The sequence below is a fragment of the Chanos chanos genome, chromosome 14, assembly GCF_902362185.1.
Source record: "Chanos chanos chromosome 14, fChaCha1.1, whole genome shotgun sequence".
Lineage (NCBI taxonomy): Eukaryota > Metazoa > Chordata > Actinopteri > Gonorynchiformes > Chanidae > Chanos > Chanos chanos.
Window position 1 is genome coordinate 10,289,578 of NC_044508.1, and position 59,720 is coordinate 10,349,297.

At 38.5% G+C, this 59,720-nt stretch overlaps 6 protein-coding genes across 7 annotated transcripts; 3 read left to right on the forward strand and 3 right to left on the reverse strand.

The window, feature by feature from the left end:
- Nucleotides 1-406: 406 nt before the first annotated feature.
- Nucleotides 407-5,174, forward strand: zgc:114041 (monocarboxylate transporter 2). 2 transcript variants are annotated; one of them, XM_030791012.1, is made up of 6 exons: nt 407-472; nt 647-771; nt 1,042-1,266; nt 1,552-1,695; nt 2,204-2,983; nt 4,916-5,174. In XM_030791012.1, the coding sequence occupies exons 3-6, from the start codon at nt 1,065-1,067 to the stop codon at nt 5,107-5,109; spliced, it is 1,320 nt and encodes a 439-aa protein (XP_030646872.1). In that variant the 5' UTR covers nt 407-472; nt 647-771; nt 1,042-1,064; the 3' UTR covers nt 5,110-5,174. The 2 variants fall into 2 exon arrangements, with proteins under 2 accessions (XP_030646872.1, XP_030646873.1); XM_030791013.1 differs by lacking the exon at nt 647-771.
- Nucleotides 5,175-9,342: 4,168 nt separating this feature from the next.
- On the reverse strand, nt 9,343-11,673 carry mboat4 (membrane bound O-acyltransferase domain containing 4). The gene is made up of 3 exons (XM_030791858.1): nt 11,552-11,673; nt 11,211-11,435; nt 9,343-10,273 (listed from the first exon to the last, which is right to left on the reverse strand). Exons 1-3 carry the CDS (start codon nt 11,671-11,673, stop codon nt 9,343-9,345), a joined length of 1,278 nt encoding a protein of 425 aa, XP_030647718.1.
- Nucleotides 11,674-13,015: 1,342 nt separating this feature from the next.
- gldc (glycine dehydrogenase (decarboxylating)) lies at nt 13,016-27,199 on the forward strand. The gene is made up of 25 exons (XM_030791011.1): nt 13,016-13,354; nt 13,627-13,705; nt 16,124-16,259; nt 16,800-16,964; nt 17,069-17,146; nt 17,324-17,471; nt 17,945-18,141; nt 18,317-18,413; nt 18,520-18,625; nt 18,724-18,863; nt 19,093-19,173; nt 19,287-19,384; nt 19,920-20,004; nt 20,134-20,175; nt 20,458-20,600; nt 21,049-21,124; nt 22,348-22,473; nt 22,836-22,985; nt 23,502-23,614; nt 23,773-23,911; nt 24,426-24,537; nt 25,023-25,118; nt 25,508-25,680; nt 26,195-26,275; nt 26,453-27,199. Exons 1-25 carry the CDS (start codon nt 13,073-13,075, stop codon nt 26,588-26,590), a joined length of 3,081 nt encoding a protein of 1,026 aa, XP_030646871.1. The 5' UTR covers nt 13,016-13,072; the 3' UTR covers nt 26,591-27,199.
- coq2 (coenzyme Q2 4-hydroxybenzoate polyprenyltransferase) lies at nt 27,200-29,942 on the reverse strand. The gene is made up of 7 exons (XM_030791014.1): nt 29,642-29,942; nt 29,281-29,447; nt 28,473-28,594; nt 28,168-28,253; nt 27,918-28,051; nt 27,611-27,799; nt 27,200-27,375 (listed from the first exon to the last, which is right to left on the reverse strand). Exons 1-7 carry the CDS (start codon nt 29,940-29,942, stop codon nt 27,214-27,216), a joined length of 1,161 nt encoding a protein of 386 aa, XP_030646874.1. The 3' UTR covers nt 27,200-27,213.
- A 2,817-nt stretch (nt 29,943-32,759) lies between these two features.
- Nucleotides 32,760-39,451, forward strand: LOC115827966 (major facilitator superfamily domain-containing protein 10). Its single transcript, XM_030791859.1, has 12 exons — nt 32,760-32,906; nt 33,110-33,206; nt 33,436-33,539; nt 33,737-33,895; nt 34,651-34,839; nt 35,177-35,285; nt 35,725-35,836; nt 36,532-36,640; nt 36,843-36,933; nt 37,060-37,107; nt 37,549-37,638; nt 39,348-39,451. Exons 1-12 carry the CDS (start codon nt 32,760-32,762, stop codon nt 39,449-39,451), a joined length of 1,359 nt encoding a protein of 452 aa, XP_030647719.1.
- A 3,386-nt stretch (nt 39,452-42,837) lies between these two features.
- Nucleotides 42,838-57,641, reverse strand: si:ch73-61d6.3 (occludin). Its single transcript, XM_030791942.1, has 8 exons — nt 57,287-57,641; nt 53,320-54,089; nt 52,649-52,810; nt 46,941-47,089; nt 46,498-46,707; nt 44,718-44,889; nt 44,582-44,623; nt 42,838-43,985 (listed from the first exon to the last, which is right to left on the reverse strand). The coding sequence occupies exons 2-8, from the start codon at nt 54,067-54,069 to the stop codon at nt 43,884-43,886; spliced, it is 1,587 nt and encodes a 528-aa protein (XP_030647802.1). The 5' UTR covers nt 54,070-54,089; nt 57,287-57,641; the 3' UTR covers nt 42,838-43,883.
- Nucleotides 57,642-59,720: the final 2,079 nt, after the last annotated feature.

The window sequence follows — 59,720 nt, forward strand, 5'->3', positions numbered from 1 at the left end:
CTCACATTTTCATCAAACAAATAACTGAGCTGGACTGACCTCTCTTGGATGTACAGTTTTATGGATGACATTCTTTAAACAGGGGTAGCTACAACCTCACTCCTCAGGACACACCCGTATACCTGTAAGTTCTCCTACACCTTCTGACAGGTCATTCGTATACACTATCGCTGGAATGAAGCACAGAATATTGAATGACTGTGGACGCAATTGGAAAGGAGAGAAAACCGCTGATGGCTTGGTCAAGCGCTGATGACGTTGTAATGCGCTGACCAACCGGCTTTCGTGTAGCATGACTACTTTCGTTTAAGTGGTCGCATAAAGGTCATAGGGGAGTGACCAGCTCTGAACATATAAATAGAATACCGCAACCGGATGGACACACGGTAGAAAACAGAGGGGATGTTTTCTGTTTGTAAAGTGTGAGACCCGTTTGACGGAGGAAACAAGAGGACCCAGTCCCAGCCCCATCGTGAGTGTTGCATGAAACGTGAATACGATTTGCGCTAAGGATTTGATATATTTAAAATGTTTAATCCAGTCAATAGGTCACTCATTTGGTATGATACAAAAGCCTGTGTCTTTAGCATAAAACCGCTTCCGTCTCCCCCACAGAAATTAACATAACAATTGCTGTGTTTCGCAGATGAGCTTGAATAATAGTAAAGACTCAACATCCCTCCTTAAAACGGAGACCGTTGAGATACAGTTCATCTCATCTCTTGATGCCTATAGAAGACAGCTGTCTTGATTGTCGCGGAAGAATCACAGGTCTGCATGTTTATTTTGTTTAACACTAGTTTAACACTTCGCTCTACTTGGTTTTCCTCCAAGTAGCCTACCATTGTTACAAGCTCGCAGATTCCGATTTAACATTGTTGTCACAGTAGTCTCTTTCGCTGGAAATGATTGGATAAGTTTGTCCGAGGGCAGATATTTGTGGTTAACAGTTCCTTGGCAAGTCTTTAAATGACGCAAGCTGCTCCTTCTACGTGCATTATTTACTCTTAATACTACCCTGGTCTCATGTGTATTTGGCAGGCGACAGCTGCTGAGACGGTGTAATGGCGCGTTACCATGCAGATCCTCCAGACGGTGGTTACGGGTGGGTGGTGGTTACCTCAGCCTTCTTTGTCATGGGCTTGACCGCAGCCGTTCTTAAAAACTTCGGTTTGTTCTTCCTTGAGATCCAAAGACATTTTGAAGTCCTCACGAGCACCACATCATGGGTTACTTCCACCACCATTGCCATGTTTCATCTTGGAGGTGAGTAGAACCATGCTGGCTAAGAAATAAGTTCTGTGTGTAGGAGACCTATCAACTACAGCAGTGTTGTGTTTCTTCTGATGGTGGTAAGCAAAATGAGGGAAGTGGAAAGATACACAGGGAAAGGGATGGAAAATGACAGTAAGAGCGATTCGTTGCTTATCATCTCCAGGTTAAATAAGAAAGATCAAATATACATTAATGAAATGGCCAGCTGTGGTGCTAATCAGTTAGTCATGTTAGTTTTAGTTAGTTGTAATTATACTATGTTTCTGTTTGTTGCAGCTCCTGTTGCCAGTTCCCTCAGTGTCTTCCTCACCCACCGTGTAGTCATCATTATTGGAGGACTTCTGGCTGCCTCAGGCATGATAATCGCTTCTCTGGGTCTTGAACTGCCGTGGATGTATCTGTCTATGGGAGTTTTACAAGGTGAACTCTCCTCATGGATTCTTAACTTTATAACTTGTCAACTTGTTAAGTTGTTTAAGTACTGTACAAGCATCTGCTGCATATATGACGAAAGGATTCTTGGACACAGTCAGTATGTGTGCTTTACTAATAAAAACAAAAAAGTATTAAGTTAGTGAGAGTACAGTAAGAGCACAGTCTCAGTTTGGGGAGAAAACAGCATGTTAATTTTTCAGGGTATAGGGTTTACTGTTGGCTCTATGCCACATGGTTTACTGAGCACATAATGCTCTTTCTGAATTCTGTAGTTTAAACCCCATCTCAAGAATGGCTGGATTAGAAAACAGAAATATCAGCAGTTACAAAACAGGCCGGTACACCAAACTCATGTTGTTTACATTTAATGCTTGGACAAACCTTCGATACTAATGGGGAGTCAAAAAGTAGTTAAAGTATTTTCAGAGATTCCTTGCACACTGTTTATAACAATGATCTGTCTATTTGTTGTTCTTAATGTTGTGTTCTATAGGGCTTGGAATTGCGTTGTCATGGATTCCAGCTAACAGCATGGTAAACCATTATTTCGTTCAGTGGAGACCCATCGCCTATGCCATCGCCAGTTCTGGAGAATGTGTCTTTGCCATGGTGTTCAGTCCATTCTTCCAGTGGCTCATCGAGACATACACTTGGCAAGGGTCTCTATTGATCATTGGAGGTCTTCAGCTCAACTTGTGCGTGTGCGGAGCATTGATGAGACCCCTTAAATCAAGCCCTTTACCATTCTTCTCTCAAAACAAAGCCACGGTGGACTCTAAAGAGCTTAGCACGATCAAGAAACCCAGTTTCCAGTGGTCCCTTATCCAGAGGCCTGAGTTGGTGCTATACATTGTGTTTGCCATCTTTGCTGCAGCTGGGTTCTTCATCCCCCCTCTCTTTCTGGTGCCGTACGCTACCAGTTTAGGGATGGAACAGTACTGGGCGGCGTCCATACTGTCGGCACTGGCCCTGGCCGATCTCATTGGCCGTCTGGTGTGTGGTTGGCTGGCCAGCTTGCGCTTAATGCGGAACCTGCAGCTTCTGACCATCGTGGTGACCCTTCTGGGTGTGGTGCTACTCCTGCTGCCTGTTGCCGAGGGTTACTGGGCCATCTTGGTCTTCTCCTCATTCTATGGCTTCTTGTTTGGCTGTGTGGTGGCCATCCATGTCACCAGCATTGTGGACATCGTGGGGTTGGAATGCTTTGACAGCGCCCTGGGACTCTTCATGTTGTTTCGCAGCTCAGGGGGCTTCATCGGACCACCAGCTGCAGGTTAGTTCATGTTTGTATTGTAATCCAATGTGAATATATGTCGGTCTAGGATGCAGCAGTGGAACCTGTCATTGGTGGCATGTTGTACATTAGTTTTTCTTCATTTTCAGAGAGCTTTTCACAGGAACATGAACTGAATAGCCTTTTCCCTTATTGATATTTTGTAGATTCCGATACTATTTAGACTTCATGCCCAGTTAACAAGACCTTGCAGCATGTTCTGAGGGTCGGCCCATGCCCCGGAGCTTCATAACGAGCTTGAATTTTATGGTTGTGATCAGAATCTACAACAGTTTTTCTCAACTTGGGGTCCACAGACCCCTGGTGGTCTTTGGTGTAATTGCAGAGGGTCCATGACATGGTTTTTAAAATGTATAAAATATGAGTGGTATACTTTGCTACTGTGGGTTTTGATTTTAAACAAGATGATGCTAGCTTGCAAATGCATTAAGTAATATGCTCAAACGTGTCAAAGATGTAATCAAAGGCATATATCTCTGATGAATATAGCTCATTGTAATTTTCCACCATCTCTGTTTTATGACTTTTTCACCTTGAAAAGAGGAATTTGGTGTGAACAAAGGAATTTAGGAAACATAAGGTCAAGGAAAGGGCACAATGTTTTACAAAATACTCAGAGCAAACTGATTTTTAGTTGTCCTTGGGGTTAAAAAAGGATTATAAAAGGATTCTTGCAAGATCACTGAGCTATCATTGTCTTTGTGTTCTCAACGGCCGTTGTACTGCATGCAAAGACAATAAAGTAGCGGATGTGAATAAGGCTGGGCCGATAGACGATGCCATCGTCCATAGCAGATAGCTGACAGCCATCACGATATTGAGCCCAGCATCGTGATTCCCCTCCCCCGCTTCCGCACCGACAGCGGGGCGCACCCTGCCACATACAAACACTATAATTCCAGTGTCTCTGCTATAACGTAGAAAAATAAGTTTATTACTTATTTCTTATTTTCGCGGATTTCCGCGGTGGTCAAGTATTAAGTGTTTTCCTCTCCACTGATGTCCATTATAAGGAAAAGGCTTAACATGGCTTAATACACCAAAACTACGATCAAAGATCGCCAAATTGCTCTCGCACATCTTTTGTTATGAGCTCTCTCCCATCTTAAAGATTCTAATTGAAGTGCATAAGGATTTCCCATATCGTCTAATATCTGATACGAGATAGTGTTTATGACATGTGAGATGTCTGACAAATTTGGTGATCACTGATCGCTGTTTTTGGGACATTAAGCCACGTTAAGCTTTTTCCTTGTAATGGGCGTCAACAGAGAGGAAAATGCTTAACGTGTGATAACGACCCCACTCCTAGGATTTCGGTTTTGATTTTTTGACAGGAGGAAGTGTTTCCGACAAGAGAAATTTGGTGATCATTGAACTCTGACTCAAATTTTAACTTCTGAAAGATAGCAACCACTCTGTCAGATGATGATGATGATGATGATGATGAGGATGATTATTATTACTATAGCAATAATTATATGGTAGTATAATATAACTAATTATATTAATAATTTAAATACCAAAATATATTTCAAACAATTTTTGCAGAGAGGTTGAGATTTTGAAAATTTGGAGATACTTCCAGACAAGCAAACCTGTTTAAACATGAAGCAAAATTTGATGTTAACATCCCACCTGTGAAATGATAAATGGCAGTAGATGAAAACATGCTTTGATCTGTTAAGGAAATTTTATACATTCTGTGCTTCATTTGATAGTCCACCTGTTATCGTTTTCAAAATATTCATGTGGATTTACACAAAGCAGTTAAATGTCACTTTACATACGTGTCTTTACACACATGTACACGTCTTAATGGTTGTAATGAGCTTATCCATGTTAGCACGCCTTGCCTTGCACGAGCCATTACAATGCAGAGGGTCTGAGATTTCTTTTCTGTTGTGGTAGGTTTGCTGGTTGACTGGGCTGAAGACTACAGCATCGGCTTCTACCTGTCTGGCTTCTGTTTCATCATATCCAGCGTGTTTGTTGTGCTAGTCGACTGGCTGCTGCAGAAAAAGCTGGCCTCTGCCAAGAATCCAGATCTCCCTGGAAAATCTGAAGACTGTACTACCAGCTGCGGGGAGCATGTAAAGCCATGAAACCCAAAAGACTAGTTATGATTTCTGATTAGTATTGATAATTCATTTAAAACCAGAATCCGTTTTTTTTTGTGTGTGTGTTTGTTTTAAATGGATTTTAATGTATTTTGCTGCACGTATCAATTTGCAGCCTCCTCTGGATTCTTTGCACACCCCGCTGACCACGAGCATCTGAACATTCCCTAGGATTTTCGGTTCTTCATTTTCTCAGATTCTTATGAACTCCCAAGTCCTAAACGAATAGGCGAAAAGAGGGACAGGTATGGGCCTTTGCCACCACACAGATGCGTCCTACCTAAAGGATTCAGGTACGGAGTTTCTGCTACGACACATTACCTGTGGAAGGCAACTGGGTGCAACCTTCAGAGTATGACGTCTCTTTTCTGATCATTGCTGTGGGACATGCTGTCAGTCAGGAACCTATTTGCTTTTGGTCTTAATTTAAGCAATACTTCTCTCCCACATTATGCAGTTTTAGGATGGGTTGTTGTACAAAAGGATTAGGTTGACTTCATATCTGCCAGAGGAAGTGCACCTGCTAAGGTTTCCATAGCTGTCCCATACAGAGGATGGGGGAGGGGAGGGAGGCATATGATTCTATAGATTGGTTATTCCAAGTTGGCAGAAAATGGAACAAAAAGGGGCGAGGACAAACAGATTGTACAACTGGTTTTGTGGGTTTAATCCAATTGTTTGACTGTCTCAGCAACTAGTGTAAAACACTGTCATCTGATGCCATTTTCATGGTTTGCTCAGGGACGTAACAACAATAGTATTATATGAATACGCTCTTTTGGTGATAGTCAGTCAAAGTCCTAGTACACTTTATGACTGTTTGAAGACAAATCAAATGAGAGAGTGCAGCCTGAGGGCTAATGATTATGAATCAGTGTCATATGGAGGTTCTTATCGCTTTCTTTGTCTGTTAAAATGACTCTTTTTAAAATATGAGATTTACGAAAAACTTGACTGTTAGACTCTGTTGTAAGAACTCAGTTGAAAATACTTGTCTGAGAACGTCTGTCTTATAGGATCTGTTTTACTTGCTTAAGAAACACTGCATGTTAAAAAAAAAAAAAAAGAAAAGAAAAGAAACAAGAAAAAAGGAACTTGGCACCAAGGTTGACAAAGCCAGCGGCAAATGGGTATGATGCTTATGTTAAGGAATATCCTGTTTTCCAGTTAGATGATGGCAGAGTAGCTTTTCATATTTTCACAGTTCACTCATTTCACATTCATTTTGCAATTTCCTGTACAAGTCATGCTATTTGGGCATGGCTTCTAGTGAATTCACTTGCTTAAATGTTTTCCTTTAAACCAAAGATTCCAACTGTTATTACTAAACAACCCAAGCATTAATGTATTTCTACATGATTCCTTTTATTTGTTAAAAGGCAATTACTGTTCATATTGCTGAAAAAAGCAGGAGGAATTTAAAATCTAACCTGTTTATAGCTTGGTTATATCAAATTTTCAAGGTGAACCACAGAGACCCAGGACTTCAACAAAGATTAAGGCTGCCTGGGTTCCAAAATCCAGTACATGCTGTTTTAATGCTGCTGAGATATTTTAATTAAGTGCCTCGTGGAAAGGATATTAGGATTTTAAAGTTACAGGCCTCCACTTTTACCTCTAGTTCTCCCAACTGAACAATTGCGAGTTCTCAGATACTCTGGAAAAAAACACGATATTTACTAGGAAGCAGTGTTTTTTTTTGTTGCGTTTTTCGAGAGTATACAGTGGAAATACGTTTTAGAGGGAATGTGTTTTAGGTTTTAGAGATTTTGAATGCAATACTGCATTCAAGAAAATGGACTAGAAAATGAACTGAGGTAAAGTGGTCATTTATGTCAGTGGATTTGCATCATTTGAAAAATCTTCTCATAAATGTTCCCCAACTCTTCTATGATAAAATCCAGAGAGGTTCTAATATCTTATATTTTTGAAATCGCTCATTTTTCTGTCACCAGAGACAGAGCCAAAGACCGATACACTTTTCGACACTGATCATCATTGATGTTTTTTTTGTCTTAAAGGCACACATGTCTTTTGTTTTGTTTAAAACACTAACTTGTTGTTTTGGCAAGTACAGAGTAGAACCAGGGACTTTGTTTGTTCAGGAATCACAGCTTTTAAGAGAACACTGTGTTAAATGTTTGCACTTTCAATGAAAGTAGTTGTATGTGTATACATGTATTATAGTAATCTTATTTGGACACAAAGCTGTATTACACCTGATAGATACTGTATGTAAAGATATATTTGGGGTAAACATTAGAAGAGGGTCTCTGAATGGTACCCTCCAGTAACTGGATAAAAATATCAGCCTGTGAAGCTGGCTTTATTACACACTATTAAGAGCAAATGCTCCCTTGTCACCACACAGTTAATGTGAGGGACAGACACTGGTTCTTTTGTCTTTGCACATGAAACTAATATTTTTTCAAGGAATAGCAGAAGGATTGTGGGATTTTTGGGGGTTTGGGGTGGGGTTCTTTCCACATGTGATACATTCAAGAACAAATCACTTTCTTTTGATAAATTTTGCCTTATACTTAAAATGCTGTCAAAAACAGGAAAACTGGAACACGAATAAACTAATGCACATCAGTGGAAAACTTGTGATGTTTCTTTTTATGGCTTTCTTCAGTAATTTACTAACCAACTACTAAATTCAGCTTTTTTACATGCTTATTTAATGTTATTTGTGGTTGGTTTTGAGAATGAAATACCATATTATAGGTTAAAGGAATATATATCAGAATGAAATACCATATTAAACGTTAAAGGAATATACATCAGAATGAAATACCATATTATAGGTTAAAGCAATATACATAAGAATGAAATACCATATTACAAGTTAAAGGAATAAACATCAGGCACATGGCCACCTTACTGAGTTCCTGTCATGAGTGTGTGAAGGTCAGGTTTTACTACTGATAAATATAGGGCTTGTATCTTATGTAACTAGAACATGGTTTAAATTCCAGTTTCACTTTGTAGGTTCTGCCAGGTTTTAAACAAGTTCAGAATGTCTGTACACTGTAGTAATAGATTCAGCGAATTTCCTTGGTTTGGTGCTTTGGATATGAACAGACGAGACCGATGTAAAATTGTTCCATGATTGTAATCTTCTTTAGGAGCTTGCTGTCTCACAGAGGGAGGGGGGAGGATAGAGGAGACAGTTGGGTGGGGAGGTATTGTTGGGATTATACCAGTTGGTCACCACTAGGTTGCAGTAAGGTTTTAGTGAGGGAGCTGGGCATGTATAACAATGTGGTTATGCGTTTAACAAGCCTTACAATACAATTCCATAAGAAGCAATGTCTCCTGAAAGGTCATATATAGAGTTTATCATTAATTACCAAAAATGTAGAAATATCCAGCCATAATGACCAGTGTCAGATTGTCAGTGACAAGTGAATTTGTGCGATGCAAAAGTACTTGTGATAACGTTGTGGCAAGCACTGTACAGTGCACCATCACAATGAATACTGGAGCTTTTATATTGTCTGGGTAATTTGTTTATAAATATTAAAAAAGGGGAGAGGACCAAGGACAAAGTATGTTTTTATTGGTAGCCATCTACAGTAACACACTATATTCTGCTGCGAGTGTATACCTTGAACCATTCCAGTCGTGTCGTGACATATATAGCCCTCTAGGGGGCACTGTTATTCCGTAAGATTGAAACCATGATCAGCGCTTGTCATCATCATCTCCATCCGTTCTTAGCACTTGTTTTCTCCATTGTAGATGTTGCTTTATCGCATTTCCACTGCTACCGACAACACACTTCAACACAGAGTACCAGACTGGGCCCACCACTCTTACATAGTGGCCTCTTTGATACGTATACAATAACAGTTCTCATTTATTTTTAAGCAATAATTTACTGTTTTCCAAGCGCTACATGGTAGACAGGTTTTCTTAATATAATTAAAGTATGTGTGTGTGTGTGTGTGTGTGTGTGTGTGGTGTGTGTGTGTCCACTTTCTGTCTTTGGGTTTTGCTGTGTCATTTTTTAGTTGAAACAAACTTGCATCTTTAAATTATACTTAGAAAATCCACAAAGCCATTCAAAACCAATGGATTTTTCCTTAAAATGAGGGCTGGTTTCTTATAATTCAATAATTTAATCCTTGAACTTTCTCATTCAGTAGGTCTAAAAATAGTCTTATGCCTCATCTGCACACCAAGAAAGAACATTTTCTTTAACAAAATTTGCTTTTAGTATAATATTATAATGATATTTATGAGGGGAAATACAACCATGTAAGATGTACAAAGTAATTTCACAAATAAAAAACTTCGAAGTTCAACAACAACAACAACACAAGCAATGATCATTTGAGTCTGGACCCAACCAAGGCAAGAGTACAACACTTTTCTCCAAACCGAGGAAAGCTTTGATCTCAAAAAATTATGCAGGCGATAGTCCCCCGCCACGGCAACAGCCCATGCCAAAAACCCTACAACCTGCCCGGGGTGCAAGCCGTGCCACCAAGCCGAAAACAAGAACGTCATCAGTACCGGTGCCCTGCTGCATCTGTTGAAAATTAATCTGCGTAGCCACTCAGCTGTCGTTTTATTCCACCGTCGAGCGAAAACCGAGGGACGGCAGGACAGTTCTATTGAACACGGATCTCCATCGGTCAGTCCATCCCAGAGCAGACTTCCGTTTGGACTGTAACCACGGAAACCGAGCCCAACAGCATTGTTGACACACTCACTTATCATCCAGTGAGAGTAATAGCTGATCTTGAATGCCAGAGAGAGAATCCATATCCAAAGAATACCATGGAGATCCCATAAATTTACCCAACTGATTGGACTGGACTGAATAAAGCTTATTAGAACATATTTAATCCACACCAACAGCAGCATGTGCAATACCTTCAAAGAAACAATAAATAATGGAGAAGGTGGAGGACTGACATTGATTTGTTCTACAAATGCCACAAACCTATTAAATGAGCAGAGGGGTCCTCCAAGAAGGGCAGGAAAGTAGAAAGTGTAGCTAAGCAGAGAAATTAGGAAGTACGGCTGATCCTTACGGCTTCTTTTGGAGGGTCCAATCACTTTACCCTCCCGAAGATCCATTGATACAGAGGTTATTCTCTGAGTAAGAAGCATTAATGAAGATGCAGCGAGCATAAGTCTGTGGAGAAGAGAACAAAATGTAAGGAACGTGAGTTACTATGTACGTCTATATCACTACCCGTTTTAGCAAAGTGCTCCTGAACTCCTGTGCTTGCTACAAAGTGTATATCATACTAATGGTATCAAAGTCACTGGAAATCATGAGGAACCGAATAGGTAATTGCAGACCCCAAGGAAGCGACAACCTTTTTCTTGATAACCGTAAGGATTAGGAAAGAACTTGAAGAAAAATTACGAAAAGCAACCAGAGTAAGAATATTTGTGGTTTATGCCGAATGTTTTGTTTTGTTTGTTTATGCAGAGTTTTGAAATTCCTTTTGACATGCAAATTTTGTGATTTGATCTGTTCAAGTGTTGGGAATTCTAACCCTTTGGTTTCCCTGCCAAGTTGGTTTCTGTTCAAACCAGCAGAGCGTGTATGTCGGACCATTAATTGGGGCAGTTTGCCAAGGCAGACAAACCTGAATCTTTGGAAACCAAAAAGGCCTCTCTACAGTCGGAATCTCACCTACAGGCAAAACCACATGGGACTCTTGGGTGATTCTCTAAGAAAAACAGCATACTCCTTAGAAGTGCAACAAAGATGTGCGTATCTGATAGTTCCAGGACTAAACTCTTCATAACATTCTAAGTCTTTAACCAAGACAAAAGCAGATTCACTTTGTACTACTCATTTACATCTTATATTTTATACAATAATCCCAGTATAACTAGCAATGATCTGGCAAGTGCTTATAGAAATTCATCTTTGGTTATACTTTGGGGTTGTACTTACTACATGAATGACATGACGTCTAAACTTCAAATCAATGGCCAGTTTCTCAAAAAGATAATAAAAGACGATAATACAATAAGAAAGTGGTACACTCAGTTTTAGGTTCCCAGGTCCCAATGATTCAAAAACATACTCTTCTTGACTGAAATTGAAGCCCTACCTGGAATCTGTTGGTTCTTGGAGCCAGTGCTGTTGGTATTGTATGTAAAAGTGCCAGAGACTTTGCCAGAACATTTGTGAAGTGAAAGTCCACTGGTGAATCCTCCTCGGCTCCACAGAATAAACCAGCAGAATGAAAACACCAACGCTGACGAACAGAAGTAAACTGTATGGACCCATTGTCAGGACAGCTAGGATGGATCCTCCCAGCGTCAAATAAATGTACCTACAACATCAGTTTGAAGATGTCACGATTACATTTCAAAAACTTGAAATAAGCCCCCCCCCCCCGCGCCATCCCCAAATAGTAGTCTCCATTCTTCATAAAATTCTCTTACATACCTGTGAACCACGCCGAGCAATCCTTGCCTGGCCAAGCTATAGAATAACAATGCAGGCGGTACTATCAAACACTGGTAAAGTAGTTGATGATTTTGACCAACTATCCTCAATAAGAGATTCATCTTATAATATACACACAGTACATCTATCCACAGTATCAGAGTGCTGAATGCTGAAGGTCTGAATATATACTGCTGTGACTTCTGAGGAGAGCACTACTCAAGCAGTTATCAGTGTGCTGTTTACACACTCTGTCGGGAGGACACATATTTCCGTACAAACATTGATCGTTTAAACCTGACTTTGAGTGAAAAATGTCAATTAAAATACCCGGTGTGTCTGGAACGAATGCAATACTTAACAACAAATAGATGTGAGGCGTATACTTGTTATCTTTTAAAAGGTGTACTGTCCATTTTAACCATAGTTGCAAAGTCATGTGTACACTTTGCAACTGCGTTTTGCCCTTTTGTCAGTTTATATCAGCTTCTGTTTAATTTCTATTTGGGAAATATCTGTGGTCTGTTCAGAAATACATAAATACATTGCAATTCGTTATATCACAGTCATATATCAGATACTGTATCCACAGGTAAAAATTCCAGCACCTTCAACACTCTTTTTTGGCAACTGAAGATTTTTTCCTCAAAACCTACCCGTTACTATATCAACCCCTGCCCATCCCCATACTCCCACACTCACATTGTCACTTTAGAACTTTACTAACATGCATACATTTTGTTATTTTATGGACAAGCTGCATCGAGTGTGTTCATGTTGGTTGGAATGAAAGTGTTCTCAAGCTCCTTAAAACTAGGTCAGCGTGGTAAAGTAAATACCAGTTTATAACAATTAGGGTTCTATAGGCCCTGGTTTTCATTCCTATCTAAAATACATATTACCAGTACTGGTTCGAAGAACTCACATCAGTCCTCAATCAGACAGCCAGGAAAACGTGCAAGGTTTTTTCATTTTAAGGGTATGAACAGCCATACACTTTTCCAAACGTCTACGCAAACGTTTCCAGAAGTCTGTGTTCGTGTTCAGGTTATGCAGTATAGAACTATAAGGATTTTTTTTTTACATAATAGATCCCAGTAGGGTCTTTACACACCGTCTGTCTTACAAACACGGTATTGGTATATTAATCGACAAAGCGTTTGTGGAGAAATTGTCGTGACTCTCGCTTTTCGGCAGTTTTACGATTTACTTCACTTTACTGTGCTGCGAAACAAGTGGTATTTAGCATTGAGGGCTTGATACCGGCTTCTTATCAATGGTGTCTACTCTTAGTCGTAACACTGCACGTGGAAAAGTGACGGAATTTTGACCGGGGCTTGTCGCTGCGTCAGACTTCTATCCCTTATCGATTGGCTAGTTCTGGTGTAATGAGGAGGCGTGTAAACTAGATGGCTCAAGAAATTTAAAACACTCATGTAGTATCGTTAGCATTCGGTGGGTGACACATACTGGGGCAGACTTAACCATCTGTACTATATTGTAAATTAAATCATTAAGAAGATGCAAAGCTGCGCAAGATCCTGGGGTGTAATCATCACCAAGTCCGTCAATAATTGCGTACATTTCAAAAATGTTTGTGGGAAAAGACAATTTTTCCAAAAGCTACAAGGGCAAGCAAGAAACGCAGGTGTATCTGTGAGCGTACGTGGTTTGAGAACATCAGTGGTTCTGGGGTCCAGAAAGATAGAGAGAATTCTGCCAAGGCACGATGATTTTGCTGAGAGGCATATTGGACCAGGTGACAAAGAGAAAAGTGAGATGCTCGGTGCTCTTGGACTTGAGGTAAGTTTGATTATTAGATTGTAATCTACACAACAATAACAGTTACATCAGTTATGACGTTTTAATATTCGTGAACAGTCTTTTAGGTTGAATTAAACTGCATTAGGAGTAATTTTTAGTTGAAGCCTACGTTACCCTTCAGTTAGTGATTGAGCAAACTTTTATACGAGGAACAACTTCACGCAGCAATTTGCAAATATTTGCTAAATTAAAAATAGTAAAGTATTACTATCTCAGCTGATTTGATTACATCTATCATGTCTGAATTCCAGTCGATTGAGGAGCTGATAGACAAAACACTACCACCCTCCATCCGTTTGCAGAGGACTATGAAAATGGACGACCCTGTCTGTAAGTTTTCCTCTCCGTTATCAGAAGACAGCACGTGCTATTTGTTGATGCGCTTCTATAGCCTGTGATATATTTAGGCTGCTTCACTACAGAATAACTATAATATAAAATCGATCGTGAGCATTGAGCGGTTTGAACTTCCATATTGTCTTGTATCCTTGAGTAGCGTAATGTCGAAGAATTCTCTATTCCATCTATTATACAAATGTCTAAAATGTGCTTTTTTAACGGACCTCCCTCGAACAAAAGCTTCGGTCTGGCTGGAATGTAGGTTGCACGCTCATTGTGTGCCAATAGACCTTCGTGGAGTGTTTTTCGCCGTTAGGTCTTCCTTTGAACATATTTGGAGTTGTTTTTGCGAAACCCAGCGAGCAGCACCAATCTCCTGTCGGGCTCAGCCGATGCCAATGGGATGACAATTAGAGTGTAAAGTTCAGCCTTGAGCTCCCGTCACAAGTCCAGTTCAATCTGGTTAGGTTTGACATTACATCATGCCAGCTAACATTGAATATCTAGCCTACATTTAATACAAGTTATACCTACAGTTTACACGCCGAGCGCTGCATTTGAAATGATGTGGTATAATGTGATCTGCTTTGGTTTCTTTCTTTTTTTTTTAAATTGTTTTTTTATTTATTTATTTATTTTTTGTGCGCATTTTATTACTTTCATCACGGTTATTGCAGGTGCAAGTTTAAACGAACTGTTCAGATGAAATGGTTCACTATTCATTTGGCAATCCATTTTTATGTACTGGCCAGTGTGGCAGAAACTTTTTCTTTTTTTTTCAATATTTTGTATATTTTAATATGTAAAGAATTGCACTAGGGTCCCAATCCATATTTTGTGCACACCCATGCTGGACAGGAGACAGCCCTAGCTGAACCCTCTATACGGGCTACCAGTTCACTTCGATCCAGGCTAGACTAGATTAGTGATTTGTAAAGTTCAGATATTTGATTTAAGCTTAAAAAGAAAAAAAAGATCTCCCAGATGTGGAAATGAACAGATGCAGGCATGATCTCCCCCCCCCCCCCTCCATTCTGAACTGAAATGTTCTGGTGAATGGAATTGTGTCGTGTAAAGAACAGTACATTAACTACAGTGGAATTGGGAAGAGACTGTGCATGGAGCCCATGTCAACATTACCATGGTCAAACATGAATCTCATGCATGACTTAGAACTGAGTCTTGTGAACGTCAAGATGGTTTTACCTCTTTTTACCCCCCTCCATTGTCTCTGCATAATGTTTTGAGGTAAGCCACGCTGAAGACCCTGATGGGGAGTGATGGGAGGGAATGGGGCATACTGATTTTTGCTGGTTCAGCTACAGAGTGCTTGGTTTGCAAATCCAGTAAGGGACTCTCCCTTCAACAATAGATGCTCTGGACACAAACACACACTCTCTCTCTCTCTCTCACCCCCTATAAATGCTTTCACAACATTTATGGATGCTTGAGAGATTTCCGATGAAATCATTTCAAGCACTCGCGGACAAAACAAACATACTCGCCTTACGTACTGGTCAGTTTTACTGTTATATGAAGTGAAATTTCATAACTTTAGCTGCGAAGTGCGTGGTTCAGTTTGAACTGCTTTGTTGTCCTGGCCCTGCTGAGTTGCAGGTTGCTAAGCTGCAGGATAAAGCCTTGGGAATTCCAGTGTCTCGGAATGTACCGGCCAAATTACCCCTGAGCAGTGGGAATTAAACTAACCATCACAAAATTGTCCATATGTCGTTTTCTTTGTTCTCCTCCTAAGCAAATTGTAGATTTCATACACTTATATGCATGCAACCCAGGGTTTTCAATTGCAGTGCATCAAACCCAGAACTGAAATCACTAGAAATTTTCTTCTTTGGCTTCTTTCACAAACGTATGCTATTTTGATGTAGTTCGTGTATTTTGGGGCACCTGACACTATTTGCTGGCTTTTTGTGTCCATGTTTCTGAAGATTTGTATGACCGGGGCACAAGATATGGTTCAGAGATCAGAAGGAACTCTCTATAATTGTCTAAATTAGGTTTGAGTGTTACTTAAACTGGGTTTGAGTATTACTGCTGCCAACGAAATGGAACGATAGCTGCTTTCAATTTGTGCTGCATCACGCTAATCTTTTTCTCTTTGAGTGAAAGTAGGACATTACCAGTAATTCGTTTCATCCATTTTTTTTGTATGCGGGTAAGAGAGGCACAGCTAAAAGATGGTGTACAGACAAATTTGAATGTATTTAAGAGCCTTTTCTGGCTGTTGGTCACAGTGGCTTTTTGTAAAATGTGTGGGAGTCGTTTCTGATTAAATATGCGTGATTATAGGTTATCTGTTTAAATGCGGTAAATTTGGTAGAGCGGTATAATTATGTACAACAGTAATGAGCTATTTGAAGTAAATTTGTATTACCAACCTCATCTTTACAGGTGAAAATGAAATTCTTGACTCACTCCAAAAAATTGCCTCTGAGAACAAGCTGTGGAGATCCTACATTGGAATGGGCTACTATAACTGCTCTGTGCCACCTGTGATCCAGAGAAATCTTCTGGAAAATTCCGGATGGTTTGTGTCTCTTTTTTTTTTTTTCTTTCTTTGCATGTTACAAAATGATAAGCATCCATGATCCTGAGCAACATGTATATGAAATCATTGACTTCACTGGTAAAACAGTGTCTCAGTGAGTTTCTACTTCATGGTTATGAGGTCTCAGGATTGCATTCATGACCTGATGCGAATGCCGTTCTAATTTCCCACGTGAGCTGTACAGTTTTATTTCAATCACAAGTTGAGCACGGTTAGTCATTTTGGGCTCAGTGGAATTAAGACGCTTTAATTGCAGCATCCAGAAATAAGTATCTGGACATCAGATAAATCTTGTGACTGGAGCCTTGGGACTTCAGTTAAAGCTTTCACCCCTCGTAACCTTTCACTGAATCACACACGTATAATCCTCTGAGAGAATGTTTTTTATTCAAGCATGTTTTAATACCTTTGGGGAGAACAAGTGCTTATGTAAGGAGTTGAAAGCAAGAGACTTAAGTGTTGCTGAACACCCAAAGGTCCTGTTATATCCAAGTAACAGCTTGTGTTTTCTGTTTTTAGGGTGACACAGTATACACCTTACCAGCCAGAGGTTTCCCAGGGGCGTCTGGAGAGTCTGCTGAATTACCAGACCATGGTGTGTGATATCACCGCGTTACCCGTCGCCAATGCCTCTCTGCTGGATGAAGGCACCGCGGCTGCAGAGGCTATGCAGCTCTGCCACAGGTGAGTGAAACACGGAAAATGAAAGACTGATTATGTGCGTGGTGTTGTTGAACCCTACTGTAGAGAACTTGTCTCACTCTGTTTCTGTTTTATCCTGTCTTCAGGCAAAATAAGAGGAGAATATTCTACATGGACCCGCGCTGTCATCCGCAGACCATTGCAGTCGTACAAACCAGAGCCAAGTACGGCACACCCTGGTTCTCTCCGTTTTAACGTTAATGTGGAGAGTGACACGTTGTCCAAAGTCATTTCATTTTACATTTTGAGGGTGACGATGCTACTCTTAACGATGACGTGAGTGACCCTTAACAATAACGTGAGTGATTTTGTGTGTGTGTGTGTTTTTTTTTTCTGTCTAGTTATATTGGAGTAAAGACTGTGCTGAAGTTGCCTCATGAGATGGATTTCAGTGGGAACGATGTTAGTGGAGTGCTTTTCCAGTACCCTGACACTGAGGGCCGGGTGGAGGATTTCACCGCTCTGGTGGACAGAGCCCATAAGGGTGGAGTAAGTTATCGCTGAGCTGAAATACAGACACTTGTTATTGTTTTAATTTAAACATTTTTTTTTAATTCAGACATTACGTTTGGACAATTGCCTTTAACTGAAAGCATACTGTGAATGTCAATGAATGTGAGAAGTCTGGTGTCTTGGATTCAGAGTAAGCCTGAAGGGGTAATAAATATAAGAGTATAAACTCTTATTGTTTTTGAGATTTTAGAATCTCTGTGACGGTATTGGTTTGTCATCGAGTTATGTGAGAGGTGTAGATATAAATTCTTTTAATTCTTGGACTGGTTATGTAAGCTTGCAAGTGGACTTTTAAAATATATTGTAGATTATTATTGGTAAGTACATAGCTGTTTTGCTCTGTAATCTAGTAGATAGTTATCTTACTCTTTGATCTCATTAATATTTGGGATAAGCTACCCAATTAAGGCTTTTGAAAAGCATTTACTAATATAATCTCATTTTCCCAGGCACTGGCTTGCTGTGCCACTGACTTGTTGGCTCTGTGTGTCCTACGTCCTCCTGGTGAATTTGGGGTGGACGTTGCCCTTGGCAGCGCCCAGAGGTTTGGAGTGCCACTCTGTTACGGAGGACCTCATGCCGCTTTCTTTGCAGTGAAGGACAAACTGGTGCGAATGATGCCGGGCAGAATGGTCGGAGTGACCAGGTGAATTCTCATTTCGAAGATTATGAGAGAGTATTAGTTTAGTACTGCCGGATGTCTGACATCATATGAAAACTGCCTCACGCTAAATGTGGATTTTGAGTCAGTTTGCATTCACGGTTGTCCCTAATCACAGTTTTACATATTACGAGTATTTTCCTCTAAATGTCTTCTGCAGAGACGCGACTGGTAAGGAAGTGTATCGTCTGGCTCTCCAGACGAGGGAACAGCATATTCGCCGAGACAAAGCCACCAGCAACATCTGCACCGCACAGGTCTCACAGACTCTTCAGACCCTCTTTACTCACTGACAATAAAGTCATATTCTACATTCACCTCTTTCGTTTTGATGATTTTTCCGGAACTTTCCTCTGTTCCCAGGCCCTCCTTGCGAACATGGCTGCCATGTTTGCATTGTATCATGGTCCACAAGGTCTCAGACACATTGCTGAGAGAACCCATAATGCTGCCTTAATACTGGCTGAGGGTAAGTGGCAGGACTGTGCCTTCAGTCATACATTGCTGAACCCTTTGCTGTTTTTTTTTTCCACAGTGCTAATTTGTGGTTCCGTTTCGTCTTGGTAGGTTTAAAACGCGCAGGGCACAAGCTCCAGCATGAGATGTTTTTCGACACGTTGAAGATTCACTGCGGGGTCGCTGCCAAAGACATTTTGGAAAAGGCCGCGCAGCGTGAAATCAACCTTCGGGTCTACAGCGAGGGGATAGTGAGTCATGATTCTGGCAAATTCTTCTCGTTCAATTAACCGAGAAAGCAATCATTAATCAGTAGCATCACTTCTCAGAATTACTGCAGTGTCTCACACAAGTATGTAGTGAGTAAGCACACCAATTATCCCTTGTAAGCAGCCAAGAAAAAAATGTTATTTTGTGAAGTGTGGTTTTTTTTTTTCTGACTGATTCGCTGTGTTTTGTGTGGTCTTTGTTCTGATCCAGCTTGGTGTCTCCCTGGATGAGACGGTTGCAGAGAGAGACCTGGATGATTTGCTCTGGATTTTTGGATGCGAGTCCTCAGCAGTGAGTTCCAGCTTTACTGTCCCGATTTATCCTTGTTTTCTTTTTTTTTTTTCCTTTCATTTAAATTAGAACACCTCTTTCAAATCAACAATTCAAAATCCTTCTCTTTCCAGGAACTCATTGCTGAGAAAATGAGTGAGAGAACAAAGGGACTTCTGGCAAGTCCTTTCAAAAGAACCAGCAAGTTCCTCACTCACCCTGTGTTCAATTGGTTAGTAATGCTCTTGTTAAAGGAGGAGCAATGTTCATTTCTTAGACTTGTGAATGAAAAAGAGTTTAATCAATGTGGTGACAGCATTAGTTTCAGTCTTAAGTGAGTTTAGTGAAATCAGGAAACGGTTACATTCTCTGCAGTTGCGTGGTTGGTAACATTAGCTGTCAGAACGTTTGCTGACTATAAAATGTAGTGCTTCTTGAGTGAAACTAGGCAAAACATTTTGTCCCAGAATGAGAATGAGTCTTATCTTATATTTAGGAAGGACCATAAATTGTTTTGCTTCATTGATAATGGGAGACATGTAATTACGTTGTTCAGAGTGCTCACCTGTACATGGATTTTAACCTGCACAATATGTAATTTTAATGGAGATAAACATTGCCTGAGTAAGCCTTTTGTGCTAATGATTACGGCTGAACATTAATCACTAAATCACTAAAACGTATTTCAAATGCAGAACGTGATCTAGTCTCGAGGTATTTTATTCCAAGGTGATGTATGCAGTATTTTTTTTTTTTTTCCTTTTCAGTTACCACTCAGAGACCAACATTGTCCGCTATATGAAACGTCTGGAAAATAAGGACATTTCTCTTGTGCATAGTATGATTCCATTGGTGAGTCAGATGAATACGCTGTAATCAAGTGAATATTTATTTATATATATATATATGTATGTATAAATTTGTCGTTTTAATGCTACAGTAAACTTGTTACAAACTGAAGTGTTCTTTTTTGACATGCAGGGCTCCTGCACTATGAAACTGAACAGCTCTGCAGAACTCATGGTGAGTCTTTTTTTTTTGTTTTGTTTGTTTGTTTGTTTTTAGGGCAAGTCTTGTTTAGGTTATCTCTGGGTCAAATATAAGAATTCCTGTGGTTACCAAGTCCTTTTTAGTTCTATAAATTTGGGGTCGTGCCCCCAGTCTGGCTATTGTGCTACTGCACTCCTAAACCAGATCAATGTTTACCAGATCAGATCAACATCTAAATGATTCTTCATTATATCAGCCTTGTCTGCTCTTTAGCCAGTCCGTGTAATTAAATGGTTCTTTTGATGACCTCAACAGCCAATCACCTGGAAGGAATTTGCGAACATCCACCCCTTTGTGCCGCTGGAGCAGGCTGAAGGTTATCAGAAGCTCTTCAGGCAGTTAGAGAGGGACCTCTGTGAGATCACTGGATATGACAACATTTCATTCCAACCAAACAGGCAAGCCTCTGTGTCTTGTACCGTGTCCTTGTTAGAGCTGATGTCGGTTTGCGGTTGTGCATATGGCGTTATTCGTCGTAAGCGTTTGTCAATCAGGCATCAATCCATGAATATATGAGCTGTTTCAACCATGAGCTTTTTTTTTTTTTAATCGGTAGTTATACTGTAATTGATTAACTCAAGTTCTATTGGTATGTTTGGGGCGGCACAGGGGCGTTGTCAGATAAAACAAACACGCCATTCTTCATCAACCACCGACAGATTGCCCTCAGGTTGCTCAGCACTTCAGGTTATTTTCACTGCACTGTACTTTCACCCAGAGAAAAGGGACGCACTTTAAGGAAGTCCTTTGAACCAGAGTTTGAACTTTGTCTGTCTGATGAGCTGAGCCAGGGTCTAATGTATATGCGGAGTTCCTAATGGAGCGTTTATGACTGTGCTTTTGCAGTGGGGCTCAGGGAGAATACGCTGGCCTGGCTGCAATCAAAGCCTATCTCAACTCCAAAGGAGAATCGCACAGAACCGTACGTATCGCCCCCAAACAAGCACTGACACGGTTCACTGTCCGCGTACACTTTATCACGTATCAGTCTTTCATTTCATCTCAATTTAAACACTTACACAACCGTAATGCCAAACACTCTGTCAAAAATTGACCAAAAACCCACTGCTGTCTAAGTGAATTTCCTCTGGTCTTGTAATGACTTCTAGGAAGCTGAGATATGGTACAGTTACAGTTTAGTAACAAATTTTGTAACTATTAACAATTTAATCTCTTTTGGCTATGTCCTTATTTAAGTGGGTGTTTGGCAATTACATGAAACGCAGAATGCTGAGCAGTAGCAAAATCTGTTGATAGGACCTGGACGTGGTCTGAGATAAGGTTGCTTGTTCAAGTCGTTTCACTGTTCTGTAATCTGGCCTTTGTTTTTTAACAACTCCCTTATAAGCACATCTTAGATAGTAGCTTGTGCCCTTGAAACATCCAAGGTCCAAACTGCCAGAGCTGAACAAATAGGAGATAGAAAAAGAAAACCACCCCATTTCACAGGGTTAAAAGATTTCACATTAGTCTAAGATTCCATATTTGGTGATTTTAAGACTCTAGGTCTGTTAGTCATTGACTTCTCTGTTTGAACATGTTTCTTTTTTTGGGGGGAAAAAACTCAGTGTAACAGAGTATCAGTGTGAATATGTCCCAGTGACAGTCACAAATGTTGTAACTTTTTTTGTAAATTAAATTTATAAGGGACCATCAATGTTATGCCTCTTTTCTCTTAACATTTGAATGTATTTGTTCGTAACCTCATATGACTGGGATTGTAGTCTCTGTGAAGCCAAAGATCAGCTGACACCTAATGATTTTGCAACTTTCATCACCAAAATTCATGTAATTGGTTAGTTACTTTCTTACAAATATACTGTTAGATACAACCCCCACAGTCAACAGTGTACCCTAACAAAGACCAATCCATAACCAATTAGATTAAGCATATACTGGTTTAAATAAACAGCAGACACCAAATATCAACACATTTACGCTATGTAGTTATACGAGTTTCTGTGGCCAGTACACTTTATATATTTTTGCTGGAATTAATCTCCTTAAATATTGCAATTCCTTATTGTGAGTCTGTAATAATCCTTTAGTAACCCTTATGACAGTTTGTCTATGTTGATAAAACTATTGTTTTGGGGCAACAGAGGACTGTGTTTCAGATGTATTTGTGGTCGCAATTTTGCACAGGTCTGTCTGATTCCCAAGTCTGCCCATGGAACCAACCCTGCCAGTGCTCAGATGGCTGGACTTAAGGTTCAGGTGGTGGAGACAGATAAAGATGGAAACATTGACATGGCACACCTGAAAGCAATGGTATGCAAATATGGTCCTGTAAAAAGATATACGTCCAGTTCCAAAGCATGCAGGATGTTCTGACCCATTGTAAAGACTTATCTTGTGATGTTCGGAAAGCCATGAGCACTGTACAACCAAAGTGTGCTCCATCAAGATCGACATGGTTAATATCTTTGTCATGGAACATTCTCACATAGATATTTTCCTTAAATGTATGTCACTGACTCGTTTGAGTCAAGACAATAGAACTAGTGATTTTAACAGGTACAGCTCCTCACTAGCTGTTTACACGGTTTTGAAAATTCAGAGGCTGTTTAGAATTGACAGCAACTCTTGATTTGAATTTTTCATTATTTCTGGCTTTTTTTTTTTTTCTACAGGTGGACAAACACAAAGCCAACCTGGCTGCCATAATGATCACATATCCCTCTACCAATGGTGTGTTTGAGGAGAATGTAAGTGAAGTATGTGACCTCATTCACCAGAATGGTGGCCAGGTGTACTTGGATGGAGCCAATATGAATGCACAGGTGGGTTGACGTTAAGAAAACAAACAATTGTTGTCGTAAAGAAAACACACTATAATTAAACTTTAATTATGTTCACCTATTTGTCTTAATAGCCATCTGTACTCCTTTGTTTCCCTATAATACTACTTACCATAATCTAGGAGCGTGAAGAATGTGGTAATTTTAAGTGGCTGGATTCACCTTTGTTCATACTACAAATTCCATAGTATTTTCAAGACAAACTAGTCTAGCCAAAGGTTTCTAGAGGCAAGCATCAGTGTGGTCTGGTCTTGCTACTTTTCTCGTATATATAGTTTAAGGATTCATGTACCTTTTTGTATCGTAGAGGTTTTTACCCACTTCAATGAACCATTCTCGAGGACACAACAAAATATTAGTCAGGGTGTACACAGCATAAGACGTGATCTAAAATATTTTTTCGTTCTAGTTTTTAAAAATGTACGTGACTATAGTAAATACTACTTCACTATAGATGAGAACTCATATCTTTATTTATTTATTAATTGATTGATTTAGGTGGGGCTGTGTCGACCTGGAGATTATGGTTCTGATGTCTCTCACTTGAACCTTCATAAAACATTCTGTATTCCTCACGGAGGTGGTGGCCCAGGAATGGGACCCATTGGAGTGTAAGTGTGTTTGTAAACGAGGTGTAAGTCTCGACTTAGGAATATGTATATACATTTTTTAAAAAATTTTCCATCATTGCCAGCAAACGTCTTTCAGGTTTACTTAACAAAGACCACCTATTATGTCATTTTGAACGAAAGTTGTATTATCATTACAGGAAGCAGCACTTGGCACCTTTTCTCCCGTGTCACCCAGTGGTCACCATGTCTGATAATATGTTAAAGTCGTTGGGTACCATCAGCGCTGCTCCCTGGGGCTCCAGTGCCATCTTACCCATCTCATGGGCTTACATTAAGGTAAATGAATCTCTTGTTGGTCCTGGCGTGGGTGATTCTGCCTGTATGTGTGATTTCTGTCAGTTGAAGTGGTCGGTCTATCTATGCTTCACTTCAGTTTCCCTTTTCTGAGTATCGCATGACCCTGGCAGTCTGATGTATTATAGAGAGGAGGTCCTCAACACAACCTCAGTATGAGGGCATTTATTCTGGCTTCAGTTACTACAACAACAACAACAACAGAAGTAACCACAAAACGTATTATTTCTGTTGTTGTTCTGTTGGAGAACATCATCCATGAAAGTTTACAGTACACTGTTTGACCAGTATGAATCTTCAACATTAGAGCTATGTTACAGTCTCGCTGGCTCTTTTGTGCCTGTCTTTTCAGGTCTGTGCTGCACTCTAAGCTTTCTCTTTATTTGATGCACATCAATTAGAGGGCGTTCAGTTCAACAGGGTAACACTGTCTGTACTTTATAAAGGTAACAGACACGTGTCTGAGAGTTTCTAATGCATTTCTCTCTTCATACAGATGATGGGAGCAAAGGGTTTGGTTCATGCTACAGAAATAGCCATCCTTAATGCCAACTACATGGCTAAGAGACTGGAGAACCATTACAAGATCCTTTTCAAGGGTTCAAAAGGTGAGATGAGATCTTAAGTAATTATATATGAATTGTTTTTGCTGCCACTTGTTTTTGGTTTGCCTAAGATCTTAACAAAAGTCAGGGGTGGAAAAAGTAAAAGTAAAAAAAAAGTACTCGAGTTAAAGTGACAACCGTTTTTGTAAACTGTAAATGAGTGACTATTTTACTCTTACTTAGGCATTTTTCAGGGGGATACTGTAACTCTGCTTACAGTGCTTCTTTTTTTTTTTTAGCAAGGTTACTTGTACTTTCAAACCCAGACAAATGTCTTTGGGGCGTTGTAGTAACACGTTCTTGAATCAAAACTGGAAGAATGTAGATGAATGAGTCTTTCAGCAGTGACTCAGAAAGGTGGCATGGTTGTCTTCCCACGTGTCAATTAGTGATGGCAGGGTGCCACGGTGTTAGCCTTTTAAATATCTGTGACCTACAGCTGAAAATGAAAACCATTTAATGGTTTTTTTTTTTCCCCTTTGATACAGGGTTTGTGGCCCATGAATTCATTCTTGATGTAAGACCATTCAAAAAAACAGCAAACATTGAGGCTGCAGATGTTGCAAAAAGGCTGCAGGATTATGGTAAGACCTCATTTGCAGAGACTGAAGAAATGCAAAGCTTTGTCTCTTGGCGGTTAGTGTGGCGAAATCCCACGGTACAATCTGACTCATCTAGAACATTCTTTTATAAAATGAACAAGTCATACTTTTTCAGTTTGTTTAACTTAAAAAAAACAAACTATGTAACAGAAGATGTCTACAGGGGTGCCCACAGCCAAAACAAAACTAGAAAGAAAGTGTCAGTTTTCACATATTACAATTTAACTTTATTGTTTACCCATGTGAAGTTAACTCTTATTCATCAATGTGGATTTATTACGAAATTACACAGGAGCTTTTTACGCAAATTATGAGTCAAACGAGTACTGGATTCGTGCCTTGACATGTAATCTGATCGTTTACTTGTTTAGGTTTCCATGCTCCCACCATGTCATGGCCTGTGGCGGGCACGCTGATGATCGAGCCCACTGAGTCAGAGGACAAGGCTGAGATGGATCGCTTCTGCGATTCACTCATCGCCATTCGTCAGGAAATCGCTGAAATCGAGGAGGGCAGGATGGATTCCCGGGTGAATCCTTTGAAGGTGAGTTTCTGCCGGGTGGGCAGCCAGGTTTCTCCCGACTTTACATACAGTGATTAACGCATTGATTCTGTTGATTTCATCGGACTCAGCACACATACCTTAGGAGTGCTATCTTCAGAAGACTGCTCTGCCGCCTCTCCAATCAATGCAAATGCAATAAAGGAAAGATAAAGAGGAAGAACTGTTCTGTACATGGGAGGAATTTGATTGTTTTAATCTATGTCTGTTTTATTTCTTGCCTCTCGCAATGCTTTCCCCCGACTACTCACAATACCAACTCTTGTACTGGGCTCTGGGTTTTTGAGCCAGATTTCTTAAAAACGTAACGCTTTTCAAGTATTTGTCCAATTGGAGAAAAATGTTCTTGCCCAGATAAGGAGGGTGAGGGGGTGGGGCAGTGCATGACTAGGTCGTGACAGCACGTGAAACCGAAGTGATTGGCAGATTGTATATGGCCCTGCTTAGTATTGTCCAGTATGACAGTTATGTCACACGAGTACCTTTTATCAAACAGATGGCTCCTCACTCCCTGGCCTCTATTGCATCATCAACGTGGGACAGACCATACTCCAGGGAATATGCTGCTTTTCCCATGGTGCGTGTCAGACAGAACACACCAACATAAACTGCACTGGCTAATTTAATAGACATAATACCTCAAATACAGAAGTTTCCTATGCTCATATTTTCTGTCCATTTAGGATTCAATTTTTTGCGCTTGTAATCTTCTGGAATAAAACATGTAAGATCTTTTTGTTTTGAATCATTTCAGCCTTTTGTGAGACCTGAGACCAAGTTCTGGCCCACGATTTCACGGATTGATGACATCTACGGCGACCAGCATCTGGTTTGCACCTGCCCGCCCATGGACGTCTACGAGTCTCCGTACGAGGAGAGGGCTTCGTCGTGATGGGTCGCGTGACATCGGTGTTTTACACTTGCAGTAATCCAAATGATTCCTTTCCGTGAAACTCTCCACTTTAATGAACTTTCGGTGTTTCAGTGGTGTTCCAATCTCTTTGGTAAGCTGCTCAAAAACTTGCAATGAGGAATGGAATATGTCATTCACCTTACCAAACTCCACCCTTTCTCTACTAAAGGCATTCCAGGCTTGGATCAAAGTTAGAAATCAACATGTATAGGCTTTTTGTTTTATATTGTCTTCCCATGTATGGAAAAAAAAAAAAATTTAAATGTATTTTTGACTCATGTGCGTAGCTAATATTCACTGCCAATATTCTTGATGTTAACATTAATTTTTATAGATGTAATGTTTTCCAATTATTTAAAAACAATATCTTAGATATGACCTGTTGTAGTTTTTAAAATGAGTTTTCAGAAGAAGCAAACATTAAAGAAAAATTTGTTTTCACATTGATATTTATCATAGAGGTTTCAAGAATGTACGTCTTTCAAAAAGGTGTCAAATTTAATAATAGCTCTGGAGAGAATATTCCTCGTGGAAAAGACTCAAAAATGATTGTGAATGCAAACTAAATTATAGACTAGGAAAAATGAAGTGTCCTCAGAGTTTTACTTTTGATTCATGTTTAATTCCATTTCTAATGGACCTTCTTGTCTTTTTTTCCATAAATTGCCAACAACTATTCCCATAAATAAGAGAAGTCCAAGGTTACGGTTTGAGGCAAATTTCTTCCAACAGTCCTCTGGCTTGTTGATATCCAAAGAGTATATCTACAAAACAGAACGTAAACATTCATTGCCCGAGTTGAATGTCGTTGTCATTGCAAGTAAATAGAAAATAGGAAGCATTCATTGTCTGAAATATTTTCCAAGTTATTGTCACCATAAGCCACGTAACTTTTCAAGATATAACAGAAGTACTACTGTATAAAGTCCCAAAAGATTGGTTACATGTGACCCTCTACCAGATTTACTCTTACAACACAAATAAATCATGAAAACAAACCTGATGTGCGAGATGCACAGCAACTGCAGATACAGCCCCATAGTATGGCAGTGTCTGGTTAGCGTTGACACCTGCTAGCACCAGTCCTGACAGCATGGCTACTGCAAAGCTGCTTAGCCAGGGCTTGGTCTGCTCCTGGAACCTCAAGGCTGTTGATTTGACCCCTACTCTTACATCATCATCTTTGTCCTGGTGAACAAACAGTCAATAATTCTGATTAAAGGCATTCAAGGTGAGCATTGTTGAACAATAATGCCAATCAATTCTAGATACTGAGTTGAGAAAATTATGTAAGTCATTATGTTACCTGATGGGCATAGATGGTGTCATAAATCAATGTCCACATCACACCAGAGAAATATAATGGCAGGCACACTGACCAATCACAGGATCCCATGACAGCAGACCAACCCAGCAAAGCTCCCCAGTTAAAAGTTAAACCTAAGGGCAAAATTCGGGCAAAGATCCACTCCTGAACATCATTTTTACAAGCAGAACTACCGTGAAGTATTATGTTTTGAAACATTTAAAGGGATTTGCGATGGCTGAAATGATACCTAACACAAGCTGAGGCCAGTACGTGATCCTCTTCATTAGAGGATAGGTGACAACCAGAGACAATGAAGCAGCACCAAGTGCAATACTGTGAAGAGAGTGGATCAAAATCAGCTTCATTGTTACAATGTTACAATATTACACTATACAATGTCGCTGCACAAGACTTATGACTTAAATTGCTCTTGAGTCTAGACAGCAAGTGTGTCTCTCACTGTCTATCAGCAATCTGAGCCAGAGGTTTTAAGGAGAAAGGAACTGATAGAAAAAGTTCTTTTAATAATAACCATACAGTCTTGTATTGTACCTGTAATAATTGAGGCAGAGCAGAACCCCTAATGCAAGGCTGAGCTGTCCTCCCAGAAAGACTAGGGCCTGAAACCGAGAGATCTCCCCTGACGCAATCGGCCGTGAGGCCGTTCTGGATACCTAATTATATATATATATATATATATATATATATATATATATATATATATGTATATATAGAGAGAGAGAGATACACACACACACATCTTGCAATATAATATTTGTGTAAATGTGACAAATGACCAACAGTGCTTTTATTACATTTTACAAACATTTGTGACATCTGTCACTCAGGCTTATGTAATATTATAAAGAAACACATGTACCATACACTGCAACCAAGCAGTGGATATGCATAACCACTAAGTGAAAACTACATGATAAAGGTCTTCTATACTTCTTATGTTGGTATACAAGAGTGAAGCAATTTAAAGCAAGAGCATTAGCTAAAACAGTCAATGATTTAGGACAACCCAGTCCTATACAAGTAAAGAGCTTTTAAATATTGACATTACAGGTTACATCAGCCTATAAGTGACCATTTTGTAATATCTTACTCACATGATGTGTTTGCATTGAGTAATAACTGTCAAAATGGAGCAAAACAAGTGTGTTTTAAAACAACTAGACCACTTACTTATTCTGACTCAGTTCTGAGTATAAAGGTGCATTTACGTGTGGGGGGAAAAAAAACTATTAAGTATTTGCAACCAAATTACAATAAGTGATTTAGGGTCTGTTTCAAATGATGTGAAACCATAGCAACCAGCTACAGACTCAACTACAGTAAAACTGTGTGGTATTACCCTCTTGTCAAAGTCTTTGTCCCACATGTCATTAATGGTACATCCAGCTCCTCTCATCAGCAATGCTCCAACACCAAACAATGTAAGCATGCCCAGATCAGGCAAACAACCTGGATCAGCAGCTAGGCCAATACTCCATGTACAGGGCAAGTAGAGCAACCACGTGCCTGCAGAGTAAATACAAAACAAACCAACAGGTGCACACACACATAATTAGATAACATGGAAATAGAAATGTTGGTATAAACGTTATCAGTGATCTATGATTTTTTGTGTTTGTTAAAAAATAAAAACAAGTAAGTCACGACGAGATGATATTTTTTCTCCAACATCTTAAATCTTCTATAAGTTATCTACTCACCGATCGGTTTGTCTAGCCTCATTAGCCGGAGATACGGCTGGACAGACTGTGGAGCGAGGTTTACAATTCCAGCAGGTGTCAAACTGAAACATCTTTTGCCATCAGATCCATAGTACTGGCATGCCAGAGAACGTGACCACAGTTTTTGTTTATGAAAGTCTCTTTTCGTAACAGCGGGCCCAAATGGGAACGTAGGTGCTTGTCTGTTTCGATTGATTGAGAAATAGGAGTAGCAGGTTTGGTGCTGAATCCTCCTCAGCGGGTAAGACGTGAGCAGAGAAATCAGTTTGGCAGACAACATCTTCCCTGTTTATTTCACATAACCATTCCGTGTCCCGTCTGCAATAACGGTCAACTTGCAACACCATGCATTTTTATTCATATGCAAATAAAGACTAATATTCTGGCGAAACAAAAGCGAACAATAGAGAAAGACAGGACGTTGAACCGGTACTTGTCGTTATGTCAGGTGACAGCTACATTCAAAAAATTTTGTTTGACAAACAGAATTTATCTTGCCATAAAATCAAATGCTCATGTTACTTTACATAGCTAATTTACCGATAACATTAACGGTTGTGAGTCAGTTGTCATCCAAACGCAAGTCAAATTCAATTAAAAATGTATGGTAATGAATATGTTCTGGTTTCACCCACACCAAACCCTCAATGCGCTCTCGCCAGTTCTCAAGTACATGGTAGCAGGTTTCTTTTTGAGCTGATACAGAATCAGCTATCCTTTCCCAAACGCCCTACGAAACCATTCTAAGAGAGACGCCAAACCGATTTCAGATCAGCATGTAAAAACAACGTTGGTCCTCTACCTCAAAGGACCTGCTTTGTACGTTGCATATAAGGGTCCGGCAAGAAACATTTGATTAACCCACGGTTCTGCTGGGGAACAAAATCCTCCCATTATGATTGCAAATGGATATTTTACTTCAAGGTCGTTATTTTAAATCAGGAGTCAATACACTTATTATCTCCAGTTAAACTGTTTTACATTTACAAGTAATAACGTTTGTAACTGAATACAGATATAACTTTTTTTTTTTCATGTTTGACCTAGTAGCTTCCTAAGATTTTCTTAAATAACATAGGTTCATTTTAATGCTTTGTTCAAATTACTACGTTGACTATTAACTCAATGTTTTAAACACATCAATTAGCAAAACTTTATTTTGTAAATTATTATTGATATAATTGTATTACTTCAGATTTTTAGAACGCTGTGCGTACACTATAACTGCAAGATACTGTAATGTTGTCATCCATACTACATCGTTATCGTCAATAGTTTTCGGTTCCATATGAGAGACAAAAAAATAACTGACAGTAAATCTTGAACTGTTGAACTGAAACAGTCGCAGCTCAACCAAACTAGATAGTTGTTAACTATTGCCCTCTTCTGGTTATATCCTTTAATTGCAAGTATGCAACGTTGTATTAGAGCCGTGACAAATGCATTTAACTTGTACGGATAGAGCGTGTAATTAAATTATCAAATCCACGGACACGTGAAACCCATGAGTTTCCATGTCTCTATAATGTCTTTGGAAAGAGGGTTGTGCTCTCAGAGCTACGTGAACTATTCATATTTGTTTGATAATGCAAAGACGTTCAGATAAAAAGTATAGATATGACCACAGAGTTGAACATTGCAGCAGAAACGGAAAGGAGACGTTGGGCAGGGGAAAATATGTAACGCATATTCGAAGAATTTTTTGGGAAAAGTATAATGACACGATGACACGGCTTGTGAGGGAACCAGTTATTCACTGACTTGTAAGACACTGAAGTGTGACATCGTGTCATTTGACCTTTTTGCATAAAGGGAGTGAACACTTACATTTGATAAGATTTTTTCGCTTTTTATTTTTGTATGTAATTATTTTCATGCTCGATATATACATGTAGGGTTTGCACATATGTGTAACATTTTTTTAGAAAGACTCATATGTATAACAGTACATTACATTTTTACATTTGACAGTAATATGATACTGTAACAAGCTTTTACCATGAAATAATGCCACTTTTGTAAGCTATATTTGAGCTGTGAACAAGTCTGTTAAAACCATGGTTTTTCATTTTGGCGTATTAGCTAGTTACGAACAAGATCGATATTCACACAGACAAAGAAATGAATTATCTGTTCATCCTGAAAAGTTTCTCCGGCGTTAATTGCTCTGGCATCTTTCTCCTTCTCCACCTACGTCATCTTTTTGTCAAGTGAAAGAGGACACCGCTTCCTGGTTTGGGAAATGCCTTTAACACACTGTCAGGTTTTATCATTTCTTTCAGAGTTCCACCACCCCGACCTACAGCTTGACGTGCCTGAAGGTAATGCATCAATATAAACAATACAATCATGACCTTACTGCTCAAACTTTGTTTATAACCATCGATGTTTTTCCCATGAACGACAGTACGTATATTAGAGACGAGGAGAAAGTGAACTAATGTATTACCTAGTCACTGAGACTTCAAATTTGATTTACCTGGTATTTTCATTACTTCGCATGGTACCAGTTATACTGTTAGTAAAACGGTGATTATCAGCGGATGTATGTAGTTTAGTCGCGTGACACCAGAGAGGATATGTTTATGCATATACTCCATACTGTTCGCATAAATTGCATTTACTTATAGGCTGAGATTGAGTAACATAATTGGAAACCGTTTCCTGGAGTGACCGGGTTTTGCCGGTATATGATGCCTGACGCTTTTTTTTTTTCTTTGCCCCCCGCCCCCCACCCCCCAAAACTGAGCACGCAGTTTTCTTGGCGTAAGGTAAATGAAACGCTGTGATTTTTGAATGACATTCAAGGCACCTTTCAGAAATATACTTTGTTTCAGTGTGAAGTTCTTCAAAAAACTAGCGGTGTGTGTGTGTGTGTGTGTATTATATATGTAATTTGCAACAATTGCTTTTATCTCCAATAGTTGTAGGTCTCACATTTACACATTTGATTGGAGTCACTTGAGGATTCTGACCAGTGAACAGTGAACCTCTCAGTGCAGTGGCCATCTTTTTGGAGGACAGCAGAGAATGCAATAAGTATCTCTTTCTGAGCAGTCAACCCTCACCTTACAGAAACACAGCAACAAGAAGAGACATGGCAAGTGTTAAAGGCACACAGGATGGGATTCACTCCTCTAGAGTCATTGGTGTGGTTTTCCTAGCTCTTCTTCTTGACCTTTTGGGGTTCACGCTCATACTACCTCTCCTTCCCTCGATCCTTGATCACTACAGTCAAACTGGAGTAAGTTCTTTGTTGTAAAGCTTGGTTATTATAAGCTTTATATTGAATTGTATATGCCTGATTTGTTAAATACCATTTATATACCATTACATGTCATTTTCTGTCATAGTATGTCATTTAACATTATGTCACACCAATGATGTTATGGCATAAATATGACTGAATTATGTCCTAATTTTTCTCGTGTAATTCTTTTAAAACAGGACAGTGTGTACGGGTCACTACAGAGTGTGGTGGACTGGTTCAGGCAAGCTGTTGGTATCCCCATGGAAACAAAATACAACAGTGTTCTTTTTGGAGGTAATGAACATCAGCAAAAAAAAAAAATCTTTTACATATCATCTTGACAAAAACATTAACTAGATTTCGTATTAGTCTTTTAGCCACTTGCATCGGTGATTAAAGTGATTTATGCTTACTGTGTATTTGGTTTTAGATGGAAGATAATATCATAAAACATATCTCAAACTTCTTGTAGATGAATGATGTGAAAGTGCACTGACAACATCCTCTGTATTCTGCCTCTCAGGTCTGATTGGTTCACTCTTCTCTCTGCTGCAGTTCCTGTCCTCCCCCATTATTGGAGCTGCATCAGATAAACTGGGGAGGAGGCCACTGTTACTTTTAACCACTGTGGGTGCATCATACCTTCATATTTGTCTATTTAGTCACAATCTCACTGTTTCACATCCGCATCATTCACAAAGTCCAGATGAGCTGCGTCTCTCAGAAGCTGCCAAGTGTTGTTGCCTTTACAGTGAGCACAGTTATGCTAATGGTTGTCTCTTCCACTGATGTGATTGTTTCTCTCTCTCTCTCTCTCTCTCTAGATTGGCTTGATATCATCCTATATTCTCTGGGCCTTTTCACATAGTTTCAGTATTTTCCTCTTGTCACGAGTGGTGGGGGGAATTTGTAAAGCAAACGTCAGTCTTTGCACAGCCATTGTGGCTGATCTCCCATGTCCTAAAGCAAGGAACAGAGGGATGGTGAGTAGCACACATCACAGAAGCACAGCAAGCTGTCAACATATATTTATTTGACTTATATTAAATAATTATTATTATAATTATCATTAAGAGTTAAAAAATAAAGTTTGAAGCACTCTGTTTTACTCAGCTTTTCAAAGGAGAATGTAATGATGAAAAACATTAAGTATTAGCGTAATACCAGCCTGAAAAAGCCTAGTATTCTAGTGAACAAGCAGAAATACTGACACTACTTCTTAACATACCTGCTTCATGGTAGCACACACATTGAGCAGTGAAATGCAGCCCCTGCATTTAACCCATCCTAACACCAGTGAGCAGACACACACTAGAACAGTGAGACACACACTGTGAGCTAGGAGCAGTGGGCAGCCACCACCAGTGCCTGGTGACCAACTCCAGGTCTTTTTGCCAGAACATGCAAACTCTGGGGATTTGAATTTAGGGCCTTCTTGCTGTGAGGCAACAGTGCTAACCACTGAGCTACAGTGAAGCCAGTGTATTTACTGTGTGCACAGAATGTTGCTTCACAAAGAATAAATCAATTCTGGTCTTTTCTACTCCACCAAACTTCATTCCTCTCATCATCAGCAGTTCAAATGCAGTTTTGATTGAACAGAAGGTACACAAGGCAAGTTGTCTGAGTCTAGACCTTAGTTTAGTGATCAGTTATTGCTGCTGGATGCAAAGTTATCAGATGTCTGAGACATTTACATGGCTCTCTCTGACTAATCATTTGTTTCTGTTTTTTACAGGCCATGATTGGTGTCGCCTTTTCCTTGGGTTTTACTCTGGGCCCATTAATGGGGGCCTACTTCGCCCTAAGGCCCAAAGAGTCAGAGATGTTCTACCAGGGACCAGCTTTGTTGGCGGTGCTCTTCTGTGTAGCAGATTTGCTCTTCATTTTCATTATGCTACCAGAGACTCTGCTCCAGGACAACAAGGTGTAGCTCTTATATGTGAAAGCCCATAGTAACTAGTTACCCAAATGCTGAACTTTTGAATATGTCTCTTGAAAAATAGGCAGATACTTTTTAGAGTTGGGATAGGGGGAGATTATAAAATCATTTTTGGAACATTTTATTGTGGAGTTTTTGTTTTGCAATGTTGGAAGTTCTCTTTGATTTAGCATACAGGTTTATTGATAAGCCGTAGCTAATGACACCATCAGTAAAATGAGAAGTTATTGATATTTTGCCCTATTTATTGATGACACATGATTCCCCCCTTACAGAAACAAGAAATACTTAACTCTTATTTTGTTGAATTCATTATACACAGGCCTCTGGAGAGTCCTCGGTTTTTCATCAGTCGGGAGACCTTCTCAGCCCAGTTGCACTTTTTCATTTTACTGCAGTTACAAGGACGGAAGATCCACCATCTGCTCAAAGTGAGTGTATAATAAATATTTTACTGACGACCCCCCCCCCCCCCCCCCCCCCGAAAGTTAACGTTACGAATTAGTATCAGCGTGCTTGAGAAGTACTTCAGGAAAGCCTGATATTACACTCTAGTGTAAACGGTTCATTTCATATTCTTCGTAAACAGTAATGGTGTTTGATGAGTATGGTGTGTTATTTGGATATGTGATTTTTCCTTAAGTTATTCACTAGTTTCTCGTTAAGGTTTTAGAGACAAAACTCATTGTCATTTGTACACTGGCACTACATACATGTCAATACATACACACGTCTCCTCTATGTCTCTTAAAGTCTACAATCCTTTGCTTTGTAACCACACAACAGAGGTTTGTGTTGCACCACCATATTTCATAATGTGCATTCACATTCATTGTGTTCTCTGTATTTGACATTTCTTTTTCCTGTTAGAAATGCACAGGCTTAAAGTGCTTGGCCTGGTGTACTTTGCATACCTTTTTCTCTTCTCTGGCCTGGAGTTCACTTTGAGTTTTCTAACTCACCAGCGATTTCAGTTCTCCAGGTAAGTCTTAGAGACCAGGAAATTGTTGAAAAATATTACATGACTCACAATTCACACTACAGGAAGTATCACTAATAATAGAGTGTCCCAGAGGTATACATTAGCGCTCAAGCAGAGAAATATGTATTACTTATGGGAAAGTGTTCTATTTGGGTCACGTTGTAATAGCTTCTCTGTCAGCAAAGTAAAGAGGAAGCAGGAATTTAGACACTCACTTCTTCTGCTTCATCACTTTTTACTGGTGCTCTGGGCAAGACCGTTGTCATGGTTGGTTTGAAAGAAAAGGAAGTGTTGTAAGACCAGTTTAGAGACTGGGCCAACTGGCCACTCAACCGTGGACCTCAACAAGTGCTTGACAATAAGGAAATGCTGAATTTTTGTGGACTAAAGTGCTGTATTTTTGTTAACTTCCAGTAGCACTATTACAATGTATCTCTTTATATCTTCACCAGTCAGACATCAAGTGATACAGAGCCTAAATGTATGTGGCACATTTTTTTTTCCTCAAACTCATGTAGTGATATCCCATAGCTGTTTTAGTACTGTATATTACCCCAGAACAATATTGTATGATCACCGCATCTTTCTTGGAAAATGAAGTATTCCATGTATTTTACTATTGTATTTTGTGTTTTGTATTGTATTGTATATTGTATAATGTTTAATTCCTTTCTTTTTTTCAAAACTTTCTTCAGCATGCAACAGGGGAAGATGTTCTTCTTCATTGGCATCACCATGGCAACAATCCAGGGGGGATATGCCCGAAGGATCAAACCAGGAAAGCAGCTAAGAACAGTTCATTTGGTAAATGCATCTTTAATAGGCTCTACCTGCTTGAACAGTAACGTACAGTCAATCTAGAACCAGCCATCTACCTATTATCACTAATATAAAGAAAGCAAGAAAGACCACTCTGTGTTAATTATTAAAAATCATGCGTAATTAGTTTAAAAAAATATGTTTTTGCGTTTTACCCATTATTATCATTTGATGTGATTCTTTTCAGGCAATCATGTGTCTCATCCCAGCCTTCATTCTCGTCGGAATAGCATGGAACTTGACTGTGCTGTATTTTGGCCTTTTTCTATATTCATTCGGTAAACATTGTCTGTGTGTTGAACTGAACTCCAAAGGCATTCTTTATGGTGCATGCACATTTGTACTCTTCATTGAAATTGATGTCTGCTTGACTTTTCCTTGTTTATTTGAACCTGTCTTTGCAGCTGCTGCTATTGTTGTACCATGTCTGTCAACACAGGTGTCAGAACATGGTGAGTACATTGTTTTTCGGTCATATGTGTTAGTGCAACATTTCAGAAATAAGCATGATTTATACATGAACAGTGAAACCTGAACTTCTTATCTCACATGTTTCATGCACCTTTGTTGTCAGTTTACATAAAAAATAGAGAAAATGCTTGGCAGGTGTTGTTAAGTAGATCAACTCTAAATGTCACAATTCAGTGTATATGTTAATTGCTTTTAAAGAAAATTTGTCTATCTTATATTCCAATCTTCAAAAAATGTATACATAAATATTTCACGTTTGGAACAATAAGATAGAAATAAGGTTCAGCAATCATTCAACTGCATAGTAGTAATTTTCATAGCAGTTTTTGCAGCAGTGGTAATTTCAGTATTCCAGCATGTTCCTAGCCTTTCCCTCCGATATATTTTCCTGATCAAAATATTCTTTTGGTTCTGTTTATTAGGTTCAGCCAGTCAGAAAGGTACAGTAATGGGGATCCTTCGGAGTCTAGGAGCGCTGGCACGGGCCTTTGGTCCTATTGTGGCCTCTTCAGGTGATATTTAGTTGGATTTTTTTGCATGAAAATCATCAAGCACATCAAAATTGCTACCACTAGCAGAAACCAATAGTATGAGTAGTGGTGTGTGGTACAAAGCTTACTCCTTAATTATTCGCTGGTTAGCAAAAAAGCTAAAACAAAAAAGCTAAAAACCCGCAGACAGCCTTTTAGTGTTGTGCTGAAGTCCATTCACACTAGAGCATATAATAGTAACAACTAACTATAATTATGACAGTTTATGGTTGGCTGACCTTTGTCATAGCACAATTGTGTATTGTCTTATGGCTAGAAAGGCTTTTGGGACATCATTTATTCCACATACAAAGAGCAAGCAGAATTCATAAATGGCATGGATGTGTTTCTTCTATTTCTTTTCAAACTCAAGAATAAAAGAATACAATAAAGTCTTGTTAGCTACTCATATGTGGAAAGGCTGAGTAAGTAATTATGGACACAATGCAGTTGTAATTCAGTGCATAACAATGGACTTCAACACAGTTTTAACTTAAATTAATGACAGGGCTTCAAGTCATTTTAATTCCGCATCACAGTTCCGATAAAGTTTTGTATTCGCAACATTAACAAGGTCTGTACTATGTACCTCAGCATGTATTTACTGTATGCTGTTTCTGTTTCATGCGTATTAATCAAATTAATCAGTGCTTCATGGTCTACAGTATTATTAGGCACCTCTGGTGATTGTTAAATACAGAAATTCTGAGCAGAGAATGTGTGTCTGGGTCTGACTGATTTTTCGTTGGTTGAGATGGAAAAAAGTCAGACTGTCATGACAGCTCTTATATTTGCTTAGCAGTGATTTTTGTCGTTGTCATCGTTGAGTTTACACAGATATTCTGTCAAATTCCTTATTCATGCTTATTGTTATAGTTAATGTCTTCAGAGTGAGTGGGTCTTTACAACCTGAAAACTCCTACTTGTCCTTGGCTTTAACCAATCAGATCCTCTGATGTTAAACTTTTACCTCCTTTATATCAATCAGAAACTCCAGTCTTGTCGATAGAGAGTGGTGTTATCATTGGCACGGTTATCATTATCACTGACCTAGTGTAGGGTGGATTACTGGAAGTATGAGATGTGTTTGACGGTCCCTGGGTAGTTTATGATATACGGAAAACAATGAGGAAATAACAGCTGTATTTTTAGTGGAGAATTCAGAGGCTCTATTCTGCCATTCTACTCAAGTTTTACTCACATTGTATTCACACCATACTACTTTTTCATGACGGAAACAATATAGAACTTTATCATGAGTACGTATAACAGTGGAATCAGAACCCTTGAATGTATGACATGAACAGATCTGACAGGACCTGCATGTTTTTGACGTTGAACTGTAAAAATACCCCAATTCAGCCTGCCACCACTATGTATGCCTAATGAAGTGACCACTCAGTGTTGATTCATTATAGACTGAGAATTGTTTCTCTGTGGTACTTACAGTTTTAATTCTATGAGCTGTCACAAACTAGGCCACCACACGCTAATTGTCCACCTTTGGCCCATTGAGAGGGTATGGCCGTCCCCACTTCGCTCATTGTGACTAAGAAATGTGAACTGCAGAATAGAGCCCTCTTTCTTTTGAAATGCAACAAAAATAGAATTTTTATGTGTCCTCTGAAATGTAGACGTCATGGTAAAGCAGCAGAGCAAAGCTGACTTAAAATCATTTGTTTTCTTTACAGTGTACTGGTTGGCTGGAGCAGAAATGTGCTACATAATCAGCTCTGCTCTCTTTGTTGCCCCTTTAATCTTGCTAAGCAGACTGGAAAAATCCAAGGAGGACTAAACAAGGGGTTTCACACTGATCTTCACAAGCCCTCAGAGTGCCAGAGAGACCGTTTGCAAGGCTCTCTTTCTGGCGTAGACGCACCAAAGATTGTTATTTCTTTTTTGTCCTGTCCAGTGTTTACATTGTTTTTTTTTCTGTTGCACAGACTTCAGTGCACTAAAGTATATTACTTTTATTGAAGCAATTTTAATCATTTAAGATTTTTTAACAAGCAGTATGCCAAAAAGCAATAATGGTAGATTTCTGAGCAGCGGTATGATATTATGTATTTTGTTTTGTTCCGTTATACTTCGACTCGCTCTTTTGTTGTGTCCATGGGAGTTTTAAAGAAAACAGATATTGAGCGGTACACTGTGAGTTCAAACAATGACAGTGATTTAAAAAGGTTTTAAAAATCTATTTTAACAGCTGTTTTTTTGCAGGTATTTTGACGCAACTGTAAGTGGCTTTTACAATAAAAACAATGATTGTAAATCTGTTTTACAAAACAAGCGTGTTTTTCTGTTGTTTCTTTGCACATTCGAAATTAATACATGCATTAATTAATATTTTGGCTCTGTTTTTAGAGCAGTGGTTTGAGTAGACTTTTCAATACAGTTACAGGTATGAAGTTATACTGCTGAAGAGGTTACTTGGTTGATAGTCTACCTAAAGTTCTTTATCACAAAAGTCAGTGAATTTTAAGTTGACTTGACATGAACGTGTCACCAGCATTGCTAGTTTGAGAATGAAAATGATTTATTATTTATTATTAATATTTATTAATCAAACGTGGTGCTACTTTTCAACACAATGGCAAACAGACTCCTCTGAGTTTTTTCGTGGGATTTGTGAAGTGAAGGAAATAGTGATATAAAAGGAAGCAAGAGCATATGTAAAGTAAAATACTGGCACTGACCACTAGGTGCTCCCCTAATATCCAGAAATATTATACAGCTAAGTGTGTCTTCAGTCTAGCTGAACGACAATAAAGTGTGCTTTTTAAAAACATGGTTAGAAAGATCACTAACAAAATACTGTATGACAGCTATGTAAGTGTTAAAGGGCAGCTCTATAGAAACAAGTCTAAATCAGTTAAGAGGTAAATTGCGGGGTTAAAAGCAGCACTTAAGTCAAGAAGTAAAAGAACTCAGACATCACAGTTCTGAAAGTCTGGACGAGTCCAAAGCAAAAACTGTTCCACATTTAACACAATGCTTATATTCAGCCTCTGGTGGAGCACAGGAACTCCACCACATATTCGTTTTTCTTGGTTTAAGTTTTGCTCTTTCTTCTCACTCCCTATTTCATGCAGCTCTCTAATTTTTTACAAAGTGAGCTGTTGTCTGGCCTGTTTAATTCAAGTCTTTTTCCCACTCAGCTTCTAAGATGCAAGGTTTTGGGATTACATATTGGGGACTAGATGTTGAACTAGTGGGCAGAAAAATGAACATCGTGAGCTGTATTTTTTATAATGTGGACAGGGGAGTTCTCTAAAATCTATACTTTCATGTTAGCATGAACGTTTAATATCTGTTTATAACCTTGTTTCATGCTATTTTTGAGCCTCTCCCCCTTGATAATCCTCCAGCCTTGTGAAGTTTTATCAGCTCACTGATGCAAATTCTAGTTGCTGAAGAAATCAAGGATGGTAAAATTCAAGTCAAGACCGCAAAATAGCAGCCTTGAAAATATTCTCAGTTGCAAACTTTCAGTCTGCTGGGAGATAATGAAAGAGTTTTGAAGAGCACTGAATTCAGTAACAAAAAACATTTATTTCAGCATGTATAAGTTCTAAATTCTAATACACATCAAATCAAATCACAGTGATTATGCAAATGCGAAAAACAGACACCAAAACTGATTAAAAACAAAACAAGAAAATGCCCTTTATACTGCACTGAATAATTTTTTTTTTTTTTTTTTTTACAAAAACATTGGAAGCACCTCTGCACACAAATACATGGCTAGTGAAACAATTAATAAAGCAACATTTCAAAATGACTTTTTTAATGATCTATGTCAATGTACTTGTGGGAAAAAATCATGGTGGAAAATAGTAGAGACAATGCAACACAATATGATTACATACATGTATACATTAATCAAATGGAATGAGCTGAAAAAGACACCTCAGATGAATAAGTTCCATTATGAATATTTTCATTTGAAATTATGTTTTGTGAAACCATTTGATGGGTATACAAGTTGCATGGAACCTGAACAAAAACAATAATGAGTAACATTTGTAAAGAATTTTCAATCAATATGAAATTAACTAACATGTGGAGACATGACCTCTGAGTTGTGAGCTGTGATTCTGTGTAAGGGAAATTTGATTGTGACTCCTGCATTACAAAACTATTGAAAATTGAAATTGTAACAGATGAGGTATGAGAAAAATCAGATGCGTATGAATCCATGGAAATCTAAAATGTGCTTGACAAGTACTGTTTTATTTAGATCAACATCAATGTAGTCTCTCAACTTATTAATTAACCAAATTTTATGAAATAATTTGCATGCAAATCAAGCAATTAAAAATGACATATCACGTACCTTTCCTTCAAAAGTCCTCAAAAACAGGAAAAGCACACGACAGTTCACTTTGCTGTTCTGTCCCACAGGTGCAGTAATTTCATTTCAATTAATATATCTCACAAGGATATATTGGAGTGTGCTGGTCTATTATCATAGTATAAATAGTACATGTCTGTGGATTTTTAAGGTGTGTATTGGTAAGAGGGATCTAATCATTTAATGTGGAACTACCCACAAAAGGTTGTGATAACATGAGAATGATGCAATCACAGAAGCAAGCATTTACATTTACAGCTGCACCCTGAAATTCCAACAACCAAAGAAGGAAAAGCAATTCTATTAATATATAAGAGATTAACACTCACAAAATATTCATTAGTTAAAGAGGTCAGCTAACAGGCTCAACACGTGTAGTTTCATGTGAAGGGGCACTTAAGGAGACCAAAGAAAAAGGGCTGAAAATGTCCAGTTCACAAGCTTAACATTAAATAAGAATTAAGAGATTTACAAACACAACTAAGAATCTAAGAGAGAAAAAAATCCCTTATTTTAAAAGAACATGCCTTTAGCTTAATTTATTTGGACTTAACATTCATCCAGAAGCATATAATTGCACCACTGAAGTCATCTGTATTTTCTATAGTCTAAAACATTAGTGATCTCTCCATCTCTTGCAAAGTACATAGTTTAAATAGATCCTAAATATATATTATGAAGAATCTATTTTTGCTCATCCCAGTTTTAGGAAAAAAATGTTTTTTTTGTTCACTCTAATTGATGAATTTGATATTTTAGATAGCTTAAATTCACTTTATGTAGGCATTCTTATTTTATCATTTTGGTTTCATTTGTATACGAGTGTCTTGAATTTGCATATTTGTAACTTTATTTGTGTTTCTGCACACAGAAAAAGGCACATAAAGTCCTCTTCCCAAATTCCAGTTTCATTGTACATCTCAGGTATTGAAACAACAAGGGGAGTTAAGAGACTCATGTATTGAACAAACAATGGAAACAGCATAAAATATCTGAAAGTGAGCGCATCATCATGTCTTATCATCATTCCATCACATGTGAATTATCAGTGTTACAAAACAGATCAAAAGATTTACAGTCAGATTAACAATTTGTGTGCTTTGTAGAAGTAAAAGGAATTTAAGATGCAAACATTCAGTTCTATTTCTGTTGAACTGCTGTCAAATCCTTCCATCCATGCAGTCCATCCTTGTTAGGGTTTGCCTAAAATTTGCTGCCTACACAAAACTTTGGGTTCATGTGTAGTTTCAACAATGAAATGTTTGAAAAATGTACTTTCGGATGTGTAGTGTAAAAGGTCACAAACTTAATAAACTGTACACATTTACAAACCTAGAGCATATTTACAGCATCTCCCTTGTTTCAATAAGTGTTTACTAAAATTCTTTGCATTTTTGTCATAGTTATACACCTTATTAATCAGCAGTTCTTTACCAAAATCTGTTATCCAGTGTTAAAACAATAAACTTTGTCAACAGTAGTAATAAGCAGTTATATAAAAGTGTTGATATTTTAATCAAAAATTTTCATTTTGTCCATTCTTGGCATACCAGAAAAGTACAAATGACATGTTAGGTAAGACGTTGGTACCTAGGTAAAGGTAAAGGCTTTGATATTAAAATAGCTGCACCCTTGCAAAAAAGAACAGGTGTTCAACGGTTTTCTGAGAGTTTCCAAACCATTGGTTTGGATGGAATGTGTTTGGTTTACACTGGGGACATTGTGTGAGGGCACAGTAGGTAAGTCTTTGATCCAGACAGCTGTGCTCACAAGGTAGCACAGACTTCATAAGGCAAAATTCATTTTAAGTCCATGAGTTTGATCTGCTACTATACAACAAATGATCTAGAATGGAAGTAGTACGGCAAACCCTTTAAGACTTTCCATCATCGTAGTTCTTTACCATACGCTTGATATGGAATAGCTTGTTGCGTAGCTTGCGACACTGGAGTTTTTTGCTTTTGTAGTCAGGCATCTGGAAGATTTAAACAGAAAACCAAATTCATTAGTGGCAGTAACAGGCAGAATAGAGACATTTGTCTACAGGTCTTTATAGACAGATCTTTAGCTATTCAATGCTAAACTAGTTATGGCTCATTTTGTCAGCTTCTGTATGATTTGTAATTGTCCATGACTGTAATAAAAAAATTATACTGCAAACTTCTTGCTATTTACATGTACCCACAGAAAAGGTCCTTAAGTCCACATTTATAGAGGATGCGACATATTATGTCTGCATCCTGTTAGTGCTCTTGCCATCATGCACACAAATTTTTGCTTGCTTTGTTTATGCTAAATAAATCAAATGGTTACAAATCAATCATTTATTAGCTAGAGCAACACAGTTCTAAATTGTTCCTTCAGTTACAAACATGATTCTGACTTCATGTAAATGAATTCATTCAGATCTCTTGGTAACAAAATTACTTTTGCATTTTATTCTCTACTTCTAGGTGCACTTTTCTCAGATTTTCCTACATTTCTACAGACCTTATGTAATTCATAACAAAAATATCCGTTTCGCATTGTTCAGACAGGCTTTGTTTATTTTCTCTCTATTGTCACAATTACCTGTTTGACGTCTTTGAGACGATTATATTCCTCCGCAACGGCCTGAGAAAGGACGCAGAGAGAAAAGCATGAACATTAATGCTTCACGTTCTTTGCACTGAGTATTTGGCAAGAGTGATGGCGCTCAGAAACTCACTTGGTACTTGGCTGTGCCTTCCTCTAGCGTATCCAGCTCCCTGCTCAGTTTATTCATCTGGTCATTGATGTCATCCATCTCGGCACACAAGAGCTTGTACATCTTCAGATCAGAGGTAAATTCTCTCTTGTATTCTTGACGTTGCATGTCTGATGTGATTTCTGGGTACATGCTGTGGGAACACACGAAGGTTTAAATTTAGAGACAACCCCTTACATTAAAATACCTTTCCTAAAATGTAGTGCATTGCAATAAAATCATCTGACAATTTCTGTATTTTTTTTTTTTTTTTTGTGTGTGTTTAATGTTTTTTCATTTGGGTGTAAAAGTTTATGTCTGCTTGAATGAGACCTATTTAGTCTTACAATGTTTTCAACATTTATGTTTCCACTTGCTAAACCAGACCTGAGATTTATTATTTTGAATGAACTGTAATAGGAAACTTTGGTAGGAGATTAAATAATAGGACAAAATTAGTCCAAAATCTTAGAGGTATATTGTACTACACGTCATTACAATGACAATCACGTTGTCGCAAACATTTTCAGTTTCGGGTGAGTCATTTTGTTAACAATTACATGTTCATTATTACGCAAACCCACAGCTAGTTAGTGAGTTCGTGTTATCACCGTTTGCTAGACACGGTAAGGCACCGCGTCATATCACATTAGGCATGACATCAGTTTCAAGTTAGACAATAGTGCAAGGTGAGCAATAAGAACTATTCTAACAGAGATAATGTTTAGCTGATAACCAGGAGAAACAGCCGTCTAAAAGTCACATTGGGAGTTGCCGGTACTGCCAAGCCAGTCCTGCTTAGCCATACCACACGCTCTCTTCACTGTAGTTATGATTCATTCTGCACTCCTACAATAAAAAGGCCTCCTAAAGGAGCACAAGCTCCTTTCTATTTAAATGTGTGTTTCCTTGGAGTACAAGAAATGCATACGTGCCTTACCCATTTAGTAACTTTATCCTTTTTAGGAAAGAGGTAAGGCACTGCGAGCAAGTCCGTTATTACTACATTACTACACAATACAGGGGTTTGATAGGACCAAGCTGTTAAGGAAGAGCCACTCTGTCATACTAGCGAAGAAAACAGTAATTTCCACATAGCACAGAGCTAGCCTGTTTGCCCTAGCTAGCAAGTCAATGAAAATAAGCTGACCAGAGGACATTTCCACCTGTTTGTAAAAATTTGTTGTGATACTGCTGATTAATGTTACATTTTGTGAAGGGGATCAATATGCACGGCTGAAATGGCCTTAAGCAAGGCACCTAACCTAACCTCCTACTGCTCCCCGGGCACTACGGCTGTAGCTGCCCACTGCTCTGGGTGTGAGTGTGTGCTTATTTGCTCACCGCTCTTAGTGTGCGTGTGTGTGTGTGTGTGGGTATGTGTGTATCTTCACTGGTCCCTCGGATGGGTCAAAATGCAGAGGTCAAATTTCCCCATTGTGTGGATTAATAAAGAGATTAAACTTAAAACTTAAAATGGCTTTTTGGGATACAGATGAGTAGGTTGGACCTATAAAGCACTGAACATGCCACCTCTTTCTTGTACAGACTGATAAATTGGAATAATTCTATGAATACAGCAAAAACTGTACAGCAGTCACTGATATGTGCAGTCATACAAAATTAATGTAAACCCACAAGACATTTATTGTTTGAATTATAGACTCAATTTTTAGAATAAAGCAGCAACATAGTTGTTTTTCAACTAAAGAGAGCTCACATACAAACGTTGTTGCTTAACGGGGAATTATGTGGTTCTTACCTCTGCAACTGTTCAAGGTCCAGCTCATTGGCAGTTTCCCCACCTGTTGTGTATTCTGTTTCATACTGAGAGTGGTCTAGGTCAGGGTTTCGACGCCGTCTCTTGTTCTTGCCAGAAGAAGGCTTCAAGAAACCGGCAGCATCCTCAGACGGGCTGGAGTTGGTCACCAAACTCTGGGATAGTGGCTCTGTGTGACGGCTTGTTGAGGAGCTAAAGGTACCAATACAAACAGAGAGTTCACGTTGAGTGAAAAATTAACACTGTTACAGAGAAATCTGCTTGCACTTCCCTGCCTTTGAAATGGTCACTACAGTTCTATATTTGTTATATATGGGAAGTCATCTGAGACAGATCTGTGGCTTCATAAGGTTCAGTATACAATAGTGCATGCTGACACAGAATTGAAAAAAAAAAAGTCATATTTAAGCTCAGTGATTACTTACGCGCTGTTGTAGGTTTCTCCACTTAACAGATATTCTGGTTTTGGTGGAGTGAAGTTGATACTGTTTGCCTTATTTAGAAGTGGAGGACTTTTCTCAGAGAAGACCACAGAAGCACCATCTTGAGTCTCTCCATCTTCTACATCGTTTACCTACAAAAAAAAAACAATAATTTGGTCACAAAGATAGTAACTCAGTTAAGTAGAAACAGTGGCAATATTATCATTGCCTTGCATGGTTTGTATTCTTCTGATATCGAAACACAGACATTTCCTAGTGCCAGAGATCCCACTTTGTCCTTGAACAAAACGTCATGTACTTTTCAAAAAAGCAAAAACTCTGAGGATAAGAAAATGTTCAGGTGATATGAATATGTCCACATACATCTGGTCAATTTGCTAAATAAACTGGTAGGAAAGACAGTTCTTCCACTCTAAGCCATATAACATTTTCTCATAATAAAAATCTATATTTAACCTTTTTTCCAATGGATTACTTACTGTGATACATTGTGTTGAATATTAAACACATGATGATTGTGGTGGTGCTCTAAAGCCAACTTTACTCATCAACACACATTAACAAGTTAACTCGGCATCTATCACACAACCCACTTGGTTCTTCTGGGGCGTTTTCAGTATTTCACACACCCACACATATTTTGCGGTCTTTGCTCTATAATAAACTGAATGAATGTTACTAACAATATCCAAGTGCTCTCTCCTTCTTTGAAAAAATAATCTAACAAGAACTGGAACAACTATGTGTTTGCTGTATGTGAATGATTACTTCAATCCCAAAACTCTAAATAATTTGATAACCATAATTTAGTCTCCATAAGGCACTCCTATTAGAATTTTCGTAGTTGTAAAAGAAATTGAGATGAGGGAAGGAGTTTTGTAGGAGAATCAGAACAAGGCTCAACCATACAAATAGAAAAGACTGGTTGTGACGTCAACATCCATTTGCTTGTTGCAAAAATACGCCCATTTGACTCTTATTGTTTTTGTGCTGAGAAGCTAGAGACCACTGTCACCTTTGTACAGGTTTTCCTTGTTTCATTATATTCATATTGCGTCCGCTGCTGAAGTTGACTCAGCATAGGTAATATTTCCATAAGGAATTTACCGAAATGTGTTTGAGGCCACACGGTATTTTGACTGTAATATAGGAGATATAATTGTATAATTGGAATTCCATCTTCTGATGTGGGACTCCACATGTGTGAACTATACAGAAAACACTGTTCAGGTCGGTATGTGATGTGCATCTGCAGGTGCAAAAACAAATGCAAAATATGGATTCTATTCCAGTAACACTTTCTTCAAAGAACAGATCCAGAGGAAACCAGCATGCGGACTACAAGAAACAACAATTATGGGAGGGGAACATTTCCTTGAAGCTGCAGGAAAACCTCTTCAGAAGAATGCAAGTCATCCAAGAATTCCAACAATGCCTTGTCTGCATGTGGTACTGTGACCACTAAGCTGTGAGCCAACTAGATAAGCAGGGAAAGAATGTCTGGGACCACAGGACACGGGCCTGGGAGGCTAACAATACTCACATTCCCACCGCAGAGAGGAGTGAGGCACACCTAACAACCATATTCTCTACTGTAGGACATACTGCCATATAATCGATTTCTGTTTTCTATAAAGAAAACAACAGTTAAATGTCATGAATGTTATAACTGTGAGATTACATGTGTTTCCATAAAGGATTATTATTCATTGCAAATATTAGTGTTATTCATTCACACTGCCATATCAATATGAGAGTATATGAAATTGAAATACACTTATCTACACTCATTAGTGCAGAAAAAACTATAATGGGCTTCAGTTTTTGACTGAATATGAATATGACTGTGATTGACAAAACATCAGACTGTAGTTTCCAAATGCCCTTCTTCAGGTCAGGTCTGTCAATGCTTAACATTATTTTAGGCATGCCTCAACTCAAACTAATTATTAAGCCCTTTGGGAGTTGAATCAAGCGTGCTTTGGTTTATTTCTGGTGTACACAGCAGTAACACAACACCACTCATTTTGACAAAATTCTCTAATTTGGTCTTTTGACATGTCTTTGCAGTTTAGTCCAGTTTAAAGGTTGACAAGCAGCATCAGAGCATTTCAATCATTGATTTATACTTTGATTATTCACATCACATTGGGAGGCCAGTCTCAATCAGGATTTGGATGTTGATCACAATAACTGAATGTAAACACAATAATCATAAAGCCAAATATCGACCTGTGTGATACTAAATAACAGAAGTAATTACAAGAAATTTGACGTTCTTCCTGTTTATTTCTCCTTGATATTTGTCTTGTCTATTTCCTTTCCTTTGTCCATCAGTAATGAGATGAGATCAAATATTATTTCACCACTGCTATGAGTGAAGAGTTTTCGTCTCATTATTGTTAATTTTGTTTTATGGAGAAAAGCCTTCACTGATAAGCATTTTCATGAAGAGTTTTGATGACATAGTTAATACTGTGTAATAATTAATCAAAAAGCCCAAACACTGATAAAACAGAGAGCAGACAATTATAAATATAATCTAGGGGTCAGACAGGAGACACAGTTTTAAACTGTTTGTTTACTTTGAATCACATCTCACGTTTTAATCTTTTTATCTAGAGGAAGTATAGATATAATTGACATTAGTTTAGAGATTACCGTATGTTTGAGGTTATAAACCTTAGGCTAACCAAGAATGTCCTTTAGGGGTGTTCTTCTTAGCTCACCAAGACTAAACAAATAATAGGCCAGCATAAATCTCAGCTCAAAAGAAAAGTGTACCCCCCCATATGAAAAGTGTACTTCTCCGTTTTATGTGACCACACTGCAGATATTAGAATTTCCAGTGATGCAGAAATAACCACATTCTCCCTATCTAAACCCTTTTGTTCAGACTAGGATTTCATTACTGTAAACAGAATGTGAGGTGTAGATTACAATCCTCATAGGGTTACAATCACTCAGAGCTATTACTCAGAGCCAGATGCTCATTCCCCTGGATCACGCTAAGACTACAGAACAGTTGATGTCCAAAGAAGACATGGAACATTGCATAGTTGATCCTCAGTCTTTAAGGACATACCAAATTCTGCCCCACATGTTGGAGGAGCTGTCAGATTGTCACCAATACCATCTTGTCTCATCGTTTGGCACCGTTCAGGATTATTCAGTAGAAGACAGCAAGATCATCCACACTTTCTCTTCACTCCCATTGGGAGTATCAACTGAAGATCTATCAGGTGTTACCCCTGAAGACCTATAAAAGCATCTTGAGAGTGAAACATTTTTTTCAGCCTTTTCACCTAGATAGAACACAGAACTCCAGATGCCAGCCACATCGGGCTTGCATGGTAATGTGAAACAGCCACACTGTATGTCCCGTACACTATAGAACAAACAAACCAACTAACTAGCTACCAAAAACTACTACGGCATCATTTAAATAATACTGTCCATACATGTAATATTCCTCAAAACACTTGAATATTTTTGTGGAGAACAATTATAATGTCTGGAAATTGAGTGGTGGCAAGAGGGGTGTAGACTGCCTCCGCCCTTAAAAACAACAACAACAACAACAAAAAAACTTAATCTCTCAAGGGTTCCTTGAAAAAAGAGAGTTTAGGTTTTGTGGCCCATCTTTGGTTAAAAAAGAACACCACTAATTATTTAACAGTGTTTATAGGTCACAAAGAGACTCCAGCAGTAGAAGGAATCCAATCATCAGAATCCAATCATCAGTAAACCCTGTATCTGAGAACTGTAACAGCTGAAGTGAGAACAAGCCTGGGAAAAGGGAGGCCTTGACACAAACACTTAAGAAGTGAAAGAGTTGTCGAGAAAGTTCTTGATACTCTCTGTTTTCACATGACTAGTTAATGATCACTCAGGCTGAAACTGGGCTGTGCAGAGACAAACAGCTCCTATCAGTAAGCCTCCTATCCACGTGACCGCGTGTTAACGAAAGTCAAACACAGTCATATAAATGAATGAAGGACATAACGACTTGAAAATACTGTCACTGCAATAAAACAGTGTGCCACATCCCCATTTTTTCCCAATGCATAAAAAATGATGTGCTAAAGGTAAACTAATAAGAACAACTGTAGGATCCAAATAAAATTAGAAGCCTTATGTTGAACTTACAAAGAAAAACTAATAGGTTCCAAATGAATGAAAAATAACACTTAGGGTTTTTGCTCACTCTCTTTGTATGAATATATTATGTTCTCTGATCAGGTGTTTTCTGTATCCCCCAACACTCCTTGTGAACTTTGTACTTGAAATAGGCCATTAGTCACAGGTCCAAATTTCCTGCATGTACATTGCAGATTCTTGAAAACAGAGTGAAGTCAAGGGATTGACTAAATCATGAGATTATTGACTTTACAGTAAATTTACAAAAAAACTAAAATGCTAAATAAAAAAGGCTTAAATTAAAAATTAGAGGAATTTCCTCCAAAGTATCCCATACAGCACGCCTATTTGTTCTTTTTGTATTGAAAAGCAGCGAACTTGACTGACAGAATATAGCAAAAATTGCAACAACTTAAGCCATTCATCTAAATGTCACACAATAATGCCTTATTCATTCACCTTGCTCCACCTTATCCATTACGTTATCGAAGGACCATACTTAATTTCAGTGTCTCAAGTGCCAAAAGGTGTTTGCCAAAGTTTGCTCAAACAACAGACGGCAGCAGTTCTTGGAAAGAAGTTAGATTTCTTTGAGGTTAGAAGATTTCTATGGAATTTATTCAATAAATCTTTAAAGACTTTGAGAATAGATATACTTCTTACTCACCCACTAACAGTGATGTGGGAACACAAAGGTGGACAATTTTAAGCTATACATTTTCTTCTTGCTGGTTCTAAATGATTGTATTGTTGTTCCCTTAAATACTTAACTAATATTTAGATATTTAGATGTTATTTGTAAAGCACAGTCTTACTTTTGTTTAAATTTGCCCAGTTGTAATTTGTCAACTAAACAGAATAGGGGTTTTTCAAAAAATACATAATTCATGAGTCTAGGGATAAAATTTCACGGCACTATCCGAGTTGTAAGAAAATCCTTTCACAATCAAAAATAGATATTATTGCTTAATATTCAGTCTTCTGGTATGTATAATACTTCAATACTAAAAGAAGGTGTAAAATCAGATTGTCAGTGAACAAATAGACATTTTTTGGACCATTCCTCTTCTTGAATTAAACAAACAAAGGGATGGCCTGGATGACCTCACACTATTTGCTTGAATAGTGTCTTTGGAATGTGTTCCTCTCTATATTTCAACTGCTTTCTTCTGTATTTCCTTCACAGATTTCACACCAGTATAAAGTTTTTGTGACCTGTAACATATTTTTACAAGGATGCTGAAGCACCTTGACCTTGCAAAAGAAAAGATTACTGTTGGACCTTGATCTTCTCTTTGAACTAATATGGGGGTTTATCCTCTTATGTCTGTCATCAGAATGCATATGACATTAACCTCAAAATACATTCCATTATGAGATGAAAGAGATATGAGGTCATTTTAGAAAAAGGAATGAACTTATATAGTACCAAGAGTACATAGCGTAAGAAGACACAAGAAATTCTTCTTATTACAGACAGAAAGAAATGTTCTCAAATATTCTAAAGCTACCTTTAAAGAGATAACAGATAAATTCAAGTAGAAACTTACCCAGTCCTCCACATTTCTCCCTTGTGGACCCGTGGTCAGAGGCTTCTCCCAATAAATATTGGGCTTTCCATACCTCCAAATTTTGCCTCTTGTCCTTTGGGAATAGAAAGCTGCCACAGCTAAAGCAATGACAACCAAGAAGCCACAGACCATTGCAACAGCCTATAAGAAAACAAGACACATTCATCTCAGCTGGTCCAGGACATGTTAGGCCTACATGCCTACAACTAATTTGCCATTTTAAGACAATGTGATCAGACAAAGTCCTTTGTTTTCAGTAAAAAAGGTACAAATTTCTCAAAGTAATAATGAATATTCACAACAATTTTATCTTTTACACTCAGTTATCAGTGGACCATGCCTACACTGTTTTGTTGTTGTTGTTGTTGTTTTTACATGTCTTTTAAATGATCAAAAATCTTTTACATTTTCCAGGAATGTTGATACATTATAGCCAGTGACAACTGGCCTGCTAACATTTGCAAGTCATTCCTTCAGGGAATGTTAATCCACATTAAAGACAACTTGCATAAGTGAAAACAACACAAAATGTTTCGGCAGATGCACATAATCAGTAAATGTTCTGTCCCTTAAATACTATGTTATAGAGTGTCTAATCTTAACTATCTTTTATTTTAACTATTCAACAAGTAAAAAATTAATTGCGGTACCTCCTGTGGATCCACATAGCAGTAGTGATATAAGTATTGGTTGTACATGGGAAAACCACCTCCCATTCCTGTGACACTGCTGCCATAGAGATTTTGGCACATCGCAAGCATAGGGTTGTAAAGCATGTTCTGGTAACTTTGAGCCATGGGGTTGACTCCAACAATGTAGACGATGTTGATGATTCCCTGAAGAACGGCCATTATGACACTAACCACCAGTACTACCAGGTAAAACTTGCGGCTACGGAAGGTACTGCTTTTGGAGAAACAGGCTACAAAAAAGCCCAAAGAAGTGACAAAGTTAATAGCCGCCATCGCAATCATGCTGGTTTTTGCTGTGTAAGGTGTTGGATAGGAGTTGTAGTAGCTTCCTCCATAGTAGCCAGAGCCATAACTGCCGTAACCGCTCCCATATCCCAGAGAACCTCCATAACCATATCCTGAACCATAACCATACCCACCCAAACCCATGCCATATCCATACTGCATATCCCAAACGAGTGTTGATGCCACACAGGCAAAAATCCCAAGACAGAGCACAACAACAAGTCCCTCCATAGCTTTCACAATGCCTGGTGGTGAAAACCATTTGTAGAAGTGTTGAGGCTTGTCCTCTATGTAATAGGATGCAGGAGGTGGTGGGTATGGATCAAAGTCACTCTGCGGGGACTGGAACCCATGGCCGTTTGATGGAGGACTGTAGGGGGGGCTGTACATAGGTGGGTTATCATATGGTTCCTTTTCAAACATCTTTTAATGTTACTGAGGATCTAAGATAGAAAATAAACAAAAAAAGATAAAGCATTTCTTGAAAAGGATGATTAAAAATACATAACAGAAATAACAATTATCATCAACATCAAATCACAGTAAAACAACGCAACTTGTCCTATTACCGTCAACTATCATGCCACTTTAAAAAAGCTCAGAAGTTTTTCTACTTTTTTGTTTTAATATTACTTAGTCATTCTGTTTTTCTAGATGACAGATGACAGGTAAGTTCCTGGTTCAAAAAAGTTTTCAGTTTGACCTTCCTGGAAGTATTTACAGCTCTCATAAATACTGGTTACTAATGCTCAAACAACAAAATGTGTTTGATACGTGTCTTTAAAGAAGACGGAAACTGTGTTTGACTTGTCTTAAACAAGAAGCAAACAAAGTCAAAAGTTTTCAGGTTTCATTATATGTCAGACTTCAAATACGACCCAGATGTTTGTTGAAGTCCCAAATCTACTTCAGCAAAGGTTCAACCGAATCAATCATCATTCAGTTATTTTGATGTATTTACATTATTATTGTCATGTTGTCTTATTGTCATGTTGCCTTAAACATGACCCAATATCCCAATGCTTGAGAGATAGATGCCTAGTTTGTAAAAAAGGGTACATGCCAGTGCATCCTTAATACAAGCAAGACCAAAGACAGAATCACTGTCAAATCATACATTCTATGCAACATAACCTCTGTTGGCTTTCTTAGCCGCTGTTATTAACTTTATTGGTATAATACATATTAATGTAATGTGATGAGGACTGTCCCTAGATGGCTATTGCAATACAATATCAATTGTCAACTACTAAACAGGGGGCAGGAGAAAGGCTGTCCTACAGATGCTGGTCATTCAAATGGACTAACAGATATAATTTTATTAAACTGTTTAGTAATTTACCTCAATATTTACAACACACTGTCCCACACATTAAGATTTGTACAAATTACTTCTGTGCCTCTGGCAGAATTAGTTATAATACAGTTAAAATACCATGGAATGATATGAAAGATGTGAATCAGAGGCACAAAACCCGTTGCCAACGGCTGCAGTCATTAATTTTTTCAGCAGTCATTATCAAGAAATATCGCGCCTTCAAACGTTGGGATGGCCCACTCAATTCAGTGGAACTTTCTGCAGCATTCTGAGGAACCGTACAATAAATATAAACATTTTTCTGTAATTATTATACAGTTCCTCAGAATGTTGCAGAAAGTTCCACTGAATTAAATGGAATACCTTTGGAGGTCAAATATTTCTTGATCATGACCGCTGAAAAGAATTAATGACCTGTGTTGACCTCAGTTACACAGAAATATAATTCTATCATGAACAAACTTGAGTTAGAACAAACCTAAGTTGCACCTGATCCAAAAACATGATGTTTCGGTAATTTTTCACAGATAGCGTGGAGACATTCGTACCAACAGTCAGAGATTACAACTACTGTAAAGTAACTGTTTCTTTTTTGTCCCTCCTCCCAGAGTGGGGGAGTCACCCTCAATGTTATTCATTGTCCAAAAGACCTTGCAATGTTTCTGTTCTTTTTTTTTCTCATGAAGACACGCTGCAGTCCAGACAATGAAAATACTTTTTGTGCACAATACATTTCATAATAAAGAAATAACTCTTCTTTAATCACACAAAGGGCCATCGTGTTCTTTCTGTCAAAAATCAGTCCATTTAAAAAAACAACCTGTCTATTTAACAGGCCATTTTACAGGTTGGTGCTCTCATGAATACCATTTTTAAGTTCTTTTAGATCTTTCTTTCTAACCTTCTTTCTAACCTTTTATCACACTTCTTTTACTTATTCAAGTGCCTCTCCCTTCCTCCTCTGTTTTTAGGAAAAGTCAAAGCTGTAAGTGGCCAGATGAATGTTACCATGGTATTTGAAGGGCAAAGAAGAGTGGGGGTGGAGAATGGGGGCAGTAGGAAGAAGAACAAGAGCTGCACTGTCTGCAGACTACAACGGGTGAGGTACAGCTTGACATAGTATCAGGCATATTTAAGAGCATTCTACTCTGGTCTACCAAAAAGATTTGGTGAACAATACTGTTGCCTGGGGCAGAGTATATTTGTTTATTCTTACAGCTAAAATAACTACAAAATTATCTCAGTAGTGGTCCTTCAGAAGTTTTAATGTTTTTAAAGGCAACTTTTTATAACCTGTTTTGTCGAAGATACTGAAAGTTGTCAAATAAGAAACAGAAAATTAGACAACAGCCATAACTTTCTGAGCCTAAGACTATTTAGCTCGAATAACACGGCCACTTCTTGTTGTTACTCAAACAATTGCTTAAGATTTCCAAAATAAAGTTGGCCTCATTTAACAAATATAAGTACATAATACCAGTTACGAGTAACAAGTGAGAAGATTGACATTACAACGACAAGAAAAAGAAAGGCCTGGCAACGTGATTTCGCCCTGATGATAATGAGAGTAGACTCTTCTGCCTGACACGCAGCAAAAATTCGACTATTCTGTTATCGAATTTAGATAGTGTATCAGGGCAAACTCAGAATGTGCCGTCCATGACTATTTGTTTAGGGGCAATTACCTCTTCCTCCCTGGGAAACAGAGGCAGTCAACTCTGTGACGACAGAGCCTTGCACCTAAAGACACCAGCAACTTAACTTGAACAATGGGAGGAATTCAACGAGGCTTCTCTGAAACATCACTAGTCATTATTCCACAGTCAAGATAAATCCAGACACACGGAACGTTACACATCAAGGCAATGACAACGCTATCAACACCAAACCAAATTAATGTCGAATAAACAACAAAAATCAAGTCAAACTGGGGCCAGTTCCAGTTAATCGACTAGGTATGCCTACGATAACTTTGATAATCTAACCAGACAAAAGACCATTTGTCAAACTTAAACGTAGACTACACTCATTAGCTACCTTAATAAACTACGAATATAAAACCAAATTCCGGGAAAAAACAGGTTAATCGACCAGGATTCACTTCGATAAATTTGGCAATCTTACAAGACAACAGTCTATTGGTCAAAGTAAAACGTAGCCCACCTTTATTTTAAACGGACGTCACACCTGTCTAAGAACAATTGAACGTTTATTTCACTTTCCATTTAAACGTTACCTCATCAGTGATTTTAAACATATTTTTCAAGCTGTCAGCGTTTTCTGGGTGTTAGGTGTGCACGGTTAATAGCCACTGTATCTTACCTGTGCACAGTTTCCAAATGGCCGTATCCAGTGTTCGACTAAAATGCTCCCAAATGTATTCAAAATTCGAGTCGCGGAGATTCTTTATAAAAGAAACACGTTGTCTCCCTGATTACTGAACGAGTTGAGTAGCTTTGTTCTCACTTCTCTTTACCTTGACGATCCGCAGATGATCCGCACGCACAAAAAGAACAGCGGTCAGTTGTCAAGAAAAGTTATGATCATCTGAAACATGTTTATCCGAGAGTCATAACGGAGGTGACCAAAGGTTATTTCCTTGAGTGTTTAAAGAGCCATGAGAGAACCGAACTGGGTAAGGACATGATGGTGCACTACAACTATTGTAATCTTTCGAATCGAGGGCTGCCTGTTTGGTAGGCGGATGAAGAGAATGAAAGAGGTCAACTCTAGAATTAGAAAAGCCAGAGGGTGTGCTTACTACAATGAAGCGGTTAGTTCAGTATTGCAATGGATTAATTTTTAACCAGGTAACAAAGTGAATTAGGAAATCAAATGAAATCCAGATGATAAACAGAGAAAAACAAAGCAAAACAAAACGAGCAAGCAAAATATGCAATATGTGTTTAATGAAGGAATGTGATTTGGGATTTTACAATAAATGAATTGCCTTTGATGGCATTCCTAACGTTGAATCAAGTGACATCAAACTGGCTAAGAACATGGAGAGAATATAAGGATTTTACTGAGTGATAGAAATATTTTTCTGCTGTGATTGATGCTAAATGGGTACAGCTGCATCACTGACTCTCTCCACTCACTTATTACAACAGAGCATAAAGTATAAATGTTGTAACTCATCTAACCGAGCCATAATCTGCACCTTTAGCAAATACATCACATAACCCAATATGAAGCACAGAAAACATGACAATTGTGGGGGAAACACACCAGTACAGAACAAGGTTTTAGAGGTCTTTGACCGACAGGCTTTAATAAAAGTTCCATATTCTGTGTCTCCCGCATGAGGAATTTGAAATTCTCTCCTCAGGCTAACGTTTTAGAATGCTAAAGCCCAGGTCAAATAAGATGAACAACAAAAAAAAACATTTCCTGTATTATAAACTCTCCCAGTCGGCACACTTTCAGAGCCAAGTGCCTTTTGACATAACCTCATAACCTTTATAATTTCACGTCATAGTTCATGAGAATAATTCTGTGTGTTCACCTTGTGATATTGGTAATACATTATTATTGATACCGTGCTCTCCTATTTCCTTGTGGTACGTCAAGACCAGGGAACAGCAATCTGGTTGAAAGTCACAGTGAAGTTAGAATAGCTGGCAGTAAAGAACTACAGGTAGGGAATCTTCTCACACAAGCTGCTAAGACAAAAGCCAATCAAATTATTTAAAAAAAAAAAAAGTCAAACCCACCCATTGCATGTCTCATTCCTACTGGTATTGTGGCTAAGGTCTAAAATTCAAATGACTTCAGCTAGAAAGAACTCAGATATTATTTAATCCCTTTGCTCTCAGTGTCAATTCAGCATTGGTGAAAAAGAATGGTCCAAATAATGTCTGTATGTCCACTGACAAGGAACATTAATTTTAAACCTTTTTTTTTAAAACTTCCTTTAATCTTGGAGTACCACACATACCATAAGAGTAACTATTATGCCAACAGATAGCCTACTATTGTTATAATTGTTACTGTTATTAGTAGTAGTAGAAGTAGTACTAGTAGTAGTAGTAGTAGCAGAAGGAGGAGGAGAGGTAGAAGTAATACTGATAATAGTAATATGATTGGACTTTGAATGCAGTTCAAAATACACTGTATTTTAATAACATTAGATAATTTCAGTTCTGTGATTGTTTGTTCAAGAAAACGAAGTCGGGTTGCATTTATTTTAAACGTGTCCAGCTCGTTTATTGTGAATTAATCTATTGTTCTTAATCCGGTGCTTTACCCGCTCCACATCACCAGACTCTCTCGTGTTCCAACCATGTAGTAGGACCATTTCGTCTGGATGGATACTCAAATGCATTGTCTCCATAACGGTCTTGTTCCCAGCGTTCATTCAACCCCACTCATAAATTAGTCTCCGTTGTATGCTAATTGTGGTAAGCGTGTTTATTTTATATTTATTGCTTTGACCATGTTTAGCCACATTTAAAATAAGATGGTTAACCACATTTTTATTTAGGCTCTGCAATCATCACTGCTGTGCTGCCTTTGCTCCAGCTTGTTAACAACTGTGTTGTTTGTAAGCCAAGTGTGTGGGAAGCCTTGTGTTGTAGGGTCTGGTATAGTAATCCTGAGTTATCTCCGTAGGTGGCCTGAGAGTGCTGTTTAGAAGAAATATTTACACTGCTTTGCAAAAGATTTGATGTGTTGAATTGATAAAAATGTTTGAGTCTTTTTTGTGAGAATGTTGGTACTTCTTGTGTGTGTATACACACACACACACACACAC

Bases quoted from the DNA above. Each gene is read 5' to 3' on its own strand.
- gldc (XM_030791011.1), top strand. From the start codon at position 13,073: ATGCAAAGCTGCGCAAGATCCTGGGGTGTAATCATCACCAAGTCCGTC. The intron at 17,472-17,944 runs GTAAGTTATCGC...TCATTTTCCCAG, and splicing joins ACAGAGCCCATAAGGGTGGA to GCACTGGCTTGCTGTGCCAC. The intron at 26,276-26,452 runs GTGCGTGTCAGA...GAATCATTTCAG, and splicing joins AATATGCTGCTTTTCCCATG to CCTTTTGTGAGACCTGAGAC.
- mboat4 (XM_030791858.1), bottom strand. From the start codon at position 11,673: ATGAATCTCTTATTGAGGATAGTTGGTCAAAATCATCAACTACTTTAC. The intron at 11,436-11,551 runs GTATGTAAGAGA...CTGATGTTGTAG, and splicing joins TTGCTCGGCGTGGTTCACAG to GTACATTTATTTGACGCTGG. The intron at 10,274-11,210 runs GTAGGGCTTCAA...TCTTCTCCACAG, and splicing joins CAAGAACCAACAGATTCCAG to ACTTATGCTCGCTGCATCTT.
- si:ch73-61d6.3 (XM_030791942.1), bottom strand. From the start codon at position 54,069: ATGTTTGAAAAGGAACCATATGATAACCCACCTATGTACAGCCCCCCC. The intron at 47,090-52,648 runs GTAAGTTTCTAC...TTTTTTTTGTAG, and splicing joins GGAGAAATGTGGAGGACTGG to GTAAACGATGTAGAAGATGG. The intron at 44,624-44,717 runs GTGAGTTTCTGA...GTCCTTTCTCAG, and splicing joins AAGGCACAGCCAAGTACCAA to GCCGTTGCGGAGGAATATAA.
- coq2 (XM_030791014.1), bottom strand. From the start codon at position 29,942: ATGTTGTCTGCCAAACTGATTTCTCTGCTCACGTCTTACCCGCTGAGG. The intron at 29,448-29,641 runs GTGAGTAGATAA...TTTACTCTGCAG, and splicing joins GAGGCTAGACAAACCGATCG to GCACGTGGTTGCTCTACTTG. The intron at 28,052-28,167 runs GTATCATTTCAG...TTTTGCCCTTAG, and splicing joins CTGGCCTCAGCTTGTGTTAG to GTTTAACTTTTAACTGGGGA.
- zgc:114041 (XM_030791012.1), top strand. From the start codon at position 1,065: ATGGCGCGTTACCATGCAGATCCTCCAGACGGTGGTTACGGGTGGGTG. The intron at 1,267-1,551 runs GTGAGTAGAACC...TGTTTGTTGCAG, and splicing joins TGCCATGTTTCATCTTGGAG to CTCCTGTTGCCAGTTCCCTC. The intron at 1,696-2,203 runs GTGAACTCTCCT...TGTGTTCTATAG, and splicing joins GTCTATGGGAGTTTTACAAG to GGCTTGGAATTGCGTTGTCA.
- LOC115827966 (XM_030791859.1), top strand. From the start codon at position 32,760: ATGGCAAGTGTTAAAGGCACACAGGATGGGATTCACTCCTCTAGAGTC. The intron at 32,907-33,109 runs GTAAGTTCTTTG...CTTTTAAAACAG, and splicing joins ATCACTACAGTCAAACTGGA to GACAGTGTGTACGGGTCACT. The intron at 36,641-36,842 runs GTAAATGCATCT...GATTCTTTTCAG, and splicing joins AGCTAAGAACAGTTCATTTG to GCAATCATGTGTCTCATCCC.